Source organism: Homalodisca vitripennis, chromosome 6 (genome assembly GCF_021130785.1).
Source record: "Homalodisca vitripennis isolate AUS2020 chromosome 6, UT_GWSS_2.1, whole genome shotgun sequence".
Classification (NCBI taxonomy): domain Eukaryota; kingdom Metazoa; phylum Arthropoda; class Insecta; order Hemiptera; family Cicadellidae; genus Homalodisca; species Homalodisca vitripennis.
This window is the reverse complement of record NC_060212.1, coordinates 73,676,763-73,748,851: the sequence shown is the minus strand read 5'-3', so window position 1 is coordinate 73,748,851 and position 72,089 is coordinate 73,676,763. Positions and strand designations below refer to the sequence as shown.

The following is a 72,089-nucleotide window of genomic DNA, read 5'->3' as shown; positions in this document are numbered from 1 at the left end:
TACAATACAAATTGGCTCTCGGCTCCTACACTATGTAAGATCCTGAATGGTAGTAACTAGTTATTCTGTTCAGTATAAACGTACTCAATCAGCTGTTTGGATTGTGAACGGTTTAGCACCTCGCCGTCTACAACACTACTCCGCCGCGCACGCACAATCGGTGACCCAGATGCACGCACCGCGCCTCGCGCCAGCTTCTGCGTTGGGTGGGGGGGGGGGGGGGTGGGGGGGGGGGGGGGTGGGGGGGGGGGGGGGTGGGGGGGGGGGGGGGTGGGGGGGGGGGGGGGTGGGGGGGGGGGGGGGTTGTAAAAGCTGAAGAAATTCACCAGGCCTTGAAAGATGCAGAGGATATTTGCTCCAGGCTCAAAATACCATATGTAAGTAACACCATTGTTGCCGTGGATTTTGTTACATCCTCAGGAGTGAACTTAAGAATTAGAAGAAATTATTCAAGTGCGATGAAACACATACATACAATTAAAAGATTAATTTAATTCATTAAATAATTTATATGACCTAATTGTTGACAGTTATGCATTGCACTCATTTATAAACTGTAGACATTTTAACTGTAACTATGAACAGAAATTGAAGCAACCAAAATGATAATTCAAGTCTAAAAAGTAATATCAAGTCATGCAAAAACCATGTACTTACCTATACAAGTTGGTTTAAACATTCTTTCAGAATATTTCTTTATGAGTTTAAGAAGTTTAGAATAGAATGAGTTTAAGAATAGAATTAAACATGGCCGCCTGTTAAACATAAAGAATTAGTGAGTGCAGTGAAAAAGTGAGGTTTTAAAAGCTAGAAAACACTAGAAAAAAGATGTCCTAGGGAACACAAAATGCTCACCTCAGATTTACATAGAGACTGTGAGTTAAACTAGCAATAAGTTATCACTATATACTCACATAAAGATCACTAAAAAACATAAATCACTGCTACACACACTGAGCTTGGCATTCCAACTGCCATAACCCACAAAACTGTTATTAATACTTCTCTCTTAACAACAATTAAACAACAATTTCTCTCTTTTCTTCACACTATCTATATCAAGACCATTTAAAGAAAAAAAAAAAAAAAATTACTTTCAGTGACTCAAGATATAAGACAACTAACCATTTCTCACATACAATGGTTTAATGACGTCATTAGGACAGCCAACTCACAAGAAATAGTGACGTATTAGACTTTGTAAATAGCATCCAGCTGTACAGCAGAAGCCACACAGTAACAGAGCGAGGTCACAGACGGGAGCGGTGACCCAGCATCTGCTGACAGTGCAACCTCAGCACCTGACCACACACAACTGCTCTGCCTCGACCACCTTGCTAGCTGTGATAATTATTCATTCTAGCAAATCCTATACTCAATCCTATACACCTCAATACCAGCCAGCACTTGGTTGGTTGGAGTGTATTAATATTTTAATCTGATTGACTACTACTTTATTCTGACTGAAGCAATCAGCCAAAGCTCCACCAAAAAACTGTATTAACATTTTAATCCTGATTGACTACTTTATTCTTGACTGAAGCAATCAGCCAAAGCTCCACCAAAAAACTGTATTAATATTTTAATCTGATTGACTATTCTATTCTGACTGAAGCAACCAGCCAAAGCTTCACCAAAAAACTGTATTAATATTTTGATCTGATTGACTACTTTATTCCTGACTGAAGCAAATCAGCCAAAGGTCCACCAAAAAACTGTATTAATATTCTAATCTGATTGACAACTTTACCAACATAACCGGAGAAGCCAGTCAAATCTCAACAAAACACTGAAAATATCTGACCTTTGGTGCAGTAATAGACACACCAGCTGAATACACCACTCACTGTCCTTAGAACATAAACAACACTCTATAATGTGCACTGCATTGTTGACAGGGGAATCGTTAGCCTAATTCAACACCGAATTTAAACTGCTACAATTTTTATCATCTGGCCTCAAGAATTATTCAATGACCTCAAGAAATTTGACATAGTTATATACCAGCTTTATTATATATTTCATTTATACATTTCTATAATTTACATACCATAAAATGCCACCAACTAAATATCCTTGTGGTACATGTACTATTGGGGTCAAGTATTCTGGAATAAAGTGCACGGGCCACTGCCAAATGTGGTACCCCCCATGCAGAGTGTGTAAATATTTCTAGAAAGAACCTCACAAAAATGTCAAAGCCAGATGTCGAGCCCTGGATTTGCAGTGACTGCAAAACAGTATATACCCCAGCTAGATCTCCCAACAAAAAAAATCTCATCTCTCCACAAAGTAAATCTTCCCCAGGCCCTGAAAGCTTAGCTGTTATTCAAAAGAAAAATTCAACTTTTTTGATGAACAAGAGGGCCAGGACTTGGAAACCTCCCTGGCACTAGCTGCTGAGGCATGGCAGTCTTCTTGTTCAGGAAAATGAGGAACTTAAACAGGAACTGCACAATAGCAGAACCGAAAACCGCTAATCTGCAAACTGAAGTATGCAGATTGAAAACTGCTTTGAAAGATGCCGAAGACCTGGAGGGATGTTCTGAAACTCTCTGAAAATACAAATGCAACTCTACAAGATAGAAATCAAGAACTCCATCTCGAAACCCAACATCTAAACAGAAAATTAAACCAAGAAATGTGTCTAAAAGAAGAAATCATTATCCAAGCGGAGAGCGACAAGCATATGTTAAACAGCACTATTAACGACTTACAGAGACAACTGAAAGAAAACTCTTTTTAAGTTCGAAACAAGACACTATTTTACTTAAAACTCAAATACAAAGTTTCATCTTGTACAGTAAGAACACTTAAAAAGGAAATTGAAACCAAGAATGATAACCTTATGACCTTGACAGACGGAGTACGACCTCTTATGCAGGAAACTGAAGGATCAAGAGGAAAAAAATCAAATCCTGCATATCAACCTTCCTTACCAATTGTGAAAAATAATTTTTCATCTGACATCTCACTACTTGGCATCAGTTCTACAAAATGAAAAACAGGCAGTAGGTGTAAAACAAAAAGGTTATGCTGAAATCATGACCCAAGAAACTACAAGGGAAGTCAGCCAAACTCCTTTCAAAACACAGAACCCGGACATGACCAGGAGAGACAGCCAAACTCCTTCTGAAAAACTGAACCAGGATATGACCAGGAGAGACAGCCAACACTCCTTCTAAAAAACTGAACCAGGAAATGACCAGGAGAGACAGCCAAACTCCTTTTAAAAAACTGAACCAGGATATGACCAGGAGTGACAACAATAGATTTAGAACCTGACACGGCCACAAATAAGCAGTCCTCACTTAGGAAAATCACAACAACACATAACCATCCCCCCCTAAATGCAAGACTACGATCACACAATGAAACAATAGAGGAGTTTCTTCAACAAAAACATAGACCACTACAGGCAAATCATTAATAGTTACCCAAGCAGAGCGACAACCATTGGTTCTGGAGAACAGTACACAACCTCGAAGTGATCAAAAGGAATCATCTTTTTTAGACTTGAGCACTTCAAAGCAAGGCAGACAAAAAATCTCAAAAAAAGGAAGACTTGCCATCCTGCATCAAAACATAAGAGGACTACAAAAGCAAATCCCATCGCCTCCTTCACTTAGCGGAGCTGGAAAAACTCAATGTCATCATCTTAACAGAGCATGGGACTCCGACAAAACCAGATAGAGTCCATTAAATGGTTACCTGGCTTTGAACTAATAGCCCACTACAGGCCGCACCCATCACAGACTTGGAGGTGTAGCTATCTTTGTAGAAGATGCTCTACAAGCTTATGTTGAGGAGGTTGATGTGTCACAATATTGCCAAGAACTTTCATGTGAGGTCGCAATGATCAAGATAATTTTTAAGAAAGACATTACTTACATCATAGGCACATATAGATCACCTGATAGTAACTTAGAAGATACAATAGCCACATTAACTCAGTATAATAGTATTACACTCATGTCGAAAATAAACATCTCATTATCATGGGAGATATAAATGTTTGATATACTGGAGCCAGACAGAAACACAGCAAAATTAAACGAAATGCTCGCTTACCATAATATTCAAAGAGTTGATCTGCCAGCCACAAGAATTACTCCTATATCAAAATCATCTATAGACTGGATTGCTTCCAATATGATCACTGAAGCACTTGACATATCAGTCTTTAACACTGGACTCTCTGATCACACAGCCCAGAAGTGCACTATCACCAACTTAGAGGAAATAAAAACACCTAAATCAGTGCACAGAGCAATTGGAGGAAGAAACTTGGATGAGCTGAAATGGTTGTTAATAAATGAAAGGTGGGAAAAAGTGTATAACATCTTTAAACTCAGAGGAAGCTTACAACAACTACAGAACCACGGTAACAATAGCTCTGGACACTGCTTGCCCTCTTAAAACTGCCAGGACTAAAAAGACCAAACCTAAACACTTTGCAGATGCAGAAGCATTAATTCTGAAGAATGATTACCTAGCTTACCTCAACCAGTTTGAAACCACAGGAAATCTTGCTGACAGAATCAAAGCGACAGACTTAAAAAAAAAGTATGACCAAAGACTGAAGACCCTAAGAAGTCAAAGAATCGCAGATCAAAATTACCAACTCCCAAAATAAGTCAAAAACAATCTGGGAAACGATTAATAGTGTCCGATCAAAAAAACAAGACACCTTACCTCAGCTCAAACTGACCATCAATGGACAACTTATTGAAGACACATATGCTGTAGCTGAACAGTTCAATGATTATTTTGCCAACATTGCAAAATACACCATTGATCGTAATAATGGCACTGCCAGGAGACCAGTTGAACTCCCTGGAGGGACTCACACCAGTGAACTCAGATCATTAAGACCCACAACCCAAGAGGAGTTAAGATCAATTATTAAAAGCTTAAAATCCAAAAACTCAGCAGGAATTGACGACATATCCACAAAAGTACTAAAGCACTGTGCAGAAGAACTAATTTGCCCCCTCACTGACATCTTCAATAAATCTTTCAATGAAGGCCACGTTCCCTCCGCTTTAAAAATATCCAAAATATATCCAAAATTTAAGACTGGTAGTAGAACAGAATTAAGCAACTATAGGCCCATATCCTTACTCCCAACGGTCGCAAAAACTCTGTGAAAAAGTAGTACTCACCAGGCTTCTAGAACACTGTACACTCAACAACCTGATAACAAGCTCTCAGCATGGGTTTGTCAAAGGTAAATCAACTACCACAGCAATGATTGAATTACTAGAATCAGTAATTGACAGCTTAGAAAATGGGAACCTAACTACAGCGATCTTCCTCGATTTCAGCAAAGCGTTCGACTGCTTAGGACACGACCTCATACTGAAGAAACTGAATGCACTGGGTGTAACAGCAACGGCCCTAAAATGGTTTGAGAGTTACCTCAAAGACCGTAGTCAAGTAGTTGAAATTAAGTCTACAGTAAAAGGAACCACCAAGGCATTTCGGTCGCAACCTCTGCCAATCCAAAGAGGTGTGCCCCAAGGATCTGTGCTGGGCCCAGTGCTGTTCATTCTTTTTACTAATGACCTCCCAGAATACTTAAGTGAATACACTAAAACTTTGATGTACGCAGACGACACAACTTTAATCCTCGACAAACCATTCTCCTGAAAATCTGTGCCTGAATGCTTATATTGCTGTCAATATGGCATATCAATATTGTGATGGAAACGACTTAGTGGTGAACCCCTCCAAAACTAGCCAATTAGGATTTGGAAGAAGATCAGGGCAAATAAACTCCTTACCAGAAGTGAACTTAGTTGACCAAACCAAATTCCTTGGGGTTTTAGTTGACTCTAACTTATCTTGGACCCCTCATATTGACCAGCTATGTAACAGACTGAACTCAAGCTTGTATGCCCTCAAGCAGATCAAAGCTATCGGAGATCTGACTACTGCACGTACTGCCTTACTTCGCTCTGTTTTGAGACACACATAAGATATGGACTGGCTGTATGGGGAGGAACCTCAAAAACCAACATGAACAGAATTCTAATCCTCCAAAAAAAGGCAATTAGAATCCTTGCAAACCTTCATCCCCTGGAAAGCTGCAGAGAGGCCTTTCCAACCCTAAATATCTTGACTGTGACAGCTCTCTATATCCAAGAACTCGTGATGTACGTGGACGGAGAAAACCTTACAAGGCTTGAAGACATTCACTACTACAACACACGCAACTCAACAATGTACCAACTTCCCACTCACCACTTAACGCAGTATGAGAAGAAACCGACCTACATGGGAAGAAAGCTGAGCAACTGCCTACCAACAGAAATACGGACGAAGAAGGGAAAAGAACTGAAGACTGCACTCTGGAAACTACTCTCTCAACGGGCCATCTATACACTTCAAGAATTCTATCTGGATGTCTCAAACTATCAGACAAATCATGAATTTTGATGCTATCGATTATTATTATCACATAAATGTAATAACTTACTTTTTGACACTATCTCTGTACTTGATGTATATGAATAAAGAAACTTTTGACTTTGACTTTGACTTTGAAGTTTACTGTTAACTGTATTTGAAATAGATGACTTACCAAGCATTTACTCAATCAATTACCCGCCGTTGCATTACTTTTGTTCCTTGTATTGTAACTGTGAATGTTATAATTAGAATTTCAGAAAGTTTTGATTCTTAATTGTATAGGGTGCTAGATTATTAAAGTACAAAGTGAGAGTTTAGATTTGACAATAATAGGGTTACAATGATCTAAAGGTTTGGATTTAGTAATTAGTATCAACGATTTCATTTATTCAACTGCAATAGTCATAAAAATCCAAACCATATTAAAATATCGATTGTAAAAAAGGAAAGTAGCCAGACTTTATAAAATTAGCGGAACTGGAAAAAAGGAAACGTTTCAACAGATAAAGTACCCTTGAGAGATTAGTTGAACTATAATCAATATGTGGGGCGCATGTAAAATGATTACCAATATGTATTCCTAAAAGTTCAATAAAATTAATGCAAGAATCATCATAATGTATTTTATTCATTGTTTTCAAGCTAAATAACAGTTTTTGCTTTTTTAAACTTCATTTAGCATAAAACCATTTGATTTGAACCTAACTGAAGCATTATTAATTACTGATTGGTTTAGTTGAATAAGTATAATCAGCGTAAAGTAGAATAGTGGCTTGTATTAAAGCTGGCAAATTATCATTTACACCAATAAGGGCTTGAGTATTGAGCCCTGTGGCACTCCCACTCCACCAAGTGCCTCCTGCGACCACACTCCATCCAAAAACACTTTTTGCTTATGATTTTTTAGATAGATTTAAAATAAAAAAAGAGGAGTGCTCTGAATGCCATAATATTGAAGTTTCACCAATTTATCTTTCTAACACAATTCCCTTATATGAACTGAGTAATTACTTACTTCTCAAAAACATTTGGTACGTCTCTAACTAATTTATTAATTGCACCAATTGTACGTCTACCACTCTTAAAACCTAATTAGAATAAATACATTTAAAAAATTTAGTTTCAAGATTTGGTCATAAAATATGAGTTCAAGTAGTTTGAAAAACTGAATAATTGATACTGGGCAAAATCTGTGAGGTTGGTCTTTTGGACAGATATGTGAATGAAAGTTTTAATTTTTCTAGAGTTTTTATCCTCAATACACCCATTGAAACCAAAATAATATGTGTAAAAAGCTTGGTAGTATTAATTTTAATGCGTTATTGGACATGTGTTAATGTCATTGCAATCAGAGGGTCTGATTTTTTTAGCTGCACTCAGCACCTGTTCATGTATAACAAGTTTCCACTCAGAAGCATCAGGAGTTGTGACAAACTTATTGAGCAATTTCTCAGTAAACATTGTGGAAATCTACCAACACTATCCTTGATTTTCACAACAATCCTAAATAGGTAATTGTTAAATAAATCGTTGGGAACAGAAAATGTTGTTTTTTATTATTTGGAAAGTTTGTCTCTGATTATACAAATATTTCGTGCAACTTTGAATCTATTAACATACCCCTTCAATTAAAAAAGCATTATAGGATCATTTTGCTTTTATGAAATGAAAAAAAAATGAAATGAAATATGCCTTTATTTAAGAGGCGGAGTTAGGGTTATTTAGCCCTCTCTACCACTCAACCTCACATAATTTACAGATATATGTACAGTGAATGATTTTAACTAATAACAAATTTTAAATTAAAATAAATGCTTAAAAATTAACCAATATATATATATATATATATATATATATATATATATATATATATGTATATACTATTTAATAATTAAAAATACAATTTTTCAGCTTAATATGTAGAAAAATTCAAACAAAGTTAAATTAAAACTTAAATTAACAGATTACTTTTTAAAGAATTTTTCGTTATTACTACATTCATTCTCTCAGACACACAGCCTTACCACAAGCACGCCGCGAGCACCGCCACCCGTCACCCCTATAGACCGGCCAGCAACAAGTCCTTGACCTATATGAATGGCCTTGGTTGTTTATGAATGGCTTCTCTATACGTATTTTTATTTTTCAAATTAAAGAAATGCATTTCAGATCAGGATTGCCTATAATTTTGCATACATTTTTTAAAAACATTTCTAATATTTAAAATTTACAAAGAATTCAGTGGTTTGATTTTGAAGCTCTACAAAGAACAGTTCAAAAGGTTGTTCTGAGAAATTTGGTTACTTCTGATTTATTAGGCTAGTCCAGTCTATGGATATTAAATTACGTGAAAGATCAGGAATGTTGCATTTTAGAATGAGAATTTTATACTCTAACTGATATCTCTTGACCTGATGTATGTGTATTGTGTATTTATAGGATAATCGATGCATTATAAACAGGATCCCATTGTGATCAGAAAAATTTAAAGATAATGTGCCACAGACCACTCTTTAGTCAGATTGGACATTGATTAACACATTATCTACACTTTGAGTTCTAGTAGTTTATTATTTAAAAAGATAATTTATTTTTCTTAATATATTTAGCTAAGATTTTCTGTTGTTCTCCTTAGGATCATTTACATTAAAACCCCCTTCCATAATAATATATGTCTTTGCCACTGTGATAAAGGTAATAAGAAACTATCTTAACAGTTCAAGAAAAAGTGCTAAGGTTCTTATCTTTTTGGTGGGTTTATAAATAAGTGTGTATGCACAATTAATTGTTAATACATGTGTCATGAACCAGATAATTTGTACTTGTGATCAGTAAGTTAAATTTAAAACTGTAATCATAAATTCATTTGTTTGTTATTAACCATATTTTCATCCTGTGCCACGCTCATTATGTTACAATGATCTTCAAGTAAAAACAAAGTTGACCAGCCAAGAGCTTGTTTTGTGACAGGTGTTCCAGCTTGAGCCAGAGGTAACCACTCACAGCTGGTTTGATGTAAATGTGCGTGTGTGGGACCAGCGCACCACCAGCTCCGTCCGCTGGCCTCGAGATGTCTTCCTCTCATGGCTTCGAGAGATCAAGGAAGATATCATGGTGAGTCATCCACTTCCAAGTTTAAATAACCATTTTTTCAAGAATTCTTGATTTTATGTAAAAACTGCATAAAGCTATGAATCATACGAGTGTGTTCAAGTGATATTGTGAGTTTTAAAACAGTTATACGTCTGTGCATGATAATCAGAACAACAGAAGACCTGGACTGAAAATTTTTGAAAAAACTGAAAATGTGCTCCGTAATAATCACAGCTTGACTTTAGATAAATTTTCTGCAGTTTCCACAAATTTCCAGATTTCTGCTACACAAAACCATCACAGAAACCCTCAGATACAGGAAAATGTTCACGAGGTGAGTCCCAAAACAGTTGACAGACCAACAGAAGTTAAATCTAGTGGAGACCAGACAAGAGTTTCTGAGACGCTACAAATTCTATAGAGATATAGTTCTCCACTCCATCATTGGGTATGATGCAGTTTTTACCTCATTATAAACCTCAATCGGAGTTTTTCCCTTCCAAACAAGATAACTGATGAAACCGTGTATTTCGCACTTGTAGGGAGATTGGATTGACATTTTTCAGGAAATGTATTGTCACATCGACAGTTCTCAATGTACTGACCTCAAACTTGTCTCGTTACAGAGGGGAGGAATCCAGCTACACACCAGTATAGCCAACACGTTGGGGGAAAAAATCCTCCTGGCCGTGAGAGCCTCAATATAGTTACTTTCTAGATATACCTTGTAATCTTTCTTTGTTTACTAAACTGTCATTATAAACAATTATGGTATTGGAGAGATTTTAGATATAGAGTCATCCAATCTTGTATCTCCATCTTATTTAAAGTACCTTCTTTTGTCACATTAGTGCTCATCTGAAGTGATACTGAAGACCATCAAATCCGCTTACTGTACACATTCTTCAGTCCGTATAATGGCTTTGAACAGTTTTCTAAATGAGATCATATTAATGTCATTTAGTACCTTATATTGTCACATTAGTGCTCATCTGAAGTGATACTGAAGACCATCAAATCCGCTTACTGTACACATTCTTCAGTCCGTATAATGGCTTTGAACAGTTTTCTAAATGAGATCATATTAATGTCATTTAGTACCTTATATTGTCACATTAGTGCTCATCTGAAGTGATACTGAAGACCATCAAATCCGCTTACTGTACACATTCTTCAGTCCGTATAATGGCTTTGAACAGTTTTCTAAATGAGATCATATTAATGTCATTTATTAGTACCTTATATTGTCACATTAGTGCTCATCTGAAGTGATACTGAAGACCATCAAATCCGCTTACTGTACACATTCTTCAGTCCGTATAATGGCTTTGAACAGTTTTCTAAATGAGATCATTTTAATGTCATTTAGTACCTTATATTGGTTAGTAGACTTCAATAATGGATGTAATGGCTCTACATCTTGTAGAATATATGTTAAACTGTGCACTTACAAGCAGTTGTTATAGAGTGGTTAAATTAGTAAGAAATAAATTCCTTTTGATCTTGTATATAGTGCAAGAAGAACAATTTCATAACAAAAGAGATGTGTACTGAGCAACACACATTTGGCTCTGATAATTTCCTCTAAGTTTATATGACAAATTTACATTGGACAGATTTCTAACTGTCCTTCAAAAGGGCCATTTTCCTTCCTTGAGGTACATTTGGTAATCATAAAAATGACAGACAAGCTATTATGAAATGTTTTATTAGAACCATATAGACTTTAAAACTGGTATTTGATTAATTTGTTATGATTGTGAAAGTATCTCAGGTTAACTAGTAATGCAGTAATAGTGAGAAAAAAGTTATGGAATCTTATAGCTAAAATTATGTATGTATGGTATTTCAACATTACTTGAATAATAAATCTATTTGCCATTTAATGTATCAAAGTGTTCTGAAACTACTGTTTGTTGTACAGTCCAAGTCCCGAGGCCAGAAGCTATTTCACAATGCGACTTGGCTACAAAACACCAAGGATGCCGAACCTCTTGCCACTGAGTTAGGTGAGATATCACAAGTTTTATGAATGATACTATTAAAGTCTTTTTAGGAGTATTCAATAAATTGTGAGAAGAGCTGTATACTGTACTTAATTTACTCATCAAATCCTCAATACACTTTTGCCAAATAAGACTTATTCATTTTAATACCAAGAAAATATGTAAAGGGTTCGAATAATACCTCTGTTTAAACTGACACACTGTGGTAAAAGTAAAGTATCTCCAGATGGAGAATTTTTACACTTAATTTAAGTGAAAGTTTAACACATTTGCTCTGAACCAATGTTTAAATTATTTTGATTTTCAGTTTAAATGGTGGACACAATATTTGGATTTTTTATGTTATAGTTATATGTTACCTCCATTCATAACAAGTTTTATATATTAAACAGGTGGCAAGTATAAAATTAAAGTAAGAACAATAATGGGCCCTATGACTATCTCATAAAATTAGCTCTCACCATCGATTCCTATTTGAACTTTCTTTCTGTCATCAAGATAAAATTCCAGCCACTTCAACCTCCAATCCAATCCCACTTCCATACAAATCAATCAATCAACCAATATTATCTTTATTCAAGACATACATAAAATGAACATGATTGCGTCATTCTTAATAAATAAATTCAAGGTAATGTTATATTAGTTGCACATATATACAATCTTTTTAATGTAAATTATTTTCAAAATCTTAACATAGTTGAAAATAGGTTTAATATTATTTAAATCTTTTTTATTACCAAATTATAATTAATTCCACTAGACTTCAAAAATCAAAATCAAAATACATGGCTCTGGGAGTAAAAACTCTTCAAAGTTATAACTTGATAAATCAATTAAAAACTGCTTTAATTTATTTTTGAATCTAACACTATTGTTTTCATTCCTGATGCTACCTGGCAGATTCCCGATAAACTTAATTCCCATATAAGTTGGGCTTTGCTTAAATTTTTCTTTATTATGTTGTTTTATTATAAAGTTATTTTTGTTTCTAGTATTATAATCATGAACATGTAGTTGGTGTGGTAATTTAGTCTCATTATTTTTTACATAATTATAATACTGTTTTATATATATATAGGCTGTCTACAGTCATAAACTCGAGCTCTTTAAAATATAACTTACATGACTCATCTTTTTTGAGTTTTAGAATCACCCTAATTGTCTCCTTTTGTAGACGTAAAATTTTATTCAGGTTTTTCAGCACTTGTTCCCCCATACACTTCAATCCCGTATGTGATATATGAATGAACCATGGCATAGTACACTGATTTCAAGGTTTGTTTATTACAAAAAGGTGCCAGCCTTCTTAGTGCAAAAATTCCTGAACTTATTTTGTTACATATTTTTTGTACATGAATGTTCCAATTAAGTGTATTATCTAAATGTAGCCTTAAAAATTTAGTTTCTTTATCCAGGTTTTTCATATTAATTTTGTATGACTCAACATTTTTGCAAGTAAGCTGTATAAAAGTAGTTTTATTATCATTGAGTAAAAGATTTCTGTTATTTAAATAACTTTTTAACAATGAAACTGATTAGTTACATTTCTTCTTAGTTGTGCCTAATTCCATATCGGCAATGCACAAGCTTATATCATCAGCATACAAACAAATTTGATTATTCTCAATTATATCATACAGATAATTAGGTAAACCCCCTAAGTAGCATTAGAACAGGAAAGGACCTAATATTGACCCCTGTGGGACAGAGTAGATCACATTTTTTGTATGAGACCTAACATCATGCTGATTATTTTTATTCAAATACTTAACATTAACAAACTGCTGACTGCCTTCCAAGTACGACTTAATCCAGCTAAGCTCTTTACCAATGATACCATAGCTTTTTAGTTTTTCTAGTAATATTTTATGATCAACACTGTCAAATGCTTTGGTCAAATCTAGGAAGGCGCCAACAATGTTGTATCCCTCATCTAAGTTCTCTAAAATGTGTTAAATATAATTTATTAATGCTGTTAATGTGGATCTATTTTTCCTGTATCCATGTTGATCAATGTCAAGTAATTTATTGTTTTCAAAATAGTCAACTAATTGAATCAAAACACACTTTTCAAATATTTTAGATAAGGACGGACGGTTGAATAGCCAATGGTCTGTAGTTAAGAGGATCAGTACAATCCCCTTTTTTATGTACTGGTATTACTTTTGAAACTTTTAATTGCGAAGGATATATTCCAGTTATGAGTGATGCATTAATTACATGTAAAAGAGGTTTAATTAGTGGTAATTTCGCTTCCTTGACAATTTTCATGGGTATGTATGTCATCATACCCTGCTGACCACTTAGATTTTATTGAATCAATTATTTTATGTAGAGTCTTATTATCATCAATTGTGTTACAAATAATTGAAATCTGGATTTCATTACTTGCTGTATCGAATCCTCTGTTTGAACATCATTTTTACTTCAATTAGGGATAACATGAGTATCAACAATTTCAACAAATTATTAAAAATATTTGCAACTTTGTATGGATCCTCTATAAGAATACCATCCTTTTTAAGTACAATATTAGGTGACTGCTTTTCTTTTTTATTTTTTGTTTCACTATTAATGATATTCTAAATTGTTTTGTTAACATTAGTGGACTTTTTTATTTTTAAATCAAAATGTTTTTTTTCTTTTTACATAAAATTGTTTTTTTGAGATATTTCTTATGTGCTTTCATAGATTTTTAAGATTTATATTACTCTTATCTTTCCTATACTGCTGATACTGCATATACTTTCCTATAAAGCCAGTATATGTTATTGAAAACAAACTCAAAATTTCCTAACTAGAAAAACAATAACAGTTGTTTATGATTTTAGGACCAATAAGCAAATCAAAATAGAAATACAGCGTAGGCGCTCTGTTCTCTATGTGCCACTGTTGACAGAACAAGAGAGGAAAGGAGGACCACTGCGGGAAGTGGTAGAGGTCATGGGACAGCAGATCACCGCCCTGGAGCGCAACTTCCAACTGAATGACAGGCGGGAGGTGTTATCTTCGGTAGCTGTACTCAAGAATACAGTGAATCAACTCAACAATAGGCTGGGCCGCTCATCTCCTCTGCGCTCAACCGTTGGCTCCAATTGCTAATTAACATTTCAAAAACTCTTATATAACTCTGGGCATTGTTGTTTTTATCATCAGTAGAATTAGATATTGGCTTATTTTATCAATAATTTAAATACTTAAGTAATATACTAGTATCCTTTGACGGGAATTGAAAATTTACTAATTGCATATTTGGGTTTTACATCAGTTTAAATATTTTTGTAATTTTTTACAAATGTACATTTGTGAATTAGTTGTACATAATCTATTTATTTTCTTTTAAATAGCTAACAATATATGTGTAATGTTTCTTATTGAACCACATTTTTTCTTTTTTATAATAATGCTTAGTGTTGTTATTTCTTTGTTGCTTTTGTATTATATCTGTGATATGCTACATTGGGTGGGTTTTGCTTTGTACATAATATTAATACTGCCTTACCTGTTGCCCTGCCTTATTGATATTTGTAGTAATTTTGGTATTTTTATATACTAAAATAAATTTGTACCTTCGTAACTGCTGCTATTTTTTGCGAGTTATTCCTGCCACTTTCCAAAAAATAATTATTTATGGTTGTATAAACGGTGTGTGACTAATTAAAATAAACTAGACTTTCTAAAATAGTTAACATTATGGTAATATATGAGTATTTGAATCAGACCAAAATATTGGAGTGAATTGAATTTTTAAAGTTTTTATATAGATGAGTAACGTATTTGATTATGTATCAATCTATTAGATGTTGCATCCAATGCTAAAATCTGTTTTGCTAGAAACGTTGCAGTTGTTCATTTATAGCAGTGAAAGAAGGGAACAGCTATTATAAATATATTACAGAAAAGTATCTGACAATAATAACAAATACTCAATATTTTAAATTTAATTCATACAATTCTAAACAAAAGATTTAGTACAGTAGTACTATCTATTCTTTAACCCTTTTAGTGCCAACGTCCGTATATCCTGGTGCCAAAAAACTTCTGAAAAATGCAGACGGCTGTGTATACACATGTCCATGGTAAAGCTTCTACTGCAATAATTTTTTTTATGTATTATACATTTTTTGTACATAAAAAATCAGTGTAAAACAACCAAAAAGTAGAATTTTGCTTTCTAAAAAACAACATAACTTTTACAGTTTTTAATATAACGATCAAACCTTTTTATGTTTCAATTGGTATCATGTTTTATACTGAAGTAATTTTTCACAGCGCTATTTCTCAGGTGAAACTGAAAAAATATATACTATACGTAAATACTTTTTATAGTTTTTATGGAGGAAATATTTTTTCTGGTAACTTATTTTAAATGAAGTTTTACTTATTCAGTGATAGCCTGTGTATTTTATAAACTCCTGAGATTAGATAAGGCTTACAGAAAAAGTGAAAACTTAGGCCTGAACAAAAAGTAGTGTTAACTTTACAGTTTTGTTGATAATAAAATAATTTGTGTTGTATGTACAGTATACAATTTTAGTTGTTGTACATTGTAGTACCTGTTGTTTTGAAATTTTTTTAAAGTGTTATTTTGCATACCAAACTAAAAAATTTTCAAAAATATCTTAGTAACAACCATAATTTGTTTTTTAATATAATAAATTAGCAGTATATGCATGATTTATGTGTTTTTAACCAAATAATTTATCTGTATAAAAATAAAAGAAATATGAGAAACTTTCTAAATTGGTTTTAATTTTATGGATGTTTTAGTAAAATGTTACAAAATCGGTGAAATAGGCTTGGCATTTTTCAGTAGTACCTTGAGAGAAATTTATAGCATTTTTTGGACAAACTTTTTTTATCATGCTCCTGCACTAAAAGAATTAAAGAATGGATCTAGTTTTATCAAAGAAAATTTTTGCCACACATTCCAGATCTGGATGCCTGGAAAGTCAAAGTTATGATTAATGTCAATATGATTTTTTTTATTATAACAAAAATGAAATAGTGCTGGAAGAGTTTCTTATGTGACACTCAGAATCAGATTGTCAGGAGTTGCACAAGCAACACTGTTTGATCCATAACTAAGGATCAAAAGGTTTACATGTTTTTAATTTGTCCAGAATAAAATTTTGTACCCATTTTACTGTCTATCAATTGGCATAACAATCACAGCCTATATAGTATTACAATGGCAAAAAATTTGTTTCTCTATACTATCTAAACATACAATGAGTAACTGTAAAAGTTTCCATGTATTTAATGAATTGTTGAATTTCATTAGACTATTTTATACACTCTCAACAATGAATGAGATTAATAGATCTGATACCTTTTTTATCGTTTGTTTGATTATGTTCATTTTATTAATATAAATAATTATGGATATAGTCCTCATTCATATGAATTGTTTAAAGATAATGCTAGGAAATGCACATATTTTATTATTAAATACTTAAGAGGTTTATTAAAAAGGTGTTCATTGATCCCAGTTTGTGTTTATTTTCATATAAATTCAGTGATTTTTACTATATTGTAATGAACTATTTACATTATATAGAACCCAACTGGTCCTTAAATTAAAATCATGTTGTTGTGTGTCTGTGCAGTAACTCTTAACAGCAAGGTTCTAGAGCCTTGAAACTTGGTACATGGAAGAACTCTATCGATTTTAGAACCTAAAGGTCAAACGGCAGGAGAGTTGTTTGAAAAAGAATTTTGTTACGTTCTGTTGGTGTTTTTGATACTCAGATCGGTTTATTAAGAAGTTGAGGTTTCAAACACATACACATTCCCAGTTGAAATTACATGATAGATCTATAATCTATTAACATCTCCATATTAGCAGAAACGCCTGTCCTACCAATTGTCAACATGAGCTAACATTATAACTGAATGCAGACTCAACGTATATAACCACAAAACTTGCTTGTTTATACCTAGAACACCAACATTTATCACAGGAACTTTACAATTGTAAGCACCCAAATTGAAGATGCACTTGGAAGTACTGGTGGCGAGAGAAAAGAAGAGACCTGGCCCGTACCGGCGCACAGCTGTGTACTAGTGTGTTGCCGCGCGGTAATTTCAGGCGCTTCGCCCCACAGCTAACCCTGCGAATTGTTTATCATGGCAATGGAACAGTTAAACAATAATGGAACTACGAAACAAGGCGCGGCAACATACTAGTAGTAGCGCCTGCAAATTTCAGATAGGCCAGAATCCAGGTCTTTTCTTTTCTCTCGCGATCAGTAATGAGGGAAATTTGCATACACCTTTTGTATTCAAGAAATATCAAATAATTCAAACTCAATCACATAGCAACACAGGCGATATAAAAAGTCAGTGAATTGTATTTGTTCAAAGACACATGTTATACTTTACATATTTTATATATCAACAAAATTTTACATTGTATGTGTCTATTCATATATCACACTTCTTAACGATTACAAAGGTGTACAGTTGAATGTGGGTAAAAAAAGTGCTAAAGTAACATGAATACAAATTTATTAATACAAAATATATCTTATCTCTATTTCCTTTACGCACAAATAGATATAAAATTATAATAAATAATATAAAAACAAACTTATTATGTGAGAGCATCTGTTAAATATACTCTTAAGTTTGGCTAAAAAAAACTCTCAATGGTGACTATACTTTAATTTTAATATCTTAAAAAATTCAGGAATTGATCAATCCTCATTGGCTAACAATACAATTAATGTGATCTTTGTTCAACAAAGCAAGTCAATCTCACTCTGCTCTATACCTTGTTATCTCTATATGTAATACTAAAATAAAACTTGGGTTATGTTTTTAAAATCCACACCACTGAGTCCTGTAATAAAATAGAGTGAGACTGCAACTTTTATTGTAAAACTTTTCATCACTTGTAACTAACTGCCTGCCAATGCCTAAGTTTTCTCCCCAGAGCATTTATTTGTTCATAATTATTTTGCATGAAAATATAGAACACGTTTCATGGAGTGTTTGGAGCAAGTATTTGTAAATGATCACGGAGTGTTTTCAAGTATTTTTTTGTTGTTTCATCAAAGTATGGAAGATTTTCTGGAGGTGTCCCCGCTTCAGGCATAATCGAGAATATCTGAAAAGCAAAATGTATTATGATTTTTACAACGAAATGCTTACATTAAAAAAATCAACATATACGAGGGTAATTCGGAAAGTAAGGTCCGATTCACGTTAACCAGACAAACAGTAAGCGAGCAGCGAAATGCGCATGCGGCCTACTCCCGGCATACATTGCGCGCAGAACGACGCCATTTGCAGTGAAATCGTTGTAGTCTGCTGTTTTCTGTGCCTTTTTAAAATGTTTAAAACTATTTGAACGTCACGCCGACTGTGAAATACGGTCTGTGATACGGTTTTTGACAGCAAGGGACGTTTCAGCAGTGGATATTCATCGACAGATAAGTGAGTGAAGTGTACGGTCCAAATGCAATGAGTGACAGCAAAGTACGGAAGTAGGTGAGAGCTTTTAAAGATGGATGGGAAAATGTCCATGACGAACCACGATCTGGTCGGCCTTCAGTGATCACCGAAGATTTGGTGAAAGCCGTCGATGAAACAATTCGTGAAAATCGGCGATTCACTGTTTCTTCATTAGCAATAGAATTTCCAAACGTGAGTAGAACCACATTGTTTAAAATTGTTTCTGAGATTTTGGATTTTCGCAAATTGTGCTCACGTTGGGTTCCCAGGCTGCTTACTAAGGAACACAAAAAAAGAAGAATGGGTATTGCTCTTGAATTTTTGATCCAATATCATCAGGAAGGTGATAACCTTTTAGACCACATTGTGACGGGTGATGAGACATGGGTTTCCCACATAACCCCAGAAACGAAACGCGTCGATGGAGTGGGCGTCAGTCACTCAACGTCGCCGGCATTTGCGTCGTCACTAGACGACGGCGGCCGACTTCTATAACACCGGCATTCAAAAACTTGTAGATCGTTATGACAAGTGTTTAAAAAAAAGTGGAAATTATGTAGAAAAATAGTGACTGATGTCAGGAATGAAATAAAACAAGTTTTTTGAAAAAATCTGTTGTGGTTTTTTTTTAAATAAAACAACAGATCTTACTTTCTGAATTACCCTCGTAATAACAAATATTTTGTTCCTAATAATTCAATTATTCTCCTTATATATGCTATTTATTTCAGTGGGCTGACTTAACAAAACAATTCTCTGTCATTTGTTATAGGCTAGTCAATAAAAGGTGAATATTCTCCATCACCTTGCAAACTAAAAAGAGTTAGATTTGTAAAGCTAAATAAATATAACCAAAAAATTGTCCTCTTTCAAACTTAGTAGTGGTCATCACCTGATGTTTAGATTATTTTACTTTTTCTATAGGTCATCACCTAACACTTACAATAAACATATTCATACATTAAAACCACAAAGACTTGCTGACTTGGTTTCTGATTCAATATAAGAAAATTATATCTGTGGTAACAAAGTCAGTTATTTGTGTTTTTAAAAGCATATTTTTAAAGTGGGTAGTTTTATACATTGGGACAGGAATAGCATTAATGATCTGTGTAAAATAATTAATAAATATGTTATGTTATGAAATGAGAGTTGTAAGTTTGACTCAAGATTTCCATTACATATAGGCCCCTCACTAAAAAGTCAAAGATCTTTAAAATGGTTTCTGCATGATTGGTTAAAGTCTAAATTGCTTAATATCCTACTTGCTTTTTTTCTGAGCTTTGAACATGTAATGTATTGTATATGTATTATTATTTTTTATTATTGACATTTACATTCTGTTCATAAATTATGTTGGCATTACGGATCATACGATTTATTCAATAAACGTACATTGGCGGAGCAAGTCACGCGATCCGACTAACCAATCAAATCAAAGCACCATCCCTCTCCAAATAACAAGAGCCTTTCTCTCTCTCTCCTTGTTCAACCATCAACGATGTAACACCACGTCATATGTGTCCGCTCCGCCGGTGTAGATTGCAAAGTAAATTCGAGTATTATTTCACTCCTTACAAGAAATGACATTAATGGTACAGTGCATAGAACTTACAGTTTGGCGGCGACACTACAGAACACTTTATAAACAGTGACATGCCCCCCCTATACACCTAAAAACCCACCTCATTAAAGACTTAAAATAGACCATTTTTGCCATTCTTAAAGCAGTCGGATCTCTAATTTTTCTAATTGCATAACATGCTGAATTTAATTTTAATATTAATTTATTGATTAGATTTTCCCATCTCAAATTTTATAGGAAGTTAATTTATTTTCAAAGAATGTTATTTCTATTTGTTCAACAGTATTTCTGATAAAGTGAAAGTTAAGTAGGCTATTTATGTTTTTAAGATATTTAATGAAAGTATGTTGTTCTTAAGTCAGTTAAATATTAAGCTCAGGTTGTCTAGTAATTTTGAAGTAGGTTAACTCTGATCTGTGACTTTAATTAAACTTATAGTGTCATCTGCAAAAAGAATTAAATTTTTTCAAGATAGTTAAGCTGCTTGGGCAAGTCATTAAAAAATCAAAATAATATTGATCTCGTAACAGAGCCTTGAGGAACACCTGCTTCTAAATAATGAGGTAGGAGCTCAATACTTCTGGATAGAGCCAGCACTGCTTTGACTAAACTCCACTACCTGACTGCAGCCCCTCAGAAAGCTAACCATTTATGAGGAACTCCTCTAACACCATAGTGTTCAAACTTATTATATTATTTCCAGATCAACACAATCAAAAGCCCTCAGGTCACAAAACAGGCCACAGACTGCATCTCTGTGGTAATGTTTTACACTACTCTACATGTTTCTACAAGAGAATTAATATATAAAACACGTTGGTCTATTGTAAGTATTTAAAAAGTTTAATAAAAAAAGGAACAAATCACCCAAAACTGGCCTGTCACTATAGGAATTTTGAACCACCATTTCAAGGATTATACTTACCTGGCACGTATATTAATTTGATAGACAAATTAAAACTGTCAATGTCCTCAATTGTTCTTTATATTTACACAGTTTTTGTGACGTATCTCTGTACTCAGAAGGACCTTGTTGTATACTGTTGCTTTAATGTATAAATGAAATGAAAAATGAAATGAAATATGCCTTTATTTAAGAAGCGGAGTTAGGGCTATTTAGCCCTCTCTACCACTAAACCTCACATAATATACAGATATATGTACAGTGAATGATCTTAACTAATAACAAATTTTAAATTAAAATAAATGCTTAAAAATTAACCAAAATAAATACATACTATTTAATAATTAAAAATAAAATTTATCAGCTTAATATGTAGAAAAATTCAAACAAAGTTAAATTAAAACTTAAATTAACAGATTACTTTTTAAAGAATTTCTCGTTATTACTACATTCATTCTCTCAAACACACAGCCCGACCACAAGCACGCCACGAGCACCGCCACCCGTCACCCCTACAGACCGGCCAGCAACAAGTCCTTGACCTTTACCCCAAAACGAGCTCGACCCTCTATAATACGTATATCATCAGGAAGAGAGTTCCAGAGGCGACATGCCTGAACAGTGAACGACTTATTGAAGAAGTTCGATCGATGAACAGGAATTGACAGTAAGGTGGATCCCCTTCTCGTAGGTCGCTCACATGTATCAGATTTACACGTATATACTGGCACAATAGGATTAGCTGGTACAAAATAGCAGTAGTGAAAATTAGAACTGAAAACAAGAATATGGAATATAAGCAAATTATTAATCTTACTCTTCCATCATGAAGGGGGACATTGACTGTAGGGATGTCCTCTCGTGAGGTGGCACCAACCATGAGAGGACTACCATCCAAGGAGATGGCCATTTCCCCGTGAAGAGGCCGTCTCATGACAGTGATTGGTTTGTCATTGTAGATCTTGGGCGTAATAGTAGCGCCAGATGGTAGGTTTCTCGAGCTCATCGTTGGAGTCTGCAGACATACATTTGTTTCAACAGATTTTTGTATTGTGTACCACATTTAAAATATTAGATCTACTTAAGAGTTGTTTTTGTATCAACTCTATTTAATATTTATTTTAAAGAAATACAAATTGTTTATTTTGAACACAGATAAATCTTTGAATACTTAAATTAAATGTACGACATATAACTAGGATTGCTTTTATGATAAGGTACCCAATTATTGCATGTTTTGTGATATTGGACTTACAAATCACAGATCACCCCACAATGACCACAAACTTATCTGATCACCTAGTAGTCTGTAAATAGTCCACAATTCCCTCGCAATACAAAAATCTCAGTATCACTCTATTTCTGATCTTTTTTGCCGTGTTGATCCATAAATCATTGGATACCGCATTGATACAATCTCAATGTTCTAAACACTTCATCTGAAATTCAAAAATTTAAGAATATTCTTAAAAGGCATAATTTTTATTACTTAGTAGATTTTCCAACAACAGAGTTACTTCAAAATTCATCTACTGCTATAGATAATATTGTTACAAATTTTGATAAGTCTCTAACACAGGTGACTGGTATTGTAACTGCACTGTCAGATCATGATGGACAAATTTTTGAACTCAATCTACCAGTTGTGAATGGTCTTGAAAAAAAAATTTGAATATGTAGAGTTTAGGGACTTTTCGAAAAATAATATGAGTGTTTTTAAGAATGTCTTGTCCAATGAAAATTGGTTGACAATGTATTTAGCTGATGTAGATAAAAAGTTTGAGGTATTTAACAGTATTTTTTCAATACAACTTTAACTTAATTTTTCCTAAAAAAAAAGTAAAAAAATATCTTGGTAAAAGTAAATGCAGCTGGATTAGTGACAAATTGATTATGGAACAGAAGGATATTGTTGAGCTTACAAAACAAGCTAAACGTAGTGGTAGTGAAGATTTCATGAAAATATTGTAAAATTGAAAACCAAAGATTACAAAACTAAGCTAGTTAATGCAAAAAAAAACCTTTTATGACAGACAAATTAGAAAACTCAGATAATATCAGTAAGAAAACATGGCAAATTATAAATAAAGAGATTGGAAAAAGTTCTAATGTCCTAAAGGGTTCTATAAATTGTATAAAAAATGATAATGATGTAATAATATCAGACCCTTTAAGCATCTCAAATTGTTTCAATAACTATTTCATAGATGTAATAGGAGATTTAATCCAAAATACAGCTAAGGAACCACAGTCCGCAAGTCATTCAGGTGCAAATGTTCTAGATCAAAATCTTAATACAAAACCCTTTTCGGTGTAATCCGGTAGATGAAAAGGAATTAGATAAAAATTATTTCATCATTAAAAAATAAATCATCGTCGGGCCATGACGAAGTTCCGCTGAAACTAATTAAGGTATGTTGGTAAGTCCTTGTTGAAGCCTTTAGTTCATTTAATTAACTCGTCGCTTATAACTGGAAATTTCCCTGAAGTTTTAAAAGTGTCTAGAGTAATACCAATTTTTAAGAAGGGAGAAAAATTTAAAATGAATAATTATCGTCCGTATCGGTTTTTTTACCTTCTTTGTCAAAAATTTATGAGCGAGTTATGTACAGTCGATTAGTAGATCATCTAAAAAACAATGATTTATTTGATAAGGCAGCAGCATGGATTCCGTAAAGGTAAATCCATTACTTCAGCTCTGCTAGAATTTACGGAAACTATAATAGATTCTATAGACAAGGGGGACAAGTCCATAGGGGTTTTTCATGGACCTGTCAAAAGCATTTGACAGTATTTTCTCACCAAGTCCTTCTTCGACAAACTTAAAGTCATGGGTTTATCAAACCTTTCTCTAAACTGGTTTTAGATCATACCTCTCGGACAGATCCCAGTATGTTGAGATTACGTCAAAACAAAATACTCTAGTAGTAAAAACATAAATCTAGCACACTAAAAATCAAGCATGGAGTACCTCAGGGTTTCTATTTTGGGACCATTGCTGTTTTTATGCTACATCCAAGGAATGCCCTCAATCTTAAACAACATTAATGGTACAAAAAAGTAATTTGATCTTATATGCTGATGATTCTAACTTAATTGTGACTGCTAAAACTTATGAAAATCTGGAAATAGCCTGTAAAGAAACAATTAAAAACCATTCAAACTTATTTTCAAAGAAATAGTCTATTTTTTAAATGGCTGCAAGACTAATCAAATGATATTTTCCACTGTACAAAGTAAAGATATTTTAGAAATACCAATTTCAGTTAAACAAACTAAAATTGAAAAAATTAATAGTATCAAATTCTTAGGACTTAATGTGGACAATAATCTTAGCTGGGATGGTCACATAAAATATTTAAGCGAGCAAAATTTCATCAGGGCTCTACATCTTGAGGCGCATGTCTTTTACTGTGTAGCACTGAGACATTAAAGTCAATCTACTATGCACACGTGCATTCTCATTTAGCTTACGGGTTGGCCATTTATGGTGGAACATCTAAAAAAAATCTAGACACAATTTTGATACTTCAAAAAAAAGCACTAAGAACAATTCTAAATTTAGAAGAGAAGAATCTCGGTAAAAGAAAAATTTTCCACTTTAGAAATCCCAACAATATATGATCAATACATTTTAGAGTGCATTATGTGTGTAGGAAGTAATCTTGACAAACTAGATACGCGTAGTAATATTCATTCTTATCACACTAGACACCGAAACAACCTAGATTTACCCCAACACAAACTTAGTTTCTACAAAAAGAAAGCCACTTATATGGGCATTAAATTTTTAAATCACCTGCCGACAAATATAAAGAGCAAAATCTATGAAAAGGGCTTCCGGTGTTTTTTAAAGAAATATTTGCTGCAACGCCCCTGGCTACTCATTGGAAGAGTTTTTTTTTCCTAAATCCCAATAAAATATTTATATTTGAGATGCTTTTTGGTAAAATAATAGGACTTAGTATATTCTTAACTCAGAAATGTCATTTTTTATTTATTTGATTTAAAATAGGCTAACTAAATTGTAGTTTAGGTTAAATACATAATTTATGTACTATTCTACATATATGACACTATTCTTGTATGTATGTACAAACTGAATAAAGAATTGAGAATTGAGAATTGAGAATACATTCTTTAAGCTACTCTCATAGTAACTATTAACAGCTTGGTCAGAAATACCAGCCTCTGACCTGGGTTGTTTCTATATTATGTAGTAAAGCGTAGACGCCTTATGTTCTCATCATTTAAACGCTCTTGGTATCTAAATTGCCCGGACTATTGCATTCTTGAACCACCCATCTATATTTTTCTCCACATCTGACGTTATCCTTGTGGTATTGGATTTTTGCTCCTACAGTAAAAGCTAACAAATAAGTTTGCTTAAATAAGCAAACAGCTGAGTGTTAATGGTTTTTTCCCAGGTTATCCAGATCTATCTTAAAATACAACTATAAACGTTTCTACTAGAAAATATTATATATGACAAATATCCCAAAATGCAAAGGGAAACCATTAAAATTTCATGAAAATTAGCACAATCAGTATGAATTCTAAATTAAAAATTACAGGTTAATCACAGAACACAAAGCACTTTAGTTTTAGATGCCAAGAAGAAAATAACAATAACAATGCTAGCAATAGCAGTACCTTAAAGACTTCAGCCGAAACAGGTGGACCTTGAGTTACAGAGGACAAATTCTTCCGTGAGGAACTTCGGGTTCTGCTTCGACTTGGTGCTGGAATCATAGTTTCAGAATTAAACCATGTATATTATATATATTTTTATTAGCTATTGTATCCTTTAGGTAGCGAAAGCTACTAGGGCTTTGACCCTCGAGACACAAGGCAAAAGCTTAACCGGCAGAGGCCTTGAAAGATGTGGGGGATCCACCCCCCACAGTCACAGCAACTTGGACTTGTATCCTTTATGTAATTTTAAGAATTCATCATATGATTTTCTGCCTTCAAACTATAAGTATTCTAGGCACAATGTAGTACTATCATCTTTCACTATAACAAACAACAACACTTCAATTTATAATTAATAATGTATGAAACAGTACAGATCTATAAAAAAAAAAACAACATAAACAATAATTTAAATTAGGTATATAACTGATGCTCAACAGAATTCCTGCACAAATATAATTAACTATGTGTATTAGTTTATAATTAATTAAATAGAGACCAGTAACACTCAATGACATAAACTAATGTTCCAATGTTGCTGCAGGGCCACTAAATTGTAGCACTATAAAGCAACATACCCGTTTACTCAAAAAAAAAATAAAGAATAGTGAGTACTGCATATTTAGTGATGATGGCTCGGCAAATAGAAAAATTAATATTAAGGTGGTATTACACACAGCAAAATTTAACACTACAAGAAGATGTGCTTGCTGACTGGGGACCCTGCGTGTCCACTTGTTCGCGCACATACTAGTTGAGAGCGCTGCTACTGAACACCCCTATCCTAAGTACCAAATCTTAGCACCAAGTATACAAAAAAAAGTAAAAGATAGTAATATAGCTAAAAATTCTAAAGAGCGACACTGATGCCCTGTTAGCTTTGTTAGTGTGGACACTGCTGTTCCTCCCAGAAAATAGAAACGTGAGCAGACAACAAAATTATTTTCCAATTGAGATACTTAGTTTAGATATAGCGTGTACACAGCATGTTAAGCTACTGTCCGCACATTAACAGGCGTATTCCACACAACAAGTTTGCCTGCCTGTGTGCATGTTGCCAAAACGTCAATATGATCCGATGAGCAAGCTGTACAAGTTGAAATCAACTGCTACATATAATACTGCATTTAGATTTACAAATTCAAGTGGTTTAGAGTAATGTTTTTGCCAATGGCGCAGTATAACGGGTACAATGGTTATCACAAGATAACCAGATCAAGCAACGTCGAGCGTGGCTGCTGCTTGGATGGGTAACCGCTGAGAGATCCTGTCCTTGCAAGCAGCCCACCTCCCCGGCCAATAGTGATGGTTCAGAAGTTACCTTTAACCCTTTCCGCTCGGAGCGGTAATGTTAGAATGTCCACAGAGATCGGATGGGCAGCAGTGTTGGCCACCGCCATTTCCTCTAGCGCGCGCATTTATTTTTAGAGTTGCTATCCTCAGAGATCGGATGGTCAGCTGTGCTGTCCGTTGAATAATCCTGCTAGCGCTCGGATGGACAGCAGCGTTGACCACAAGTTATAAACTCTTTTTTTTTTATTCTGACGTATTTTTTTTATAATACAATGCATTAAGACCAATCAGCTGTTTCATTACAAAGCTTGGAAATTGATCATCTGGTCAATATTGCATTCTAGGCTTTTGTTTTAGCGCGTTTTTAACCCCATTGCCACTAGTGAGTTAACCTACACGCATTATTAGAACGGATTGTTTATTATTCTTAGTATTGTGCAATTTTATTAAATATTAGTGTAAATGAAGTATTGTAGATATCAGTGTAACTATAACTGTAAATAAAAGTGTAAATATATCAGTATTAATACCTGGTTTTACTGGTATTATTATTATTAATTACTGGTATTAGAGCTTGTTGGCGATGTATGGAACACAAATAAAAAAGGAAGACCATCACAATTGCAAGACATTTCCCAACTAAATGGAAAACTTCATCTACCATATCCTCTTGAAGGTAGAAAAGTGAAGGATTGCATCGTGTGTAGCAGCAGAGCACAAGGCGGCACCAGGAAAAGAGTGAAGTTTTATTGCAAAACTTGTGAAAATGAGCCCAGTCTTCACATTGGTGTTTGTTTTGAAAAGTACCATTCATCTCAGATATTTCAACAACAAGATGACAACTAGCCTGCAGCTAAATTTGTATTCGGAACAATAATAAGCAGTTCAATTTAATTTTTTATCATGTTATAATTATTTACTGTCACATTATTAATACTCATTGTAACTCATGTTAGTTTATAGAAATATAACATTTCCATTGTAATACTTTTCTACTACATTATTATTTACCTTTGGACCTTTAAATCCATTTAACTTTTTAAAAGGCACAGTATTAATGACGCACTGAAAATAAATCCGAGCTGGTGGGGACGCAACAATGACATGGCTGCTGTGTGCACGTAGGCACCATAGTGGACAGCACCGCTGCCCATCCGATCTGAGTGGACAGTACGCACTAAAATAATACAAGCCTATGAGAAGCCATATTTGGTCAGCACTGCTGCCCATCCGAGCGGAAAGGGTTAACTGTTAGTCCCCAGTTAAGTGTCAGAGGGAGCCTCTTAGCCCTAACCCTAATAAAATAATACCTTTCTTCTTAACTTTACTTTTACTTTAATAACTCACATGTTAGTACAGACACCATAACAATTTCCACTTACCTTTGGGCATCTTGAAATCAGTATTTTCATTAGATTTTTGAGATCTTGACATCCTTACAGGGCCAGTAGTATATGTAGCATTAGGATCTTGATTTTGATCACTAACATAATCCTAAAAATATGGAAGTTAAATTTATATTATGAACCTGTATATAAGAACTGTTACAACATTAAAAAGTAATCCTACCTCTCTTTTCTAATCATTAGGATGATTACATAATGATTCATATAATATAGTTCATATAAAATTATACTAGGCAATAAATAAACAAAGCCTTACCTTAAACATTACCCTTAATAACCAGGAAACAGTTTTAGTAGTATATTTTAAATACAATATTTAAATATTGCAGGAAATAATTAAATTTATTTTTTATAACACTAAAATCATTTTACTGGTAAAACTTGCCTTATCAACATCTGCATGTACGTTTGTCAACTTGATGTGCTCAGGTAACTCCTGGAGAATGTTTGTAAACAGTGTCTTCACCTCTTTGCAAGCTTTTTCACAGCCCTCCTCATATTTTTGTTTTTGAAGATCATCTGATACAGAAGTTAATTAAATATTTTTGTATTAAACCATGTATAATGTGTAATAGACTATTTCATTAACACTAATATAATACATGTACTAATCCTCTAACTGGCACTGCCGTATATACTGTAGTAAGAAGATGTTTCGGAAATCAGGTATTTATGCTTGTTTTCGATGTTTTAGTTAAAACCCAAGTGTCAATCAACCTATCGAATTGAAGTATATTATTACTCAATAAACCAAACTTTATTCCCCTTTGTATGATTAAAAATAATGTCTTGTGTGAAAACTGTTTTGGATGTGACCAGCAGACTGGCCAAACTGTCTTACTAGTTACGTCTGCTGCCGTTGTGTTTTGATGTCTGCATAATTGATTTATTTTTATTTAATCTTTTGTTTTAATTATTAGTAATATTGCTAATAAAGACGTAATTAATTTAGGAATGAATAGAGTTAGGTATTTGAGAGAAATATTAACTGAATTGGATCCAGCTTCATTATCAGGATTTTTTGTGAATAACAAAAGTATAGTAACAATAATATATGAGATTGAACAACCATATATATATATATATATATATATATATATATATATATATAGTGTGTGTGTGTTTTGCATTTCCCGAGTTGTAAAGCAATCTTACAAAAAGACTAAAAGTACAATGTTATTATATTTTACGCAAAAGTACAAAATTTGTTAAAAAGAGTAAACTTGCCCTAATTAAAATCGCTAAAACTATATATATCGTAACTATCAATCTATTTCTTTTGTATATTTTGGAATTTATATAAAATAACTGGATTATACTATATTAGTTGAGACCACCTGTCTAATTAAGAAACTTGTTAATTAATCAATTAATTAAAAGCACAAATAGTTAGCAACTTAGGCAGCTAAGAATTAAAAATGAAATATGATTTATAGTTTGAAATTCTTTAAGAAATTTACTCAAAATTCTAGTTTGGATTGATTAGATTTTGCAAGTTTCAGTAGCCAAGCTGAATAATCATATAAGTTATGGCAATGCCTTGTGTAATATCTTCAAATATTTCCTCTTAAATTTAATACATTACATTCTATTTTACAGAAGTAATATTAAAAGGATAAGTTATTATGCCACCCACTTAACTTAAATTTCAAAGAACACTTTTAAGGAGCATTTAAAATTCATTGCATTAGAGAGCCATTTAACGGAGCATTCAACATGAAAGATAACTTCAATTGTACAAACATACTCACTGTTATATCAAAAAGCACTTCATCTAACCCATTACATCAACGAGTGCTTCACTTATAACAGCAACAAATCCATAGTAAATTTAGTGTCTAAGGTTCTTCCCTAAAAAATTGTTATACTGTACATACAAGCTTAGGTGTGTTTTGTACATTAGTTTCTTATTGAAATGTTGATAATTTTAATGTTTTAATGAATATGGTAGGCTATAGCTGGTTTTATGCTTAAAGTCTGAACCAAAATATCTTTAAAATATTTTGATGCACTTGATATTTTATTTTTATTACGTAGTAAAATTTTATTTTATATTAACTCTAATTTACAATGATTTAAAAATGTTATCATTTCAATTTTTTTATCTAGCCTGGTATATTTTTAATCCTTTTCATGTTTTGCAGTTATTAAATGCTTTACTTTTTCGATAATACCTAACTATTGTTTTATAAAACTGATATTTTAATCCTTGGTCTGCAGCAGTGTTAAATTTGTAAAATGAAGGTGCCACTTTTGCCTATTGCAAGCTTTTGTAAAAAATAGAAAAACTATTCAATCTTTAAACTGTTTGTTACATTCTGTTTTTCTTCTTCTTTTTTTCAAGAAATGCCGTTTTAGATATTGCTATTAAAAATGGGACATACGTATTTCGTTTTAGATAGATTTAACCATTTGTTGAATGAAAAATAATTAATGAAACTATATTTGAATTGCCTACAGTGATTATAAATGAACTTGTTATAAACTTCCAAGATAGTAAAAATATATAAAGTTTAATGTAGTGTAAAGAATAATTTTTTCAATTAAACAAAAATTGTGTTTTCTGTAAATGTTTATTTGCTAATTTGCAGTGTTGAGAAAGAATGTAAGGGTAAAATTATGTACTTGTTTATTTCAAAAGATATTATAAAATATTTTTTAAATCAGTTTAGCACTGTAAAGAAAATGTAATATTAGGAACATATAAATTTTCACCTCAAAAAAGAAATAACATTTTTATAAATCTATAAATTTAAAAAGTTACTACAAAATTACAATATTTGGTGGAAAAAATATATCAGATGTACACATTACTCCAACATATAGGCTATACAAAAATGTAGCAAATTAACCAAAAAAGCATTAATTTTTTGAAAGATGTATATAAAATATTGCCTTACACAACACAACATGGGGTAAATCAAAGTAATCCAAAAATTGTGTTTTATAAGTTAAATGCAAGTATTTTAGTATGCAAAACATAAATAAAAAAATTACGCAATAATTTGCTACATTCATCCGCAATTTCATGTGGATGGCATGCGTCTTTGCACGAGTATGAGCACTTCTGGTTCGATTGAATTATATTTCTACCGCCAATGTAAAGTTTGTCTTCTTGCCAAAATCAAGAAAATCTGTTTAAAAGTATACACATTTAAAGGTACATTGTATACCGTTTGAGAATGTATTTTACTGTGGTCTTTCCATTTTTGTTACATAGTAGATTTTGCCTGGTTGCCCATTCAAGAAAATACATATACGTATACAGGACAGACCAAAGGCCAACTTCTGTCAAAAGACAAATAAAATGGGTTTTATAACAGATTTTAAGTATTTAATACAAGTTATATAGTAACTTTATCTTTTATATCAACATTACAGTACTAACCAAGCCCCGCATACTTAACATTTGCTAAAATATACGCATTTGCTAAAAAGATAGTTTTATTAAAATTTGTTATTTTCTTTTCTAGATATTTTCTTACTCTATGCTAAACAGCGGTTGCAGACAAGGTTAATATAAGAAGTGATGTTACTATCAAGCTTACTCTATGCTTTAAGACTATAAATGTAAATAAATTGAAACTTGTGGTTAAATTAATTAAACATATGGTTGCACTATCTTAAAACTATGTTTACACAGAACCGCTGATTACAATTTACAAACTTTAGAAATCAAATAAACTGTCTATAAAAAAATACTCTAAATTCACTGTAAAAAAATTACTTTTATTAATGAAAATAAAAACTATTTTATGTCTAAGTTGGACCAAATCAAATATATCAATAAAATTTAATTGAAATCGATTCATTGATATTGGAGATTAGTGTAAATGAACATTGTGACACGAGATTTATATTTATGTATACTAATATAAATGATTATATTAGTATATATGTATATATTATTTACTATATACTGGTGGCGAGAGAAAAGAAGAGACCTGGCCCGTGCCGGCGCACAGCTGTGTACTAGTGTGTTGCCGCGCGGTAATTTTAGGCGCTTCGCCCCACAGCCAACCCTGCGAATTGTTTATCCTAGCAATGGAGTTATTTGTTTTCAGTAATGTGGCATTCCTGCAGAGTGTGACTCATCTTAGACGCGCCCATTATTTCAGTCTGTCAGTGTTGCATCACGTGTTCTGAAGTATTGATTGAATTCAATAGACATTGTTGATTTGTTATTGTTGTTTTAATCTTTATTGTTGTTGCTGTTTTATTAGTATTTGTACTGTTATTTTTAATTAATTGTATTTAAAATGGAAAATGTTCGGAAACATGGGGCGAGAATTCATAGTAGGGAAAGGGAAGTTATAAGACGAGTGATAGAGATTTGTGATAAAGAAGCGAGTGACAAAGTGTTAACAGTGCCTCTTGCAAAAGCAACAGAACGTGCTGCTAACTATTGCAAAGTTTCGAAACAATCAATAACAAGAATAAGAAAAGAAACAAAATCCACTCCTGCAGAAAAACTGATGAGCCCTGGTAAAAAACGTCAAAGATGTGATCAATACAAAATTAAAATAGATGAGTTCGACAGGCGAGTAATTATGAATGTCATTAGGGACTTTTATGCAGTAAAGAAAGTTGTGCCAACCTGTAAAAAACTTACCGGTTTTACGTGAAAAAATACATTTTGTATGGAGTGAGTGGGCTCTTCGACGTGAACTGAAAAACATGGGGTTCAGATGGAAGAAGTGTGGGTCGAACAGAAAACTGGTTATTGAAAGGCCTAACATTGTCAACTGGAGATTCGAGTATCTGCGAAACATTAAGAAGTGCCGAGACAATAAGAAGAAGATATTTTACATGGATGAGACGTGGATTGACTCTAACTTAACGTTTCAAAGGTGTTGGCAAAGTCTTGAAGTGGATGGAGTATTGCCGGACATGAACGCAGCAAACCGCGTGATCGTTGTGGACATAGGATCTCAGGATGGCTTTTTGAAAAGTGGTTGCATCATCTACAAAGCTAACTGTTCCACGGGAGACTACCATGGACAGATGAATGGTGTGAACTTTGAAAAGTGGATAAAAGAGCATGTGCTGCCAAACCTACCTGATGACTCTGTTGTAGTGATTGATAACGCGCCTTATGACGGGGAACAGGTAGATAAAAAGCACCCAGTAAAAGGGCTACAAAACGCGTCATGATAGAGTGGCTGCAAAGACATGGTGAATCCTACGACGAAAAGGCGGCAAGAAAAGCAGTGTTGTATGAAGCGGTTCAAAGATTGAAGCCACCCAGAAAGATCTAAAAGATTGACAACTTGCTGAAACAAAAAGGTCATACTGTGTTGAGACTTCCACCCTACATGTGCGACCTCAACGCTATTGAGTTTGTCTGGGCTCAAGTGAAACAATACGTTCGACACAACAATGCTTCAGGTAAATAATTTGTAAAATATTTATATTTCTGTATTGCGTTTTATGTAAATCCAGTATATCACAGGTGCCGCATTTCTTATTTAACAAGGCATTCACTGTTGTGAATAATTTACAAAGCTGTCCTTATTTACGAACTCAAATTTTTTAAATAATATTTTTTTAAACACATATTATAAAGAATACCCTGTGCAAAGCCAGTTACAGCTGCTAGTATTTGATATACTGTATATTTAAACTTAGTGTTATGTCAAGAGTAGCCTATACAAAAGAACTCGTTGTTTTGAGGAATTTGTCTCATATTGGTGTAGTAGTGCTATGGGCCCAAGTGAACTGCACTGTTGTTGGACGAAAGAATAAAAATAATATTTACGTAAATTCAAAGTTGCAAATTTATTTGTAACAAGATTATTGTAATCATTACAATAAGACACTTAATTATACTTAGCAAAAACATTTTCTTAACGTAATTTTTTTAGGTAGTGTGTCCTTAACGAAACTATCAAATTTGGCGACAACGGCACTGGACTCAGTGACTCCTGCTAAGTGGAAAAATTATTGTGACCACGTGCAGCACATTGAACAGGAGTATTGGGAGAAGGACGGCATCAGGGAAGACGCAATATATGAGTTCGTCATACGACTAGGCGAAGATGACGATCATAGTTCCAGCTCTGACAGTTCGGATGACCCTAGTGACCCTGAGTCTGATGAAGAATTAGCAGTACCATTGCCGATGGACACTGATACAAGCACAGAGAACAAAATGTTTTCTAAATGAATGTGAACACACTTGTTAACTTTAAATGTAAAATAATGGGTTGTTAATTTCAACATTACTAACAGTAAGTTTTTTATGTTATCTTCCGAACATGCTTACCATTGGAGGATTAAACTGTGTTCTCTCGGTTTCATATTCAACAATTTACAACTTTAGCAAAATGTAATTATTTTCTTTTGACGTGGTATTTGTAAAGCTGTTAAAGCAAATTTTTTTTATCCAATTACAAATGTTCCTATTTTTTTTGCGTAAGAGGTTTTTTGTTTACTGTATATTCAATATTGTGTTAGTCAGTAAGGTATCAATGTTAAATTTTATATACATAAAAGTATTACATTTACATTATAGATATATGAGCATTAGTAATTGTTATGTTAACAATAAAAAAATCTTCAATTTCAGCAATTCATTCCTTTAATTATTGTTTGTTTACAACCACTGTAGAGCCTAATTATTAGAATTTATTACAAACATAAATTTTGCTCAATTTTAATTGATCAAAACGGTACTGTCATTTAAATTATCTTATAAAACATAACAATTAGGCCGCAAATCAATCAAAACAGTGAAACAATAATGGAATTACGAAACAAGGCGCGGCAACATACTAGTAGTAGCGCCTGCAATTTTCAGATAGGCCAGAATCCAGGTATCTTCTTTTCTCTCGCCATCAGTAGATTACTCCACTATCAAAATATGTTTTATTCTAAAAGATATATACAAACAGTTTTTATTTGTCATATTATAAACAACTAGTTGTTATGAGTCGCTGGCCATTAACAACTTCACTTGACACCGATCATGTACTGACTTTAGGCCAGTCAGGATAGTAGAAGCAACTGTCCACCGCAGTCAATGTGTGTAAACTAGGATACATCTCAATCTACAGTATAAGTTGTTAACACCTTCAATGTTACACCGCTCATGTACCGCCAGTTTTATAAAGCAGACAGAGATCAGGACAACAGCCTAAAGGTTGGGACACACATAACCGCACCGCGCCCGACACGTTAGTCGGCCGTATGCTGGCCGTCATACGGTGAAAGAATTGCAGCGCAGTTTTCAACCTGCAAGTCCACACTTGTCCGCACCGACACACCGTCACCGATATGTTTAGTTTGAATTTTGACGGGCACGGTGCGGTCTACGAGCGGCATCATATGTTGTTTACTGTTGCGTTCTTCTTTTTAAAACTATTTAAGTAGTCTACACGTTCTATTTTAGTGAATTATTTAGTATAGCCTACTAACTCTACATCCTGTGTTCGGTATACAAAAATCATATTTATTATTAAAAGTATTACATTTTCTTACCTTAGAGTAAAACTAGTCATCATTTCTTATTGTGCATATTTTCTTATTACAACAAAATTTGAAAACCATGTTGTACCTTAAGTAATTTTTAAACAACTAAATTCGAATTATGAAAAATCTATAAACATTTTTCATTGATTAAAAAATAACAACCATGTAATTATTTGCGCGAAAATCTATTTTTGTTTGATGTATTGAAGTTACTTGATACATTTATTCCGGGTATTTTGTAAGGGTCATATTTAGAATGTTTCTATGACATTTTTTATTTTTTTATTCTTTTCACTTCATTAAAGTAAAAATAAAAAATATTTTATTTACAATCAGATTTTCAAGCAAGAAAAAACCCATGTTAAAAAATAAAATAATAATAATAAATCATTTATTTCCCCATAATAACAAAACTGAATATTACAAATAAATATTTATTGCCAGTGCTTACCCTAATAATAAATAATACTATTGACATAACGTATTTACAATAGCAGTAAATAACAAATAAAAAACAATGTTTTCTACTTACTTTATTTAAAATTTATGTACTTAGAGTAATAAAATATAAAAAGTAGGTTACATCCTTTTAGATTTTTCTTTCTTTTTTTAAAACTAATAATTAGGCCAATAGATTTACAAAATAAGGGAAATTTAGGTACCCCATAAGAGGTTTATGCTTGTGTTGGGGATACTATATAGAAAAAGGGTAAAAAATAAAAATAGCGGAATCGAGCAAGAATGAAATGATATAAAATGAGTTATTGTAAGCTTATGTAGTAAATAATGTACTCTTACGTTTCAAAGTTTAAATTTAGTATAACTAGTGTGCTGTATTAAACAAAAAGAATTTATGCATGATTTACAATTCAAATATTAGGCTTTACACATGTAACATTAAATATTATATTATAAATAATTATTTTATAATGGTCTAACGTGTCTATTTAAATATTATTATAACTTAGCAGACAGGGACTAACCATACACTAATGTATTATCTTAACCAAATACTCAATATCATTTTGACCCGATCAACCATATACTCTAATTTTTTTATAAAATATATTTATGTTTCTACTATTTTTGACTAATTCTGGCAATCAATTATTTGTCCTCGGAGCTATAAAAAGAAAACATTTTGTAAAATCTGTTTTTTTGTAAGTTCTCTAGTATATATTTTACAAATATTTACTATGTTTTACAAATTATTATAAAAGGGCTTGCTTGCAACATGGCAAACTCTCTGGCATCACACTATAGCTCTTGGGGTTAATACAAAAAACACTAAATATACTGTTTATAGTGTATTTGACCGAAATTCATTGCAATTGAAAACACAATGAACAAGAATTATAGGGATATAAAAAATATAACCAAGATAATGATATTTACAAATTTTACATACTAGCTGATTGTACAAAGCTTTACTGTGGCATTACAATGTTTTCATGACCACAGCGATTAATAAAAAATAACAACAATGATATTAACAATTTTTCTCAAGCAATACTTAATCTTCCAAATATTTTTTAAGTATCTGTCACTTCGAATTCAAAAGAAACAATGTTTCTAGTACAGTGAGATTGTTGCGTTCGGGACTGCATACGGACATGTGTGGCCCTCACGGTTAACCGAGCCGAGCCCGCACCGACAATCTGCCGACTCACGTGTCGGGGCACGGTGCGGTTATGTGTGTCCCAACCTTAATTAGTACCCCTTCTCAGACCCTTCAAGTGGTAGATGGAAGATTTGAGAGGACAATAGGATTTTAATACTCTTAACTAGTCATTTGTCTAAACACTAATTTAAGTTTAATATTTTATAGAATGCATGTTCATAAAATAGTGTTGTCATGAGTTTGCACATATAAGGGTAGTCGCCATCTTGCAACCCTTTATTGGTTAAGAGTGTAAAATTTAAAGGTGGAGATCTTATATTGTGTAAATATAGTCTTATTAACAATTTTACTCTATATTATACAACACTGCACAGTCCAACATAAAAAATGTATACATATAACAAATTTATTTGTGTATAACTAAACTTCAGAGTGTTATGAAGACAGCAATACTGAACAGTTGACCGATTGAGTATAAAAAATATCTGTTATGAATTTCTAAAAGAACTCTTGTAAAACATGAAATAGTGCTCTCCTACTACAGAAATAGCCAGATTTAGGGCTTAGAGAGATTGATAAAGATGAAGAACAGGTAGAACACAGATAACTATTTCCCAGTACTCGATGTGGAGGGGGAATGGGCTAGCGGATCAATCATCATCTCAGAATGGTACAAAACAGGAAATGATCATATTCATGCGACCTAACGGTCAGAGTGTGCATTACTGATATATGGACAACCTTAAAATGTTGAATATGCCAAAAAAGTTCCATCAACATACAAATATTTCTTAAACTTCTTTTTTCTATCTGCAAACATTCAAAAACTTATTGCTGGGCACTTGTTGCAAACCTTTATACAAGGTGTTTAAAATATCTGTAAACACCTTAATAATATGTTTTAAAACAGGAGATAAAATTTGCTGACTTTGTAAAATTTTATACAGCTACAATAAATACCTACTTTTTATGCAATAAACCTCTCAAGCCTACATTAGTGAACAACCTGTGGGGAGTGTGTTGGAATTCTTAAATGCATGCCTAGGTCAATATAGGAATTTTGTAATAAGCTTTATTCATTATAAAATGGCTGTTATTAAAATAAGACCAATATTGAACCTTTTTAAAACCTTCATGCTGTAAAGGATACATTATTAGGAATCTCTCTATCTGAAAATACATAGAATTACTCAATACCTAGCGAGATTTTAAAAGTTTTGATTTTTCATTTTGATTATAAAAAAGAATATATTGGGTGCTTCCAGACACTTTACACACCTTATATAGCAGTGAAACTTTAAATTCTAGTTATTTTTACAGTTTGATTTTCTTTTAAATACCAATGCTCATTTCTAAATTGTTGTTCATTCTTTTCTTTATTAATTAACTTTTAAAATGCACAATTTATGTAATATACAAATAGGCCTATGGTACCTTAACTTGATACTCACAATAAGTGTTAAGTTCTCTCAATAAGTCCTCAGGTGACTCGTATTCTTTTGAAACTAAAGCTTGAGCAGAACTTTGGTTAACCTGAGACTTTTGGGTTGCAGATATTAATTTTGCCACCGATGTCTTCTTCCTTACTTGTTTAGTTCTTGGCATTATCTGAAAAATAAGCATGTTTTAGATCTGTTGAACAGATTAATAATATTTATAACATTGTTCCTAATGTAATTTCCACTCTTATCATTAATTTTTTTACATCTACTGACTGCAGTATAGTAAGAGGCCACCACTGCAATCATATTAGGGTAACAAATTATCAATTAGAAATACTTAAATTATCAAATACAAAAACATTTTAATTACAGTTATTTACAATTAATGTTTATCAGCTCTTTTTAATGTATTAAATAACAATATTGTCCCAAATTAATTAAAACAAAGTATAATCACTTGTATGGTATTTGAGTAACGGCCGCTAGTATATGCGTTGTGTCACAGACATTTATCCTTAAAAACAGTAAAAAGTAACTAATTTTAAACGGTTTTGTTTGTTACATTTTATACATACACATAACATAGATAGTTCTTATTCATCAATAAATTATTAATCTTTTAGATATTTTAAAACAGCTGAATTATATTATAATTTAAAATATATATATATATAATATCTATATATATATATATAAAAACCTAATTCGTGTCAACATTTTTGTTTCTATAGTTTATTGTGGTGGTAGCCTCTTATTATACTGCAGCCCATGTACTTTTTTTTATATAACTCCAATGAGCTATCAGCACACTAACTGGCTAGGCATAGGCAGCTGTTGCAAAAATCAGCTGATCTTTCTCTTGACCCTAATTTGTTTGAGATCACGTTATATTTTGAACGGAATGCCCAGACCCATCCTGGGTGATATTGGAGTGACAGTGTTCATTCCAGTACAAAACAAAGTTAAAGGAAATTAATTTATTCCTTTTTAATTGGTCATCATATTTTTTTCAAAGTGGAATTATGAGTTCGATGTGTAACCATGTGTTATTTTTAAATTGAGAAAAGCTATTTTTATATGATGGGAAGCTACAACATGGTATGTAAAAAGTACACATCACATTTTTTTATATATAGTTTTGCTTATTTATTAAACTTATTTATGATTAACAGCGTGTGCTGTTGACCAGAGGAATTACTGTTACCCGTTCTTTCAACAGAGCAGTTTGTAACTGCCCATAGATCCCATCCATAGAAAGAACTAACCAGTTCAAGTAACAAAACTAAATTAATTTTATTATTTCAAAACAAAACAAACAAATACAAAACAAATCTATAGAATCTACTTAACTGGAAGTCTAGAATTAAAAATACCAGTTTTCATGAAAAAAATGAACTTAATTTCAAAGGCTAAATGGAAAAAAAAATAAATCTATAAATGACCGTACCTCAAAAACTTAGGTGCAGATTTTGATAAAACTTTCTATACACATTTAATACATGGTCTACTGTATTATATTATTCCTCATTCTTAGGTCACGCTATTTTCAGAGATGTATTGAATTTATATGTCAAATACTGAAAAATGAAATCTAAGGATGGCCGTACCTCAAATACGTACAAGCCGATTTTGATAAAAGTTTTGGTACTTTCTGATTAAACGAAGGCTACCTATTTAAAGCACACTACGGCTGATGTGAATAGGCGATTTAGGTTTACTAACCTAACCGTTAGTATTTATTGTGCAACTGCCCACCCAAAGTTGCTAAATCCCGTTTATTATCGGTAGCCTCCATTTAATCAGAAAATACCAAAGTTTCTATATACACATTTGAGATACAGTCCACTATATACAATATAAGCCTCATTCTTAGGCCACACCTTTTTTCGGAGATATGTCGATTTTACATGTCAAATACTGGAAAAAAATATGAATGGCCGTACCTCAAAAACGTACGAGCATGTATTGAATGTGTACAGAGAGTTTTATCAAGCACGGCTTTTAAGTTTTGGAGGTACGGCCATCCATAGATTGGTTTTGTCAGCGCATAGCCTGTAAATTTTGTGTGGTTCCGAAAATAGGTGCAGCCAAAGAATAAGGCATGTATTGTAGTATAGTAGACAATGTATTGAATGTGTATATCGTTTTATCAAAATCGGCTCGTACGTTTTTGAGATACGGCCATCCTTATGTTTTTCCACTATTTGACATGTAAAATCGATATAACTCCGAAAATAGGCATGGCCTAAGAATGAGGCTTATATTGTAGTATATTACAGTGTATATCAAGTTTTATTCAAATCAAAACATTGGTACATTTTTGAGGTACGGCCATCCATAGATTGCCTTTGTCAGCACATAGCCTGTAAATCGGTGGCTCCGAAAATAGGCGCTGCCTAAGAATGAGGCTTATATTGTAGTATGGTAGGCTGTGTCTCAAATGTGTATATAAAGTTTTATCAAAATCAGCTTGAACGTTTTTGAGGTACGGGACCATCTATAGGGTTTCTTAGAACTTGTCTTGGTTAATGAGTACAGTCCTGAAAATGGCCACTATAAATGGTGATTATTATCATAAAAGTAGTCTTTGTTAATTTAAAATCTCTATTTGTAGTATTTATCTTCATCTTTATTGAAAAAAAACACTCAAAACTTGTTTTTATTCTTGATCACACTCCGCCACCAAAAATGCGAGTGCCTCCAGCCATCTTAAATAATCATGTGATGCCGCGCGGCCTGCCGTAATCGGGATTCTAGAGAAAGGTAAGATAACAGCGACAACAATACCGACCACAATACCTGGAAATGCTTGTAAGTTTGTAATTTTGTAATTAAAGAGTTGTTTTTTCGTTCTATCATGTTTGTTTCTATAAATTTATATTTTTGTGTTCTTCATACTGGTGTGGTCGGTATAATCCCAAAGTACCTATTGTTAATGTGGTTTTTGAAATCTAACTTACTGTCTACAACTACACCTAATAGTTTGATGTAGCTTACCACAGGAACCTGCTGATCATCAATGGTTATTTGTCTTTGAATGTTAATGTTCCTTTTTCGTGAAATTATTATTACCTTACTTTTCAATGCGTTGAACACCAAGTGGAGTTTGGTAAAATCGTTGCATACATTGTTGAGTGTCTCCTGTATAATGGATTGAGTTGTCTCGATAAGCTTACCTGATGCATATATCATAATATCATCAGCAAACTGCAGAGATTTGACGTTATTTGGAATAAGAGAGTTAATGTGTGCTATGTATAGAGCAAATAATAAAGGGCTCAACACACTTCCCTGTGGTAATCCTCTATTAGTGTGTCTAGTTATGTTGAACTTAGAACCAACTAATGTTAACTGTCTATAAATTAACCATGAGTTAATATATTTAATGAATTTAGTTGGAACATTGTAAAATTTAAGTTTACCTATTAATTCCGGTACTTGGACTAAGTCATATGCATCAGGATAAATCTAAGGAAGTTGCAATAGTTGTTTCATTATATGTTAATGATGTATAAATGTCAGCAATAAAGTTTATTAAATAATTGTTACAGCCTCTTCCTTTCCTAAACCCATATTGGGTGTTTAACATGGGTAACATGGTTGATTTTTCAATGAACCATTCTAGCCTATTTTTGACCATAGTATTGAATATTTTTAATATACATGGTATCAATGCTATAAGTTAGGTCTGTATGAACTTTCTAACAATTTATCTTTTTCTGGTTTTAATAAGGCTATTATTCTAAATTTTTTCCACTTACTTGGTATATCTATGTTCCCGTTCCATATATTATTATGTATATGTATTAAGCATACATAACCGTGCATTCTCTGGTAGGTGACGTAGCATGCTGTAAGATATACCATCTAAACCTGGAGTGGTATCCATACTTTTACTGTCTATGGCTATATTTAACTCTTTAATGCTATAGTTATTTTCTATAGTTGAGCCTACTATATTGTTACAATAAATGTTAGTTGGAATATTAATCTCACATTCCATAGGCACTTGATCTGGTATTATGTGACATATGAATTTTTCGCATAATTCTTCATCATTTAAGATAGTAGATGATGTGTTAACTCTAGTGTTTGATTTAAGCTTTTTAATTATCTTCCATGCAAATGTAGAATTATTCTTGTCACTTATTTCCTGACATACCTTTTCCCATCCTTGTTTCTTTGCTACTCGAATTACTTCTCTGGTTTTGATTTGTTCTAATTGAAATTTTTGATAGTTAAGAGCGGTCATATTATTTTTGAATCTACTAAATGCTAACCTTCTAAGAGCCACCGCATGAGAGCATGCTTCATTCCACCATTTTTTAGGTGTAAATTTTGTACTGTTGTTTGCTAACTTATACCTTGGTATTGATTTATCAGCTGCTAGAATAATAATGTTGTGTAGCTTTTCCCACTGTTCCTCCAATGGTAAATCAGGCAGATTATTGATATATTTGAGAATAGTTTTAGTAAATAGTGACCAATCTGCTTTCTTGAAGTTCCATGTAGGCCTGTTACTTATATTGTTAATCTTATCATTAGTGTTATAATTTTTTGATAAGCAATTAGTATTAAATTGCATGTAGATTGGTAGGTGGTTACTGCCTAATGTGTCATTACCTACCTCCCATTTCTCCAGTAGAGCGTGTAGACTGGGCGTGGCAAAGGTAAGATCTAGGGTTGATGCTTGGTGATACAGGGAAGGTAAGGTCGTAAATTTGTTGTTATTCAATAATATAAATTGAGAATCATTATATTCTTTAAATATTATATTTCCTCTATGATCTGCCTTGTTAGAATTCCAAAAGGGATGGTGAGCATTAAAATCACCACATAACAAAGTATAGCCTTGGTCTTTGCTAAATAATTTATTTCACCAAAAACTATTTTCTACTTTTTTAACTGTACAATATATATTATAAATGTTGATAGGCCAACTAAAATTAGTTACCTGTATTCCTTGTAGTTGGATTACATTTATTATTATATTCTAAAGTAGTATCAAAGGCAAGTGATTTATGGATAATAAAAGCGGTTCCACCATAAGTATCAGATCTGTCTAGATGATGTATGTCATAGTTATTATCTAGTAATGTATCATTTTGTAGCCATGTTTCCTGTATAATGCCTATGTGAATATCTTTAATGGCAAATAAATGCATGATCTCCGGCCATTTAGGTTTTAGAGATCTAGCATTTCATTGTATTATATTTAATTTATTTATTGACATTTCTTATAATTGGTTTAGTTTGATTCAACGATTGTTTGCTGCCTGATGATTTACCTAGGTTTGATTTAATACTGTTACTAGGAGAATTAATTTTTTGTTGAACAGTTGTACCTTCATTCATGTAGCTAATTATAATGTCATCTACTTCACTAAGTGACGTTACATTTGCAGAATGCAACCTACCTCGAATCTCCTCAAGCTTTATCTTAAGGAGTGTTGACAGGTTAGCTTTTTCCTGAGTACTAAGTCTGTCTACCTGATTTGGCTTAGATGTAGGTTTAGGTTTAAATAGGTATACTTACTTCTCTGATTTTTTGTCTTGAATTAAGCATGCTAGGCTTACGGTAGTTAGTTCCGCTGGGTTTTCTCTCTATGGGTGTTGAGTAGTGAATTGAGTTTGGTTCTGTGACAGTTTGAAGTGGAGTGTATCTGTTACTTATATTTACCTGGTTGCTAGGTGTTGAGTAGTGAATTGAGTTTGGTTCTGTGACAGTTTGAAGTGGAGTGTATCTGTTACTTATATTTACCTGGTTGCTAGGTGTTGAGACTTGTGAGCTCGGCAGGGTTGGATAAATGTCCTCATTGTCTGCGTCAAATTTAGTGGCCTGAGAGTAAGTTATTTTTTTTTTATCCATACTTACTATGTTTTTTATATGTTGTAGGGAAGTATTGCGATGCAACATGATAGCTTTCTTTCATAAGACTCATACGGTCTTTAATGTTTTTTGTCTTATGTATTCCGGGCAATATTTGGAATTACTGCTATGTTGGTCACCACAGTGAACACATTTACGGGGAGATTGACAAGCATCAGTATGATACGAGCCAGCACAATCCCTACAAATTCTTTCCTTATTGCAGGGTGAACCTGCCACATGACCATAAGCAACATCGATAACATTGTTTGACCCTTATCATGTAGGGGTCAACCTGCATACGTACATAGTTTAAAACAGATATAGTTCTCAGGCAACTTTTCAGATTCAAATGTAACCTTAACAAAATGAGTGTTTATCAATTGATCATTAACTCTACGCTTAATTCTCTCAGCCTGGATAATAGGGTAGTTAGATAATGCTTCCGATAGTAAATCAAGTTCACTTACCTCAGGTTCCGCATATACAACACCTATGGTATGCACTCAAATGGAGGGGACGTTGAATCTAAGGAGATGTTGTGAGTTAACTAACTCGTTGGCAGATGAATAGTTTTTACGGTACTTTGGGATTATACCGACCACACCAGTATGAAGAACACAAAAATATAAATTTATAGAAACAAACATGATAGAACGAAAAACAACTCTTTAATTACAAAATTACAAACTTACAACGATTATCAATTGTTAATGTCGCTGTTATCTTATCTTTCTCGAGAATCCCGATTACGGCAGGCCGTGCGGCATCACATGATTGTTTAAGTTTTATGCATGGTACATAATTACCTTTCCATTACAATTCAATTTTATTTCTGATCAGCCCTTCTCGAATTTGATATTTTACTGATAGGTACTATCTCGAGGGATGTTTTTCTTTCGTTGACATCAGCGCGGGCTTCGGCAGCACCTTCGGGTGGCGGAATGTGATCAAGAATAAAAACAAGTTTTGTGTGTTTATTTTTTTCAATAAAGAGTTTAGTTTTTGTTTGGTAATGTTTGTTTTTGGTGAATTTTTGTGTTTGGAGAAATGTAGGGGTAAAACACGGAAATACAACAAAGCGACGCACCAGCTGAATGGGCAGCAAGACTGCAATCACGTTATCTACGAGACCACTCGACTTTGACCTCTGTCTGAGGATGGGGAGGGGTTTGCGATAAGACAATTCCTGTTTTATATTGACGAAATATTGTTCTACGCTAATCTAGTAACCAGTAGAAGCAAAATGTCAAATAACGATTCATGTCTGGGTGTGGTCGGTATAATCCCAAAGTACCGTTTTTACATATAACCGATAGGTTTCTACCAGCTCGAGTAATATGATCTATGTCTGAATAGTGTTGTTTTTAAAAGTATTTCTCATACTGAGAAAGGGTTGATTTTATTTCTTTGTTTGTCCTGTATGATCACCTCAAAGGGTCCTGAATTTTCTGCTTTGTACAGTCTTTGAATGTGGGGTTTTTTTTGTAGTGGTGGATTTGTTTCAAATGTGAGTAAATTATTATGAGTGTCATCTTCGGGGTATTTTCTTTTATTATCTATTTCACTACTAGTAGTTATATATTCCGAATAGTCAAGATCCATATTTGGAGGAAGTATTGAATGTATCGCTGTTGTATTTCAATCACACTCACATCGTGAGTTTCCATGTCTGAACCTGTAGTTGACATGACAGGTCCAGCCTGAACACGTTTGTATTACAATTAACTGTATGGATATTTTACGTGTTAATTCAAAAGTAAAGTTAAATTTAACTTCTTAGTGTAATTTAAATTGCTTTTAAAACACAAATGTACACATAGACTACATTACAACTAATTTAAGTTACCACACGAAAATAGTATGGCTGAAAGGTGAAACAGGCAGAAGTTTAACTAGGATTAGATAGCAGTGTGAAACTGGCCATAGATTCCATCCATAAAAAGAACTAATCCGCTGACTTGAATCCTAACATGGTTCATGAACTACTCCTGACCTAGTTCCTGAACTACAACTAACCTAGTTCCTGAACCAGTTCAATCACTTCAGGATTAAATTATATTATTAAAATTAAATTTTATAATTTAAAAAAAGAACAAATACAAAAATATCTATAGATTATACTTAATACATTACTTTGAATACATGGTCTACTGTATTATATTACTACCCTCATTTTAGACCTCTTCTATTTTTGGACAAATACCAATCTATGGACGGCCATATCTCAAAAACGTACGAGCCAATTTTGATAAAACTTTCTGTACACATTCACTACATGGTCTAGTATACTAAAATATAAGCCTCATACTTAGGCCACGCCTATTTCCGGAGCTACATCGATTTTACAGGCAAAGTGCTGACAAAAACCAATCTATGGACAGCCATATCTCAAAAACGTACGAGCCAATTTTGATAAAACTTTCTGTATACATTCACTACATGGTCTAGTATACTAAAATACAAGCCTCATTCTTAGGCCACGCCTATTTCCGGAGCCACAATAACTTTATAGGCCAAGTGCTGACAAAAACCAATCTATGGACAGCCATATCTCAAAAACGTACGAGCCAATTTTCATAAAACTTTCTGTACACATTCACTACATGGTCTAGTATACTAAAATACAAGCCTCATTCTTAGGCCACGCCTATTTCCGGAGCTACATCGATTTTACGGGCCAAGTGCTGACAAAAACCAATCTATGGACGGCCATATCTCAAAAACGTACGAGCCAATTTTGATAAAACTTTCTGTACACATTCACTACATGGTCTAGTATACTAAAATACAAGTCTCATTCTTAGGCCACGCCTATTTCCGGAGCCACAATAACTTTATAGGCCAAGTGCTGACAAAAACCAATCTATGGACGGCCATATCTCAAAAATGTACGAGCCAATTTTGATAAAACTTTCTGTACACATTCACTACATGGTCTAGTATACTAAAATACAAGCCTCATTCTTAGGCCACGCCTATTTCCGGAGCCACAATAACTTTATAGGCCAAGTGCTGACAAAAACCAATCTATGGACGGCCATATCTCAAAAATGTACGAGCCAATTTTGATAAAACTTTCAGTACACATTCACTACATGGTCTAGTATACTAAAATATAAGCCTCATTCTTAGGCCACGCCTATTTCCGGAGCTACATCGATTTTACAGGCCAAGTGCTGACAAAAACCAATCTATGGACGGCCATATCTCAAAAATGTACGAGCCAATTTTGATAAAACTTTCAGTACACATTCACTACATGGTCTAGTATACTAAAATACAAGCCTCATTCTTAGGCCACGCCTATTTCCGGAGCCTCAATAACTTTATAGGCCAAGTACTGACAAAAACCAATCTATGGACGGCCATATCTCAAAAATGTACGAGCCAATTTTGATAAAACTTTCAGTACACATTCACTACATGGTCTAGTATACTAAAATACAAGCCTCATTCTTAGGCCACGCCTATTTCCGGAGCCTCAATAACTTTATAGGCCAAGTGCTGACAAAAACCAATCTATGGACGGCCATATCTCAAAAACGTACGAGCCAATTTTGATAAAACTTTCTGTACACATTCACTACATGGTCTAGTATACTAAAATATAAGCCTCATTCTTAGGCCACGCCTATTTCCGGAGCTACATCGATTTTACAGGCCAAGTGCTGACAAAAACCAATCTATGGACGGCCATATCTCAAAAACGTACGCGCCAATTTTGATAAAACTTTCTGTACACATTCACTACATGGTCTAGTATACTAAAATATAAGCCTCATTTCTTAGGCCACGCCTATTTCCGGAGCCACATCGAATTTTTACAGGCCAAGTGCTGACAAATACCAATCTATGGACGGCCATATCTCAAAAACGTACGAGCCAATTTTTGATAAAACTTTCTGTACACATTTACTACATGGTCTAGTATACTAAAATATAAGCCTCATTCTTAGGCCACGCCTATTTCCGGAGCCACAATAACTTTATAGGCCAAGTGCTTGACAAAAACCAATCTATGGACGGCCATATCTCAAAAATGTACGAGCCAATTTTGATAAAACTTTCTGTACACATTCACTACATGGTCTAGTATACTAAAATATAAGCCTCATTCTTAGGCCACGCCTATTTCCGGAGCCACATCGATTTTACAGGCCAAGTGCTGACAAAAACCAATCTATGGACGGCCATATCTCAAAAATGTACGAGCCAATTTTGATAAAACTTTCTGTACACATTCACTACATGGTCTAGTATACTAAAATATAAGCCCTCATTCTTAGGCCACGCCTATTTCCGGAGCTACATCGATTTTACAGGCCAAGTGCTGACAAAAACCAATCTATGGACGGCCATATCTCAAAAACGTACGAGCCAATTTTGATAAAACTTTCTGTACACATTCACTACATGGTCTAGTATACTAAAAAACAAGCCTCATTCTTAGGCCACGCCTATTTCCGGAGCCACAATAACTTTATAGGCCAAGTGCTGACAAAAAACCAATCTATGGACGGCCATATCTCAAAAATGTACGAGCCAATTTTGATAAAACTTTCTGTACACATTCACTACATGGTCTAGTATACTAAAATACAAGCCTCATTCTTAGGCCACGCCTATTTCCGGAGCCTCAATAACTTTATAGGCCAAGTGCTGACAAAAACCAATCTATGGACGGCCATATCTCAAAAATGTACGAGCCAATTTTGATAAAACTTTCAGTACACATTCACTACATGGTCTAGTATACTAAAATACAAAGCCTCATTCTTAGGCCACGCCTATTTCCGGAGCCTCAATAACTTTATAGGCCAAGTGCTGACAAAAACCAATCTATGGACGGCCATATCTCAAAAATGTACGAGCCAATTTTGATAAAACTTTCTGTACACATTCACTACATGGTCTAAGTATACTAAAATACAAGCCTCATTCTTAGGCCACGCCTATTTCCGGAGCCTCAATAACTTTATAGGCCAAGTGCTGACAAAAACCAATCTATGGACGGCCATATCTCAAAAATGTACGAGCCAATTTTGATAAAACTTTCAGTACACATTCACTACATGGTCTAGTATACTAAAATACAAGCCTCATTCTTAGGCCACGCCTATTTCCGGAGCTACATCGATTTTACAGGCCAAGTGCTGACAAAAACCAATCTATGGACGGCCATATCTCAAAAACGTACGAGCCAATTTTGATAAAACTTTCTGTACACATTCACTACATGGTCTAGTATACTAAAATATAAGCCTCATTCTTATGCCACGCCTATTTCCGGAGCTACATCGATTTTACGGGCCAAGTGCTGACAAAAACCAATCTATGGACGGCCATATCTCAAAAACGTACGTACGAGCCAATTTTGATAAAACTTTCTGTACACATTCACTACATAGTCTAGTATACTAAAATACAAGTCTCATTCTTAGGCCACGCCTATTTCCGGAGCCACAATAACTTTTATAGGCCAAGTGCTGACAAAAACCCAATCTATGGACGGCCATATCTCAAAAATGTACGAGGCCAATTTTGATAAAACTTTCTGTACACATTCACTACATGGTTCTAGTATACTAAAATACAAGCCTCATTCTTAGGCCAACGCCTATTTCCGGAGCCACAATAACTTTATAGGCCAAGTGCTGACAAAAAACCAATCTATGGACGGCCATATCTCAAAAATGTACGAGCCAATTTTGATAAAACTTTCAGTACACATTCACTACATGGTCTAGTATACTAAAATATAAGCCTCATTCTTAGGCCACGCCTATTTCCGGAGCTACATCGATTTTACAGGCCAAGTGCTGACAAAAAACCAATCTATGGACGGCCATTATCTCAAAAAACGTACGAGCCAATTTTGATAAAACTTTCTGTACACATTCACTACATGGTCTAGTATACTAAAAATATAAGCCTCATTCTTAGGCCACGCCCTATTTCCGGAGCCACATCGATTTTACAGGCAAGTGCTGACAAAAACCAATCTATGGACGGCCATATCTCAAAAACGTACGAGCCAATTTTGATAAAACTTTCTGTACACATTCACTACATGGTCTAGTATACTAAAATATAAGCCTCATTCTTAGGCCACGCCTATTTCCGGAGCCTCAATAACTTTATAGGCCAAGTGCTGACAAAAACCAATCTATGGACGGCCATATCTCAAAAAATGTACGAGCCAATTTTGATAAAACTTTCTGTACACATTCACTACATGGTCTAGTATACTAAAAATACAAGCCTCATTCTTAGGCCACGCCTATTTCCGGAGCCACATCGATTTTACAGGCCAAGTGCTGACAAAAACCAATCTATGGACGGGCCATATCTCAAAAACGTACGAGCCAATTTTGATAAAACTTTCTGTACACATTCACTACATGGTCTAGTATACTAAAATATAAGCCTCATTCTTAGGCCACGCCTATTTCCGGAGCTACAACATCGATTTTACAGGCCAAGTGGCTGACAAAAACCAATCTATGGACGGCCATATCTCAAAAACGTACGAGCCAATTTTTGATAAAACTTTCTGTACACATTCCACTACATGGTCTAGTATACTAAAATATAAGCCTCATTCTTAGGCCACGCCTATTTCCGGAGCCACATCGATTTTACGAGCAAAGTGCTGACAAAAAACCAATCTATGGACGGCCATATCTCAAAAACGTACGAGCCAATTTTGATAAAAAACTTTCTGTACACCTTCACTACATGGTCTAGTATACTAAAATATAAGCCTCATTCTTAGGCCACGCCTATTTCCGGAGCTACATCGATTTTACAGGCCAAGTGCTGACAAAAACCAATCTATGGAACGGCCATATCAAATTTAAAACACATTATTGTTTATAGAGGATTATAGATACTTTTATTTTGATTGTTTGATTGATAGTCCAGGATGTTAGATGCAAATATTAGGTATTGATGGTTACATTCTTCGATTTAAAAAACTGGGTCTGCTTATCGGACCCTACCCCTAAATAATAACAGAAATTACAATGGAAATGCACCTAGCCATCAATGTTTGAACTTGTAGGTTAAGAATTTTTTAAACTAAAAATAACAACAAGTATAACTAAAGAAACAAAAAAAACTCGTATAGGTAAAAAGAATAAAGAAGTAAAAAATGTGTTCACTTTACACTATTTCCAACCAAACCCAAACTTCATTCTTATCTACTTGCAGTGTTTCTGTATGTAACCTTCCCTACGCGTTTATATCTATGTTACTAATATCCTACATTATGAAATGGTCAGTTAACACTTACCTCAAGATAAAACAAACAGAAATAGTAATACGTTTAAAAGATAAAAACATGTCACCCAATGTCACATGAAAATATGTCTCATTGTGATGTTTGATCCTGGCCTTTGTGATACATTTAATTAATAATAACCTTTTTGAACCGAAATAGATTGCTATTAAGTATACTTACATTCATTTAAAGTAACTGTAAGATAAACTTACTTGTAGGTAAACACTTTTTAACACAACAACTTTTACTTTTACTTTAACACACTACTTTTAACACTTTTTAAACACTACACAATAAATTGAATTAAACCTACGCCAGGAACGGTTCACTGCTAAAATGCCGGAGCTACCACTGTCCACTCGCGGTGAGACGGTATTTCAGTAATCATTGTAACGGTTTACTTTTCTACAGTATCTGTAACGGTTACTGAGAACTAAAAAATACAGATAACAGGTACTTTGTATCTAGTACTCTGTTACAAGGTACAAATATTTTATCGTACGGATTACTTTACTAGTCCGGAAGTACTCATAAACTGTGTTTAATTAAATAAACAGTGTTTATTAGGGAATATACTCAGTATTTTCAGCGTTAAAAATACTGATTTAAAGTCTTCTAGTATTTTAAAACGTTACAAATATGAAATACTGATTTAGAGTTCTAGTATTTAAAACGTGAACAGTAAGGAAATAATGCTGGTTTCAAGTATCCAGTGTTTGTACTCAGTAATCGCCGAGTAACTTGATTTGTTATGTAATACATTAAATGATAAATTCAAGAATATTATCATAGCAGGAGATTTTAACATCAATGTTTTGAACAAAGACAGTACATATAGGAATTTTTTTAGTATTTTAAATTCTTATAACTTAGTTTATAAAGTAAATCTTCCTACTAAAGTTTACCTCCGAGTCAGAAACCAGCATGGATAACTTCCTCACTAATATTACAACTAAGAGATTAAAAACATCTGGCCTTATAACATGTATATCAGACCATGATGGGCAATTATTTGAAATTCTTGGTGTACAAAAATACTCTTCATTATGTGAATAAAAGGTAACGATTTAAAACAATTAATTAAGCAACTGAAAAATTGAAAATAAAAATTCAAATAAACAACGACAAAAAAGGTTTTTTTACAGTAAAATTAAGAAATCTACAAATAAGTTAAAATCAACTTGGAAAGTTATAAAATATGAAATCAACAATGGCACCCACCAAGATCACTGATACCATACAATTAGTCCGGGATGGCACATCCATATCAGACCAAATTCTTGTTGGTAATATATTTAATGATTTTTTATAAGTGTTGTTGATAGATTTGTGCTTCCAAATATTCAGAAAGATTTTGTTAATCAATCGGGTCATGAAAAAACCGCCTCAAGCCTAATTTTTTTCAAATTTAAAGAGGTTGATGAAAGAATTTTAAAACGATTGTAATGGCTTTTGAAAACAAATTCTCAACAGGAATTGATGATATACCAATCACCCTCATTAAACAGTCTTTTTCCGCTAATCTCCAAACCATTATTACCGCTTACCAACAGCATTTTTCTAAATTAAGAATCCTTACCGTATATGGTCTATATATTTTTCAAACTATCATGCTTGTGAAATCAAATGAAGATAGTATACATAACTTAAAAACCTTTTAATAAAAAACCCACAGCTATAGGATCCAAATTCTTGTTATTTCTTAAATTTCACAAATTTGCATGTTTAACAAAAGTTAAAATCATTTTTAATTGAATAATCAGTATACCCATTTAAAGAATATTTTTGAGGTAACTTAGCTCATCCAAAAATATATTAATTAATATGACATATTATAAATAGTGACAAAATTGTAAAATCAGTGTTGTCATTTACATAACATTTTGAGGCAAACTTCTTTATTTAATGATTTATGTAGTCACTAAATGGAAAATTGTAATGTAATGGTTGACGCTATTCTGTATTTATACTATATGTGTACATTGCATGAGTCTTGAATAAAGTTAATTTGAATTGAATTGAATTAAATGAGATTGGGACCAATGCAGTAACGAGTAATTTCAAATCAGTATTCTATGATTTTAAACATGTCTACCACCAAATGCATCCCCAGTGGATTCTAGGTATATTTACAAAAAAAGTTAAAGGCTGTTTATATTGCTTGAATCTTTTAATAAAAACATTATAAATAACATTATAAAATTGAGTATTTTTACATTAAAGAATTAATATAAATAGATTAAGATAATATAATAAATAATATAATTAAAATAAATATATAGATTAAGATTAACATTAACATTGAGATACAAATAAATATAAATATAATAAAACAAAATGTACAAAACTGTAGTAAAATTCTGAACAGGATCTAACATTTGGTATAAAATGAGGTTCTGAGTATTATACCGAGTATTATACCGCCGTCCATTTAGCCACAACGTTGTCAATAACCTAATTACCAAAATAACATGATTACTTTGTGTTAGGTCCAGTAAACTATTGCCGTAGTGATAAGTTAGCAGCTGACCCACTCTCAGTATTGTTTTAATATATGTAGAATCGTGGAGCATTGGAAAAACTGTTAATTGTAGTATCACTAGTTGTATTCCTTTATCTAGTGATACTACAATTGTTTTCATAAACAACCCCATCGGGTTTGTTTTTATAGCCTAAAACATGATTTAAAGATAAAAAAGAAATTCCTTAAATTATTCTATTTAACATGTTTTTTAACTAAGAACCATTTGAAGCACAATTATTAAAAAAACAATTGTAAAAGTAAGGATAAAAATTACAATTTTACATTTCAATATACATCTACAAGAATCTAAATTGAGTTTTAAAAACAACAATTACATTTTAAAAAGCAATTATATTATATATGCTTAACTGAACCAAGCATCGTCTTGTTACTTTTTACTTAATCTGCAAAGTTAATTTCTTTGCTGGCGTTTGCATTTAACAACTGAAAAAAGTAAGTTGTTTGAATTTTACTTTTGTACAACTAATAAAGCCAAAATAATAAAGAATTACAACTTTTCATTCAATATGATATCAAAAACTACAATATTTGTATATTTCTTCCGATATCACGGTAATATCGGATAACTTATATCGATATCAAAATAGGACATATCGAAACGATAATATCGATATATATTGATATCTATAATATCGCAACATCCCTAGCCTCCTACCGTTCTTGCAAATAAAAAGCTCAACCGTTTAGGTCTTCATTACTATAAATATGACGATTATTGCACGCAATTTTCTGTTAAAGTGGCCACAATATGTATACGAAGATTAACCTAAATTATGCTCTACGATTTTCCAGGTGAGTTGATTTAATACATTAGATTTTTTCAGCACATAACCTAGATAGATTGGTTTTTTGTCAGCATTTGGCCTGTAAAATCGATGTAGCTCCGGAAATAGGCGTGGCCTAAGAATGAGGCTTGTATTTTAGTATACTAGACCATGTAGTGAATGTGTACAGAAAGTTTTATCAAAATTGGCTCGTACGTTTTTGAGATATGGCCGTCCATAGATTGGTTTTTGTCAGCACTTGGCCTATAAAGTTATTGAGGCTCCGGAAATAGGGCGTGGCCTAAGAATGAGGCTTGTATTTTAGTATACTAGACCATGTAGTGAATGTGTACAGAAAGTTTTAATCAAAATTGGCTCGTACGTTTTTGAGATATGGCCGTCCATAGATTGGTTTTTGTCAGCACTTGGCCTGTAAAATCGATGTAGCTCCGGAAATAGGCGTGGCCTAAGAATGAGGCTTATATTTTAGTATACTAGACCATGTAGTGAATGTGTAACAGAAAGTTTTATCAAAATTGGCTCGTACGTTTTTGAGATATGGCCGTCCATAGATTGGTTTTTGTCAGCACTTGGCCTGTAAAATCGATGTGGCTCCGGAAATAGGCCGTGGCCTAAGAATGAGGCTTATATTTTAGTATACTAGACCATGTAGTGAATGTGTACAGAAAGTTTTATCAAAAATTGGCTCGTACGTTTTTGAGATATGGCCGTCCATAGATTGGTTTTTGTCAGCACTTGGCCTATAAAGTTATTGAGGCTCCAGAAATAGGCGTGGCCTAAGAATGAGGCTTGTATTTAGTATACTAGACCATGTAGTGAATGTGTACAGAAAGTTTTATCAAAATTGGCTCGTACGTTTTTGAGATATGGCCGTCCATAGATTGGTTTTTGTCAGCACTTGGCCTGTAAAATCGATGTAGCTCCGGAAATAGGCGTGGCCTAAGAATGAGGCTTATATTTTAGTATACTAATACCATGTAGTGAATGAGTACAGAAAGTTTTAATCAAAATTGGCTCGTACGTTTTTGAGATATGGCCGTCCATAGATTGGTTTTTGTCAGCACTTGGCCTGTAAAATCGATGTGGCTACCGGAAATAGGCGTGGCCTAAGAATGAGGCTTATATTTTAGTATACTAGACCATGTAGTGAATGTGTACAGAAAGTTTTATCAAAATTGGCTCGTACGTTTTTGAGATATGGCCGTCCATAGATTTGGTTTTTGTCAGCACTTGGCCTGTAAAAATCGATGTAGCTCCGGAAATAGGCGTGGCCTAATAATGAGGCTTATATTTTAGTATACTAGACCATGTAGTGAATGTGTACAGAAAGTTTTATCAAAATTGGCTCGTACGTTTTTGAGATATGGCCGTCCATAGATTGGTTTTTTGTCAGTACTTGGCCTGTAAAATCGATTGTAGCTCCTGAAATAGGCGTGGCCTAAGAATGAGGCTTATATTTTAGTATACTAGACCATGTAGTGAATGTGTACAGAAAGTTTTATCAAAATTGGCTCGTACGTTTTTGAGATATGGCCGTCCATAGATTGGTTTTTGTCAGCACTTGGCCTGTAAAATCGATGTAGCTCCGGAAATAGGCGTGGCCTAAGAATGAGGCTTATATTTTAGTATACTAGACCATGTAGTGAATGTGTACAGAAAGTTTTATCAAAATTGGCTCGTACGTTTTTGAGATATGGCCGTCCATAGATTGGTTTTTGTCAGCCACTTGGCCTGTAAAATCGATGTAGCTCCGGAAATAGGCGTGGCCTAAGAATGAGGCTTATATTTTAGTATACTAGACCATGTAGTGAATGTGTACAGAAAGTTTTATCAAAATTGGCTCGTACGTTTTTGAGATATGGCCGTCCATAGATTGGTTTTTGTCAGCACTTGGCCTATAAGTTATTGAGGCTCCGGAAATAGGCGTGGCCTAAGAATGAGGCTTGTATTTTAGTATACTAGACCATGTAGTGAATGTGTACAGAAAGTTTTATCAAAATTGGCTCGTACATTTTTGAGATATGGCCGTCCATAGATTGGTTTTTTGTCAGCACTTGGCCTGTAAAATCGATGTAGCTCCGGAAATAGGCGTGGCCTAAGAATGAGGCTTATATTTTAGTATACTAGACCATGTAGTGAATGTGTACTGAAAGTTTTATCAAAAATTGGCTCGTACATTTTTGAGATATGGCCGTCCATAGATTGGTTTTTGTCAGCACTTGGCCTGTAAAATCGATGTGGCTCCGGAAATAGGCGTGGCCTAAAGAATGAGGCTTATATTTTTAGTATACTAGACCATGTAGTGAATGTGTACAGAAAGTTTTATCAAAATTGGCTCGTACGTTTTTGAGATATGGCCGTCCATAGATTGGTTTTTGTCAGCACTTGGCCTATAAAGTTATTGAGGCTCCGGAAATAGGCGTGGCCTAAGAATGAGGCTTGTATTTTAGTATACTAGACCATGTAGTGAATGTGTACTGAAAGTTTTATATCAAAATTGGCTCGTACATTTTTGAGATATGGCCGTCCATAGATTGGTTTTTGTCAGCACTTGGCCTGTAAAAATCGATGTAGCTCCGGAAATAGGCGTGGCCTAAAGAATGAGGCTTATATTTTAGTATACTAGACCATGTAGTGAATGTGTACAGAAAGTTTTATCAAAAATTGGCTCGTACGTTTTTGAGATATGGCCGTCCATAGATTGGTTTTTTGTCAGCACTTGGCCTGTAAAATCGATGTGGCTCCGGAAATAGGCGTGGCCTAAGAATGAGGCTTATATTTAGTATACTAGACCATGTAGTAATGTGTACAGAAAGTTTTATCAAAATTGGCTCGTACGTTTTTGAGATATGGCCGTCCATAGATTGGTTTTTTGTCAGCACTTGCCTATAAAAGTTATTGAGGCTCCAGAAATAGGCGTGCCTAAGAATGAGGCTTGTATTTTAGTATACTAGACCATGTAGTGAATGTGTACAGAAAGTTTTATCAAAATTGGCTCGTACGTTTTTGAGATATGGGCCGTCCATAGATTGGTTTTTGTCAGCACTTGGCCTGTAAAATCGATGTAGCTCCGGAAATAGGCGTGGCCTAAGAATGAGGCTTATATTTTAGTATACTAGACCATGTAGTGAATGTGTACAGAAAGTTTTTATCAAAATTGGCTCGTACGTTTTTGAGATATGGCCGTCCATAGATTGGTTTTTTGTCAGCACTTGGCCTGTAAAATCGATGTGGCTCCGAAATAGGCGTGGCCTAAGAATGAGGCTTATATTTTAGTATACTAGACCATGTAGGTGAATGTGTACAGAAAGTTTTTATCAAAATTGGCTCGTACGTTTTTTGAGATATGGCCGTCCATAGATTGGTTTTTGTCAGCACTTGGCCTGTAAAATCGATGTAGCTCCGGAAATAGGCGTGGCCTAATAATGAGGCTTATATTTTAGTATACTAGACCATGTAGTGAATGTGTACAGAAAGTTTTATCAAAATTGGCTCGTACGTTTTTGAGATATGGCCGTCCATAGATTGGTTTTTGTCAGTACTTGGCCTGTAAAATCGATGTAGCTCCTGAAATAGGCGTGGCCTAAGAATGAGGCTTATATTTTAGTATACTAGACCATGTAGTGAAATGTGTACAGAAAGTTTTATCAAAATTGGCTCGTACGTTTTTGAGATATGGCCGTCCATAGATTGGTTTTTGTCAGCACTTGGCCTGTAAAATCGATGTAGCTCCGGAAATAGGCGTGGCCTAAGAATGAGGCTTATATTTTAGTATACTAGACCATGTAGTGAATTGTGTACAGAAAGTTTTATCAAAATTGGCTCGTACGTTTTTGAGATATGGCCGTCCATAGATTGGTTTTTGTCAGCACTTGGCCTGTAAAATCGATGTAGCTCCGGAAATAGGCGTGGCCTAAGAATGAGGCTTATATTTTAGTATACTAGACCATGTAGTGAATGTGTACAGAAAGTTTTATCAAAATTGGCTCGTACGTTTTTGAGATATGGCCGTCCATAGATTGGTTTTTGTCAGCACTTGGCCTATAAAGTTATTGAGGCTCCGGAAATAGGCGTGCCTAAGAATGAGGCTTGTATTTTAGTATACTAGACCATGTAGTGAATGTGTACAGAAAGTTTTATCAAAAATTGGCTCGTACATTTTTGAGATATGGCCGTCCATAGATTGGTTTTTTTTTGTCAGCACTTGGCCTGTAAAATCGATGTAGCTCCGGAAAATAGGCGTGGCCTAAGAATGAGGCTTATATTTTAGTATACTAGACCATGTAGTGAATGTGTACTGAAAGTTATATCAAAATTGGCTCGTACATTTTTGAGATATGGCCCGTCCATAGATTGGTTTTTGTCAGCACTTTGGCCTGTAAAATCGATGTGGCTCCGGAAATAGGCGTGGCCTAAGAATGAGGCTTATATTTTTAGTATACTAGACCATGTAGTGAATGTGTACAGAAAGTTTTATCAAAATTGGCTCGTACGTTTTTGAGATATGGCCGTCCATAGATTGGTTTTTGTCAGCACTTGGCCTATAAAGTTATTGAGGCTCCGGAAATAGGCGTGGCCTAAGAATGAGGCTTGTATTTTAGTATACTAGACCATGTAGTGAATGTGTACCTGAAAGTTTTATCAAAATTGGCTCGTACATTTTTGAGATATGGCCGTCCATAGATTGGTTTTTTGTCAGCACTTGGCCTGTAAAATCGATGTAGCTCCGGAAATAGGCGTGCCTAAGAATGAGGCTTATATTTTAGTATACTAGACCATGTAGTGAATGTGTACAGAAAGTTTTATCAAAATTGGCTCGTACGTTTTTTGAGATATGGCCGTCCATAGATTGGTTTTTGTCAGCACTTGGCCTGTAAAATCGATGTGGCTCCGGAAATAGGCGTGGCCTAAGAATGAGGCTTATATTTTAGTATACTAGACCATGTAGTGAATGTGTACAGAAAGTTTTTATCAAAATTGGCTCGTACATTTTTGAGATATGGCCGTCCTTAGATTGGTTTTTTGTCAGCACTTGGCCTATAAAGTTATTGTGGGCTCCGGAAATAGGCGTGGCCTAAGAATGAGGCTTTATATTTTAGTATACTAGACCATGTAGTGAATGTGTACAGAAAGTTTTTATCAAAATTGGCTCGTACATTTTTGAGATATGGCCGTCCATAGATTGGTTTTTGTCAGCACTTGGCCTGTAAAATCGATGTGGCTCCGGAAATAGCGTGGCCTAAGAATGAGGCCTTATATTTTAGTATACTAGACCATGTAGTGAATGTGTACAGAAAGTTTTATCAAAATTGGCTCGTACGTTTTTGAGATATGGCCGTCCATAGATTGGTTTTTGTCAGCACTTGGCCTGTAAAATCGATGTAGCTCCGGAAATAGGCGTTGGCCTAAGAATGAGGCTTATATTTTAGTATACTAGACCATGTAGTGAATGTGTACAGAAAGTTTTATCAAAATTGGCTCGTACGTTTTTTGAGATATGGCCGTCCATAGATTGGTTTTTGTCAGCACTTGGCCTATAAAGGTTTATTGAGGCTTCCGGAAATAGGCGTGGCCTAAGAATGAGGCTTGTATTTTAGTATACTAGACCATGTAGTGAATGTGTACAGAAAGTTTTATCAAAATTGGCTCGTACATTTTTGAGATATGGCCGTCCATAGATTGGTTTTTGTCAGCACTTGGCCTGTAAAATCGATGTAGCTCCGGAAATAGGCGTGGCCTAAGAATGAGGCTTATATTTTAGTATACTAGACCATGTAGTGAATGTGTACTGAAAGTTTTATCAAAATTGGCTCGTACATTTTTGAGATATGGCCGTCCATAGATTGGTTTTTGTCAGCACTTGGCCTTGTAAAATCGATGTGGCTCCGGAAATAGGCGTGGCCTAAGAATGAGGCTTATATTTTAGTATACTAGACCATGTAGTGAATGTGTACAGAAAGTTTTATCAAAATTGGCTCGTACGTTTTTGAGATATGGCCGTCCATAGATTTGGTTTTTGTTCAGCACTTGGCCTATAAAGTTTATTGAGGCTCCGGAAATAGGCGTGGCCTAAGAATGAGGCTTGTATTTTTTAGTATACTAGACCATGTAGTGAATGTTGTACTGAAAGTTTTATCAAAATTGGCTCGTACATTTTTGAGATATGGCCGTCCATAGATTGGTTTTTGTCAGCACTTGGCCTGTAAAATCGATGTAGCTCCGGAAATAGGCGTGGCCTAAGAATGAGGGCTTATATTTTAGTATACTAGACCATGTAGTGAATGTGTACAGAAAGTTTTATCAAAATTGGCTCGTACGTTTTTGAGATATGGCCGTCCCATAGATTGGTTTTTTGTCATCACTTGGCCTGTAAAATCGATGTGGCTCCGGAAATAGGCGTGCCCTAAGAATGGAGGCTTATATTTTAGTATACTAGACCATGTAGTGAATGTGTACAGAAAGTTTTAATCAAAATTGGCTCGTACATTTTTGAGATATGGCCGTCCATAGATTGGTTTTTGTCAGCACTTGGCCTATAAAGTTATTGTGGCTCCCGGAAATAGGCGTGGCCTAAGAATGAGGCTTATATTTTAGTATACTAGAACCATGTAGTGAATGTGTACAGAAAGTTTTATCAAAATTGGCTCGTACATTTTTTGAGATATGGCCGTCCATAGATTGGTTTTTGTCAGCACTTGGCCCGTAAAATCGATGTAGCTCCGGAAATAGGCGTGGCCTAAGAATGAGGCTTATATTTTAGTAATACTAGACCATGTAGTGAATGTGTACAGAAAGTTTTATCAAAATTGGCTCGTACGTATTTTGAGATATTGGCCGTCCATAGATTGGTTTTTGTCAGCACTTGGCCTGTAAAATCGATGTAGCTCCGGAAATAGGCGTGGCCTAAGAATGAGGCTTATATTTTAGTATACTAGACCATGTAGTGAATGTGTACAAGAAAGTTTTATCAAAATTGGCTCGTACGTTTTTGAGATATGGCCGTCCATAGATTGGTTTTTGTCAGCACTTGGCCTATAAAGTTATTGAGGCTCCGGAAATAGGCGTGGCCTAAGAATGAGCTTATATTTTAGTATACTAGACCATGTAGTGAATGTGTACAGAAAGTTTTATCAAAATTGGCTCGTACGTTTTTGAGATATGGCCGTCCATAGATTGGTTTTTGTCAGCACTTGGCCTGTAAAATCGATGTGGCTCCGGAAATAGGCGTGGCCTAAGAATGAGGCTTATATTTTAGGTATACTAGACCATGTAGTGAATGTGTACAGAAAGTTTTATCAAAATTGGCTCGTACATTTTTGAGATATGGCCGTCCATAGATTGGTTTTTGTCAGCACTTGGCCTAATAAAGTTATTGTGGCTCCGGAAATAGGCGTGGCCTAAGAATGAGGTTTATATTTTAGTATACTAGACCATGTAGTGAATGTGTACAGAAAGTTTTATCAAAATTGGCTCGTACGTTTTTGAGATATGGCCGTCCATAGATTGGTTTTGTCAGCACTTGGCCTGTAAAATCGATGTGGCTCCGGAAATAGGCGTGGCCTAAGAATGAGGCTTATATTTTAGTACTAGACCATGTAGTGAATGTGTACAGAAAGTTTTATCAAAAATTGGCTCGTACATTTTTGAGATATGGCCGTCCATAGATTGGTTTTTTGTCAGCACTTGGCCTGTAAAATCGATGTAGCTCCGGAAAATAGGCGTGGCCTAAGAATGAGGCTTGTTTTTGTTAGTATAGTAGACCATGTAGTGAGTGTGTGTAGAAAGTTTTTATCAAAATTGGTTCGTACGTTTTTAAGGTATGGGCCCTTTTTATAGGGTTTCTCAAAACTTGCCTTTTAATTGAGTATAGTCTTGAAAATTGCGGCTATAAAAGGGGATTATTATCATAAAAGTACTGTTTGTTCATTTAAAATCTTTATTTGTAGTACTTATCATCACGTTATTAATTAAATATATATTTTGTATGGTTTGAGTTGATGAACTAGGTTAGGATTCATTTAGGAACTAGTTCCCGTACTCGTTCTTTTTATGGATGGAATCTATGGCCAGTTTCACGTCGGTGATTAGATAACCTGTCTGAGCACTTTCGACTACCAAAAATACACTGTGAAATTCAATGAACAACATTACCTGAAACTGAAATAATCCTGTAGCGATGACACGGTAATTTAATGGCAATGGGATGGGTACGACTATTAAATCAAAACCAACACTTTCTAATTCAATAATTATCTATCAATGATCGTTAAATAAACGTAAACTCATATTTAAATTGTCTAATTCACTGCCAAGTGGTTCTCCTGCCAACCGGCACCCAGCGGTTTTATCAAAATCATCTGTTCGTAACACCTTCTATTTTGCTCTTCATTCGACATTGTCCATGAAGCCTAAGAATATATTTTGATTTATTTTAACCTCTGAATAAAGACAGTCAAATTCTTAACTAACCAATTCAAAAAACACATTCATATGCTTGTGATAATCTTTCTTTGTTTTTTTTTAAGAATTCAAGATGATTTCTTAATATTTAAATGTGTAACGGGTATAATATTTTATCAGTCTTTAGAATCATATTCATGTCTGGAAATGAAGCTTCTAAACTAATAATGCATCTTCAGGTTTTAATATGATGCAGCCACATGACTGAGTCGAAAAGGATAGTTTTAATTCAAAATCAAGAAGTAGTAAAGTACAGTTAACATGTATCTTACTCTTGCCCTTTTTCTTCCAGCGCATTTGCTTACCATGGAAATAAGATTTTGGCTTTTAGTTGTATTGAGTATGCCTTGCTAATCCAATAGAACAAGGCAGGTTTCAGAATTGTATTTTGGTATTTTAAGTTATTTTAAAAATAATGTACGAGTATATTACTTGCCGTGACCTTTTCTAGTAATCATTAAACGACAAAGTCTATGGGTTTATCACATACTACTACAATCAATGTTATTAATTGCACTTCTCTACTGAGCCACAGGAAATAAAACAGCTGTAAAATCTATTATTAAGTTATTATTAAGTTCACGCTGTTAAAAATATTGAATAGGTATGAAATGAAATATATCAAAGGATCCTATTTATACGTTTTTTATTTAGAGCCTGCAGCTATTGACAAGGGCATTTTAAAAGTCCAGCTGAATGCCAAAATTTATATTAGAGCCGCCACATAAACGTAATGATGTGGTATTATGTAAAAGTGCCACAGGTATGGCCATATCAACAATATAATTACAAGGTTTCATTGTCTATAATTTTGTTATTGTGAGTTATTCTTAAGTTGACTGTGTTCTAGGTGATGTAAAGACTGCATTCTCTTTGATGAACTTGATCATTGTCAACCTGTTAGGTGATGCAAATAAAAAGGTTTATTCCAATGGATTCCAGGCCATGTTGCGATACAACATAGTTCTGTAAGACAGTTGACAAACCAGCTGAGGAAGCATCGACTACTGGAGTACAAACACAAGATCTGATTGCATTAATCGAGGACATCAACACACACCAGAAAAAAAGTGTCAAGTGAAAGATTTACTAATATATTACAAAAATCTCTAAAGGTCAGTTGGTTTAAACAGATTCAAAATTACTTTACGAGATACCAATTGTCTAAAACTTGCAAACTAACTAGATGGGAGATTATTAATGTGAGTAGAATGGAAATGGTTTGCAAATGCAAATGTAAATTCAGGTTTGTATAAAATCAAGAGTTTCTTCACACTACTTTGTTACTATGTTTAAATTGTACAATGGATAAAGAAGAAACTACAGAGCACGTGTAAGTACAATGTCCAAGCAGTCGCTAAATGATTTTCTGAGTTACATTGATATTGATAAATTTAAGGAAATAACACATTTTATCGGACACTAAAATATCTGGGAAAGTTTTTAAAGAACATTGTAAGTATATTGTAATATTGTATGATAAAGTGATAACAATGTACCAAAGAATAGAGCACCTTGAAACTTATGAAGTGATTTTCATGCGTTATATAGTGGCCGGCCATTTGGAAAATTATAACATAGGAAAAAAAATAACAGTAAGGTTATACTATAACTGTTACAGTGTTACTGGCTTTGACTTTGACATAATATAAACATAACCCTGCGGATTGTATGTATTTATTGATTTCTTTACGACGATTTTAGGTATATAAAAGTATTAGTTTATACACATATTTAGTGTTAATCTAAAGGTATAAAACTCTAGAGTTACCTTTTTTGAATTTAAAATACGTTCAACTTTAGGACTTTGTCCTACAGACTTCCAAACAAAATGCCAATATTAAATGCTAGGCTAATTTGTAATATTGTTAATCAATGTGTGATTAATTTTGTTTAAAATAAGCTCATGGTAAAAGCCTCACTTCACATGATTTTTTTATTGTTTTAGTGTAAATTATTTTAAAAAGCATTAAGGAAGCAATATTAACCCAAGAACTGGCAACTAAATTACCTCTATTGGGAGGCCACTTGTCAAGGTTTTGCAAGGGTATTTTACAAAAATTATCAGAAATAGTAAACGTTATTTTATTATGCAGTTTCATAGGGCAGGGTACGATAAGCGGACCCGGTTTTTTATATCGAAGAATGTAATCATCGATAACTAATATTCGCATCTCAAATCTTAGACTATCAATCGATATAAAAGTATCTGTAGTCCTCAATAACAATCACATGTTTTAAATTAAAATATGAATTTAATATTTACAGTGATCAAACAAATTATTATAACCAAAATTAGGAAAACTGAAGACGACCATATTTACTCCTCTCACAGTTACAGTTGTTTCCTTCCGACAAACTTCACATTTTTACTTCACAAACTTTCGGTACGATTATGTGTATTATCTGAAAGTGTTTACAGCTGTTGATAGATTAAGTTAATTGTTCAAAATAATTAATTAGTAACGAATGGTTACATCGATGGTTATGATTCAGTAATATCGTTTGCCAATTTCGATATAATAAAACCGGGTCCGCTTATCGTACCCTACCCGTTTCATATATAATTTTTTCATAAAAACCTGTATTTTTTACTATGCATATGTTTATAAGTAAAAATGGTTTTGTTTTGGAATATTTGAATTTTTATACATTTTATTGTTTTAAGAGGTGACCATACCTGCAGAAGTACGATAAATGCTAAATCAAACTTCCAAAATATACAAATTCATACTTTCTCTAGTTTCAGAAAATATAGTTTGATGGACTTATTTAATACATTCTTACTTTTATTTTGATAAATTTTGCAACACAGTATTTTTATGAAAAGTGACATCACCCTAGTGTTTTGTATGTACACATTAATTTATCCACTTTCGAATGCATTACTTTCGTGAAAAGCATTATAGTTACTATAAAAAGTGGCTTTTTCACGGTGATGTTAGACATCAGTTATTGAGAGTGATAGACCACTGCTGCAGTGATGGTCACCAGTACCTGGGAAAATAAATGTGAGAATGATTTAATAAGAAACATTGGAGTAAATCCAGCCGGGCATTTCTTACTCTCCATAGCTGCAGTATAATACATGACCAATACTCGAATGATTCATGATTATCGAATCATTGATATTCATGAGTAACGAATCCTCGATATAACCACTTTTAAAACCAAATTACGTTATAGGTGTCTCGCATTACAGTACGGTATAGTTTGGCTGATTTTTATCTTAAAAAGGAATAATTTAATGATAAAAAATGCTAGGTTATGAATTTTTATAGGGTAGACTTTAATAAGCGGCCTACACTCTTTATTCAATTGCTATTATCGAATGTTTCAATTGTTTTTATCCGAAGGATAATTCGATATTACAATTTATTTATTTAACTTAGTATATGATTTCTGCTTATTAGGGGTAGGGTACAATAAGCGGAACCGGTTTTTTATATATCAAAATTGGAAAACGATATTACTCAATCATAACCATCGATATAATCAATCGATACTAATTACTAATTATTTTGAACAATTAACTTAAATAATCTATATCAACAGCTGTAAACACTTTCAAATAATACACGTAAGGTAATATTTCAATTTTACATAAGTAACATTTGATTGTTAAGAATGGCAGTCAATTTTAGAAAACTACACAACATTGCTTTGAAAGATGATAAGACATGTTTTTGTGGCTTCAACATGTAGGACTCGTACCGAAAAACCAATTATGTGAAATTTGTGGGAAAGAAAAAAATGTAACTGTGAGAGGAGCAAACATGGTCGTCTTCAGTTTTCCTAATTTTGGTTATAATAATTTGTTTGATCACTGTTAATATTAAATTCACATTTTAATATAAAACATATGTTTGTTGTTGCGGACTACCTATACTTTTATATCAATTGATAGTCTAGGATTTGAGATGCGAATATTAGGTATCGATGATTACATTCTTTGATATAAAAAACCTGGTCCGCTTATCGTACCCTACCCCTTATTAGTTATAGTAATTGTAATGTAAACAAACAACAAGAAGTAACTAATATTTTGAGACTTTGAAAATAGCGATGAATATGAGAATATGTGAAATATTTCTCACGAGTAATGAGATTTATTTAAGTAGCTTCAACATGTGGGTTTGGCTCCTGGTAACACTGGAGAGGATTCTTTCCTCCATTTCACAAAAGCGGTTACTTATTGATATCAAGCTGGGCAAGTTATAAATATTGTAAGGTTTCTTTAATAGCTAAGTCTAGGCCATAGTTGGGTAATTCTAAGCAATATATGGGTCAACCTCGATTTTTCTCATATTACAATATAATGTTCCAATAGTAAATTAGAAAAGGAAATAACTAGAATTTCTTGCCGGAAAGCAGTTATAGGGAGCAGGCAACCGCCAGACGGTCATATATTGCTTAGAGTTACCTATTAGTAATCAGGGGCACTGACGTGATCTGGGCTTCAAATTTGGAACTACTCGAGTTAATTTTTTTTTCTAAAAGAGCAAGCAGCGCGAAGCGCTGCGCAGCGGGCAGGCATCGTGCAGGCATCAGATCCTTTTTTTTATTAAAAATTTCTGATAAATTGTTATTAAATATTACAATATAATGTAGGTAATGTATGTAAAACAATTTTAAACACATAATTACATGCTGGAAAGCAAAGTAAACCAATATAATCCGCCCAATACAAAATCTCCGTAAAAATCTGGTAAAGGAATCTGTGTCATTCCTTTGGTCTGAATCAATTCAGTATAGACGAAGATCACGCACGATGCTTGCCCGCTGCGCAGCGCTTCGCGCTGCTTGCTCTTTTAGAAAAAAAATTAACTCGAGTAGTTCCAAATTTGAAGCCCAGATCACGTCAGTGCCCCTGATCACTAATAGGTAATTCTAGCGGTTGCCTGCTCCCTATAACTGCTTTCCAGCAAGAAATTCTAGTCATTTCCTTTTCTAATTGACTATTGGAACATTATATTGTAATATGAGTTGCCTGCTCCATTTAACTGCTTTCCGGCAAGAAATTCTAGTCATTTCCTTTTCTAATTGACTATTGGAACATTATATTGTAATATGAGAAAAATCGAGGTTGACCCATATATTGCTTAGAATTACCCATAGTTGGTTTTGTTGTTTTGTCATGTTATTATAAAATTTATGTATTTAAAATTATAATGAACGAGAATATTCTTGTTACGCTAATTTATTATAACTCTTATTGTGTACGATTTTTACATACATCGAAGTTGGATAATATATCAAATTGTTCGATAGTAGCAATCAAATAACGAGTGTAGGCTGCTTATTAAAGTCTTCCCTTTTTATAAAATGTGACAAACGAAACAGTATAACATTTACTTACTTTTTAGTATTTTGAAGGATAAACGTGTCTCACACCTTGTGACACAAATAACACATGTACGTTGTAATTATACTTGCGGCCATTACAGATGGGCAGTATTAATGTCAGTAACAGGTTATTTAGTGGGTAGTCTATTACCAGGATAACATGTTACCAGCAACACTGTTTCTTCAGTAACAGCTGGGTTGAATGATTTGACGTTCTCATAACGACTTTCACTTCACCGATATTCAGCCAAAATAGGCCTGCCAAAATGATGACTAGTGTTTTACTGATATAATAAAATAATGTTAGTATTTTGTGTAAAATAAAAATTAACCTTAACTTACTATATTTAACTACGTGCACGAGAAACATTATAATGCTAGGCTATAAAGGTAATATATAGTAATAGATCGTACAGTCTATGGCAATCCAGGAAAATGATGAGTAATACTAGAGTAGATTCATATGAATCGAAGTAACATAGTAAATAGCATTTAACTTGAAAAGTGTTATATATATTTATACATTCTGTTATAAAATTAACACTATGGACGGATGCAAGAACTACTAATAATAACAGTATGCCGTATGTAACCTAATAAATCAATTATCTTTAAATAAATAAAAGAACTAAATATGGCTAAAATCTTTAAACTGTATGTTGAAAAAGGAAAAGTGTACATACTAAGCACTTCAGACTCTAGCTTTTTACATCCCCCTCATTGGAAAGGTTTCTAAATGCTTGTGAGGTTTTTTTTTAGGATAAGGAATTGAGAAACCACTTATTGCACTTAGTCCGAAAAGGACCTTGCGCTTTAGTAAGTGACAGAATATTCAGGATAGGTAATGAACGATATGTAAGGATATTTATGTCTCCTTGGAAGAAGGGGAGCTCAACTTTGTACCAACCTCTCCAGTCAAAGTGGGTACGGGTGACACACTCTTAGGTTTAGGCTACCAACTGCCTTTAACACTTAAGAAGCCTCACCTACTCCAACCGTCATTCTCTGCTATAGACTAGACCTATAAATCCCTTGAACCCAATATAGTGACATCTATGGTTAGTGATGTGCCGCTCCTGAATATTCATATTACTAGTTGCCCAAATTTAAGTGACATACCAGTTTTTGCTGAACCCAGTGAAATATATAAGTGAAATATATAAATAAGTGAAATATATAAACCAGCCAGTAGTGAACACTCCTGGGAGGATCCTGTGAGTCTTTTGAAGTGGTATAACTTAACCACATACGCCTCCTGTAGAATGTGACAACTGTTTACAGAATGTGACTAAAGTCCCAAACAGTACATGCTCAACACTCTTTGTGTTGCCAAAATAAACCTACAACTTATTTAAATAACGCTGTCATGAATTAACCTCTACAAACTTACCTCCTATTTTATAATTAAATTTCTGAATTGAAGCTCATCAAACTCAGCTCATCTTGAGGGGAAATGTAGTAGGCACATGTTTATATGAAGCAACCTCATTTGAAGGACCACCTCATTTGATGTTCATACCAAACACAGGCACTAATTACACAATGAGCAAGTGTATTCTAAATCCAATTTTATGTTCCTGAACCTGTAAATGATAATGGTCCTTCATTTGCCAACTGATTGGACAGATACATTTATTATAATAGCCTCCTGTCCTGGTACCAGACTAAATTTAAGACTTATCTTTCTAACTTGGACACCTCAACAAAGTTTAAATCAGTCCTGGGCTTGCTTTTAAAGGAATTCAGAGCCCTCAAGCAGAAAGTTATTAAAATTATAGATGCTCCTACGATTGAACCTCAGACTAACGAGTACATACATTCCTTGATTGCAGTTACTGGGTGTAAAACGGAGAGAAAATTACTCAAAGGCACACTGAAGCCTTTCTCAAATGAACTTCAAGAATCCATCACATTGTCCAATCATCTCTTTACAAATTAATCAGTTGATATAAGATCTCCAGTGAAGCATATTATATGAAGGATCCCCTCAGGTCAGCCAAAAACTCATCTCATTGCAACAAGTAACAGCTAGAACATGTTTTAAGTGTCCTCCCTCTCCACACACCTCTTCCACCAACTTTACTGGAAATATCTCATCGAAGAAAATATCAGTCAGAGAATCTAACTTTACGGTTGGTCTCCAGAGGAATGGCTATTTAAAGACTTAAAGAGAGATAAGTGTACTTTTAGTAATGGGCAAACATGGTAGTTTAGTTACTGGCTCAACAGTTTCTTAAAAATTATCATTAATTAACTGCCCAACCAAGGGATGTTGAAATGACATTAATTTAATGAGTCCGGAGAACTCATAATCCGGTGGTTACAGGTATACAGTTTCCAATAACAAATTCCATAGTTTAGTTTAATTCTATGTTTGTTACAGGTAATGCAGTTCCTTCTAAACCATTT

The 72,089-nt window shown here is 33.8% G+C and overlaps 1 protein-coding gene across 1 annotated transcript; it reads right to left on the bottom strand.

Annotated features, from left to right (window-relative positions):
- Nucleotides 1-18,009: 18,009 nt before the first annotated feature.
- LOC124364455 lies at nt 18,010-39,556 on the bottom strand. The gene is made up of 6 exons (XM_046819952.1): nt 39,400-39,556; nt 29,243-29,376; nt 28,834-28,945; nt 26,117-26,205; nt 22,281-22,478; nt 18,010-18,627 (listed from the first exon to the last, which is right to left on the bottom strand). Exons 1-6 carry the CDS (start codon nt 39,551-39,553, stop codon nt 18,502-18,504), a joined length of 813 nt encoding a protein of 270 aa, XP_046675908.1. The 5' UTR covers nt 39,554-39,556; the 3' UTR covers nt 18,010-18,501.
- Nucleotides 39,557-72,089: the final 32,533 nt, after the last annotated feature.

Excerpts from the sequence above, each read along its gene's own strand:
- LOC124364455 (XM_046819952.1), bottom strand. The coding sequence starts at position 39,553 with ATGCCAAGAACTAAACAAGTAAGGAAGAAGACATCGGTGGCAAAATTA. Across the intron at positions 29,377-39,399 it reads GAGAGAACTTAACACTTATT|ATGATCTTCAAAAACAAAAA; the intron begins GTGAGTATCAAG and ends CTTCTGTATCAG. Across the intron at positions 26,206-28,833 it reads TGATTTCAAGATGCCCAAAG|CACCAAGTCGAAGCAGAACC; the intron begins GTAAGTGGAAAT and ends CTATGATTCCAG.